This window comes from Dendrobates tinctorius, unplaced genomic scaffold (assembly GCF_039654945.1).
Source record: "Dendrobates tinctorius isolate UK_male_01 unplaced genomic scaffold, ASM3965494v1 ptg000082l, whole genome shotgun sequence".
NCBI lineage: Eukaryota > Metazoa > Chordata > Amphibia > Anura > Dendrobatidae > Dendrobates > Dendrobates tinctorius.
Window position 1 is genome coordinate 10253432 of NW_027361750.1, and position 72089 is coordinate 10325520.

Genomic DNA, 72089 nt, shown 5'->3' on the forward strand with positions numbered 1-72089 from the left:
TCGTCTTCACAACATTTTTCTTTCTCCATCCAGGAGGACTCTGAAGGCGTACAAGGTTGCTGTTTGTTGGCAAAGTCTTATCCTGATGTATATCTTCATCGTTTTCCTGCGTGAGAGCCTGGTACTGGTTTCTGAGCAGTATGGGTGCTGACTGCCTCCTGATCCTCCTGCTTCTCTGGGTCACATGTCTCCATTCCTCTGTTTCTTCAGGTGCACTTCGAATTTCTTCTCTTTCTGTAACATGAAGAGATAATTCTGCTCTGTCCAAGAACTCTTCACCTTCCTTAATCATCTTCAACGCAGCTAACCTCTCTTCGAGATTTTGCAACTTTTCCTCCAACAGGGACACAAGCTTGCATTTGTGGCATGTGAAGTTTGGCTTTTCCACTGGTAAATCTGTGAACATGTAGCAAGAAATGCAGCTCACCAAATGGCTCTTGGCCTCTTCCATATTAAGATTTCTTAAAAACGATGAAAGATGAGCCAAAATTCCGATATCCTCTTTTCAGCTGCAACGGCCAAAACCCAGTGATCGTTGAGCTCGCGGAGACTCTTCACTTATCCCAGAAGGCACTGGGAATATGCAAATGATCTCCTCAAGACTCTTCCCCTGGTTTTCCGATTTCCTCTTTTCCGCTGCAACAGCCAAAACCCAGTGATCGTTGAGCTCGCGGAGACTCTTCACTTATCCCAGAAGGCACTGGGAATATGCAAATGATCTCCTCAAGACTCTTCCCCTGGTTTTGAGGCACGTACACTTCAGCAAACTTTTTGTTGAAGTGTTCGATGACCGGCCAAACTTTGAACAGACGGTCAAAGTTGGGGTCATCTCGTGCGGGACACTGCATTATCGTTATAATGCAGAAACTTGTGGATGGCCTGAAAACACGTCCGGACCATGACCATTCGGAACACTGGAGTGTTGTATAAAATATCAACACTCCAATATTGCCGAATTTCAGGCTCCTTCAGGATACACATGTGGAGGACCAGGCCCCAAAACTGCATCATTTCAACTGCGTCCACAGGAGACGAGTTAGTATAGGATGAACGCGGGTTTTGCTCCAAAAATTGCCGAGCGTACAAATTAGTTTGCTCCACCATGAGGTTAACAAAATCCTCAGAGAAAAAGACTTTGAAAAAGTCAATTTCTGTGAGGCCGGTGGTGTCAAACTTGATTCCTGATTCTGCCACAAAATCAGGAATCAGTAGCTCGTAATTTTCAGGGGAGGTCCACACAGGGTCTGCTGAATCAGCTGCGGGCATGGTGGGCACTGCCTCATTTTCTGTCCTGGAGCGTCTGCGTGGCGGTTCCGCAGCACCCGAGGAGGAAGATGAGGAGGGGGAAGAGGAAGAGTAAGAGGATGAAGAATCTGAAAAATAAAGAAAAGTCAGATCGTCATCCTCGCTATCAGTGTCGGAGGCAAGTAAAGCATATGCCTCCTCCATTGAATAGCACTGTTGGGAGGAACGTGATGGGTGGGACATTTTTGTGCAAATATGGTGCTTGGGTGTACTTTACTTTATTTATAACTGTGTATGTGGTGGGGGGGCAAGTGATTGGTGCACACTATCCTGTAAGAAAAAGCTAAAAGGAAATGGGGAGCAAAATACCTGTGAAAAAAAGTCTAAAACAGCAGGTCCTAGATATGATAAGTGAACGGCGTCACTTATCAAAATTTAGTGGCTGCTGGATGTGTGCACAGGGGTGTCTCAAAGAGGGGGAGGAAAATGGAAAACAGCCGGCACGAACTTTGATAAGTGAATTGCGTCACTTATCAAAATTCGGCGGCTGCTAAATGTGCACACGGAAATGGCGCAAAGGAGGGTAAAAAGAGGGGCTGGGGGGATTGGGGTGGATGAATAGAGATCGGGCAGGGATCAACAGTTAGGGTTGTAGTTAGGTGGCACAAAAAGGGATGAAAAAAATGAAAAACAGCAGGCACAAGCTCTGATAAGTGATGTGCGTCACTTATCAAAGTTTTGCGGCTGCGGGATGTGTGTGCGGAGGTGGCGCAAAGGGGGCTAAGGAAAAAAAAGCGAGCACGGAGGTGGCGCAAAAGTGGGGTGGAGGGGGGTAAAAATAGGGGGATGGGGGATTGGGGTGGATGAAGAGAGATTGGGCAGGGATCAGTTAGGGTTGTAGTTAGGTGGCACAAAGGGGGTGAAAAAAATGAAAAACGGGATGTGTGTGCGGAGGAGGCGCAAAGGGGGCTAAGGAAAAAAAGCGAGCACGAAGGCGGCGCAAAAGGGGGGGTGGAGTGGGGTAAAAGGGGGGGTGGAGATAGATTGGGTGGATGAAGATAGATTGGGCAGGGGATCAGGGATCAATTAACACTTACAGTTGTTGTTTTCTTTCTTTCTTTCTTTCTTTCTTTCTTCTGCAGGGATTGTCATGCTACAAGCTGTGGCACCACAATACCCAGCACAGGAGCTCTTGCTGCGTCCGACCTCTCTGCAGGAATCCTCAGCTAGAGTGAGGACCCCTGCAGACAGGTCAGACAGGTCAGAGGCAGGTCAGGGGCAGGTCACATCGCTGCTGTGACCTGTCATTGGTGGGATCGAATGATTACATCGATCCCACCAATCCCTGCTCTGCCTGGTGACCATGGTAACTGCCTAGGATCGGAGCTCACAGCTCCGATTCCTAGGCAGGTCATGGCCAGGTCATCAGCAGGGCACAGAGCGGTCACAGCGTGCCCTGTGGCTGGCGCGATCGCCGATCTAATCGATCGCGCCAACCACTTCCTGCAGGCCCTGCTGGGCCTGTCCTAGGTTCCGGCCTAGGATCGGTGCTATTACAGCACCATCCAGGCCGGTACCGGCAGGGCACAGCGGCGATATTCCGCCGCTGTGCGCTGCGATTGATTAGATCGTCGATCGCGCCAATCTGGGGGCTTTTCTCCGGTGCCTGGCATTGCCAGGCACCGGTCCTAGGATTGAGTACATCAGTACTTGATCCTAGCCTAGGATCCTGTTGTTTCAGCCAATCTGATTCGCTGAAACAAAGAGAAGCGCTGTGATTGGCTGTTCTGAGGGGCGGGCCAGGGCGGAGACTGCACGGGATGCCGAGGCCATCTATCCTGATGTAAGATGGCGTCGGCATTTTAATGCGATCACCGCGACTTAAGTCGCGATGTCGCATTAAAGGGCATGACGTACTATTCCGTCCATGGGACTTAGGTCCCAGGTCACATAGACGGAATAGTACGTCCATTGTAGGAAAGGGGTTAATGAGATCACAGAGGTTTTTATTTAATTTATTAATAGAGTTTGTTATATGTATTTATTTATATTTTTTTAATATTTATGGATGTCTTTTAATATTTATTTTTCTGTGGGAGTTTTTAAAGAATTTCACCATAAAATACCTGATGGGTTGATTATTTAATTGTTACAAAAGATCTTATTCATGCTTTGTAAGGGAAGTATTTTTAATGTGCTTTTATTATATTTATTTCCATCATACTCCTTTATGTCTAGTAAGCCCTTTAAATTTAGAGACTTATAAACTATTAGTGCTCCACAGTAATAGGAATAAACCGATGGTGCTGCGGTTAGAAAAGTAGGTGAGTAGCCTAGACCCGTTTTTTTTTCTTTCTTTCAATTTTTTCTATTCTATCTCCACTCAGAGAAATAGTAGTTCTACAGAGCATTAACTCCTCTCCTCTTTCTGGACTTGTCTTTGGCCCCAGTAAAATAAATACTGGCATATTTATTTATTTATTTTTAAGTTTGCTATTAATATTCCTCTCAGAAATGATTGTATATAACCAATCATTCCTTTGTCCTAAAGAAATCATCCTCTGACATGATTTGCTATCCTCAGGTGGTGTTAATAACGCTGCTGAAGGAGTGTTTTTTTTTTTTTATTTCTTAAACTTTGGTATGTGACTTATACTAGAACTGGTCGCTGTATAATTAAACTCTGTGCTTTAGTTTTTAACAGCCATGTGGTATTCGGAGAAGCGCTGTGTGCTCCTCCTTTGGTACATGCAATATTGCAGGTGTGGAGCACATTGTCCTTCCAAGTCGGCCACTGAGCTTTGGCAGATGACTGATTCCCCTTTTTTTTTTCCTTTTCCCTTTATTCTAATTCATCATTAAATAGGAATAATAAGCCGACCCTAAGTTTAAAAAAAAAAATGTATTCTATATTTTTTATTTTTTATTAATAAAACATTTATTTTTAATTGATTAAAATTTAGATCCTTACAATTTAATTTTTAACTAATGGTTTATTTCAACATATGTCCCTTCCACATTGGATACACTTGCAGGAACCTGTTAGTATAGCCGAGTGGTCTAATTGTCAGGCAGCAGATCTGGAGGAAGCTGAGGCATATCTCTAGGAGTTCGTGTCCAAGATTTGCTTTTCTTGCTCAATATATAGATGGTTTTTTAATTTTCCTTATTTTTTTTTTTTTTCCTTTTGCTCAACAACCTGTGAAATTAAAATGGACATGTCAATATAAGAACAGCTTCTAACTATTACCATGAATTTTTATACTGTCTGCTAACTATGAACTTTGACATGTGTCATCTGACTGTTTGGAGCTCATTTTTTTGAAATTTGTGTGTACTTAATGCACCACCTATGTATGCTTCATGTGGTAATTCCTGAAGAAGAGGTTGCAAAAAACCTTGAAACACGTAGAATAAACCACTGTCAAACTTTATTAACCTTCTGGAATTTCATCATTTGGGCAGCGCGGGTGAAATCCACGTATTCCTTTGCAGAGTTCTGTTTCAGATAGTCGGTGACCGACTTGTGGATCTGCAGCAGCCCTTATCTATACATGCTTTGAATACCTACTACCAGGTGAGCAGTTTTTTTGTCAAACCGCTTACTTTATTTGTGGGATAAGACCCTATATTGCGCTTGTGTCTCCCTCTTTCCTCACAATACCTCTTGATTAAGTGAACACACTGAGAAAATAACTGTTTGCAGCACATTTAAAGGGAACTCGTCAGGTCCTTCAAGTCCTACCACCCAGCAGCATTTGTATATGTTTTGCTAAATTCCCAGCCTAACCAGCCCTTTATCTTGTTACTTTGTTAGTCATCTAAACATGTTGAAAAAAAGTATTTATAAGTTCCCTTTATCTTGTGCAAATTAGTCCTTTCAATAGTCAATGAGGCGCTGTTTTTCCTAGATTTATCCTTCCTTGCATGTTATCACACAGCCATGATAAAATGATTTGCAAGGGCCGACATCATCTCCAGCTCTCTGCAAACCTTCTGCATGCATGCGGCTTTCTTCTGGCACATCATTGCACTTCTGAAGCCGAATGTATGCTTCATGGCTTCAGAAGTGCACTGCATGTGACTGGAAGTGCAGAAGATGGGTCACGTACATCTTCTGCATATTCAGTCATGCACAGAAGGACAGGTTACAAAATGTTTGAATATTAAAAGGGTATTCCCATCTCCAAGATCCTATTCCAAAATGTAGTAGGTGTAATAATAGTAATATTAGCAAATACCACCAATTAGAAATGTAGTATAGTTTTTCTGATTTGCCTTGTCTCTTTCCTCATGTGCAGACATTGCAGGACCTTAGGTATCTATGTCAACTAGCTAACTAACTGTCACCATATCAGTGGTTGTAACCATGGATACTTAAGATCCTGCAATGCCCTGCACATAGGTTAAGCGACACAGCAAAACAGAAAAACTATACTACATTTCTAATTGGAGGTATTTGCTATTATTGTTATTATTATTATTGCACCTACTACATATTGGGACAGGATCTTGGAGATCAGAATACCCCTTTACTGAAAATTTGCACAATCATACAAACAATTATACCACATTAATGTTAAACTGCAGCAAGGTATATTTTTTTCAAATTCACCGGCGTATGTTTTGAGGCTCTGCATGGGGAGCACAGATGGAGACGAGACTAGTCCAGAGATGCTTTGGCCAGCTCTTCTTTGCTCCACTGCAGCTGTTTGACAAGTTTTTCTCTATGTACATTAGAAGGAGAGACCTGTTAATCATCTACTGTGGTGTTAGTAATAGCTAGCTGGGGGCAGAGCTGGACTAGACTAGTCTCCGACTGTGGTCACCATCCAGATCTTCAAAGTATATATTCTCTGAAACGCCGGAGAATTTGAGAGAATAATATACTTGGGGGCAATCATGCAGCCAGGCTGCGATTCATACTTCACAAGGCTTGAGCAGCATTAATCGCTTGACAGGTCCCTTTAAATCCATGAAGATACATGAGGAATGCTGGAATATATCCCCCATGTGATAGAGTAGTTTAGAACTGCATTCTTTGCAGTCCATACTTATAAATGTATGAGTTGTTACATCGCTCCAACATGCACCACTTATCTTCTTGAGAAGAAATGAGTACACCGTCTTAAGGATAAGTTGACACTAGGCATTTTTTCAGTGGTTTTTTTGTCTGCACCAAAACCTGATCTTTTGGCAGGAAAGAAGCTGCAGAAAAAAGCATGTTTTCCTTGATTTTTCTTTCATTTTTTTGCTGCGTTATGCATTTTTTGTGGTGGTGTTGGCATGCTAGATTTGTCTCTTGCGCATGCTGATAAAGTTTAGTGTTGAAAAAAAATCCTTTACAAAGAATAAGATTTTGGCACAAAAAACGCTGCAAAACATGATACCTGCGTTTTTGTGCATGTTCTCAGTGTTTTTTTTCACATTCCATTCATTTCAATGGGTGAATGTTAGAATATGTTTGGTGCAACAACTCGATTCCTGTCTATGAGTGTTTAGTTGCTAAATTTGTTTGGTTTTTATAAAGTTAAAACAAAAAAAAACTCCCAGAGAATCACGCAGGGATAGCATGTGACTGTGTTTCTGTTTTCCTGTGTCTGTGTATGAGAGAAGCAGCCTGCTATAGATGCTGCACAGATAGAGACACACAAATGATTTATTCCTGATCTATTAAGCTTATCATATAATGTTCCTGAATAAAGAAGCTCTGTTGTCACACACTAGGAGAGTATCCTGAATAATCCGCTGTCAACAGGTTATGGGCCCAGAGTGACACAGAACCCCAGAGTAAAGGCCCCTTTACATTTAGCGATGCACCAGCGATCCCAACAACGATACGACCTGGTCAGGATCACTGGTGCATCGCTAAATGGTCGCTAGTGATCTGCCACACAGGCAGATCTCACAGCGATGCAGCAGCGATACAGCGGTCGTTACTTACCTTTCAGACGCAGCGATTCTGACGTCCTCCCGTCCACGTCCACGCGTCGCTTTTCGCGTCAGCAGGAAGCCCAGCAGGAAGTGCCCGACGAGAAATGGAGCTGCGCAATCAATGACAGACAGCGGGGGAGCCGGTCGGAGGTAAAGGGGGTTTTACACTAAGCAATATCGCTAGCAATATCGCTAAAACGTCACCGATTTTGTGACGTTATAGCGATATTGCTAGCGATATCGCTATGTGTGATACTTACCAGCGACCGGCTCCCCCGCTGTCCATCGCTGATCGCGCGAGAATGTCCGGCTCCATTTCTCGTCGGGCGCTTCCTGCTGAGACTTCCTGCTGTGACGACGAGCGACGCTGGACGCGGGCGGGAGGACGCAGGATCGCTGTGTGTGAATGGTAAGTATCGTGCGCTGCGTCGCTGCTGCATCGCAGTGAGATCTTTCTGTATGAAAGCTCACTAGCGATCATTTAGCGATGCACCAGCGATCCTGACCGGGTCGGATCGCTCGTCGGATCGCTGGTGCATCGCTAAATGTAAAAGGGCCTTAAGTATCACACATAGTGATATCGCTAGTGATATCGCTGCTGCGTCACCAAATCGGTGCAGCTTTAGCGATATTGCTAGCGATATCGCTATGTGTAAAACCCCCTTAACACAGCAACAGAAGCCCAGAACAAAAGCAGCACAGAGCAACAGAGAAGATGTCCACTAGCAGCAATCCTGTCAAGTTCTCAGTGCCAAGCCTCACTAACCAGAACTACCAGTCCTGGAAATTCAAGGTGAAGATGCTGCTCATAAGAGAAGGTATGTGGAAATATACTCAGGAAAAAGTGTCTCGTCTATTACCAGATAATTGGATAGAGAAGGATCAGAAATCAAAAAGCACGATCTTCCTCAGTGTAGATGATAATCAGATTGTGCATATATGCAAGTGTGCAACTGCAAAGGAGATGTGGGATGAGTTACAGAAAGTGCATGAAAGATCAAATCTCAGCAATAAACTTTATCTCATGAGAAAGCTGTATCAGTCTAAGCTAAGTGATGAATGGAATATGCAGGACTATATAAGAAACACCCTAGAGATTGTGGAGCATCTCAGAGGTATTGGAGAAGAAATTAAGAGTTTTTCATGTTGCTGCACTTCTATTAAGTGGTCTTCCAGAGAGTTATGACACACTCGTGACTGCACTAGAAGCACGGCCAGATGATGAGCTGACACTAGAGTATGTTAAAGGCAAACTTGTGGATGAATTCAAGAGAAAAACACAGCATGTAAGCAGCAGTAATGAATCCAGAGCAGAAACAGCGTTAAAGACACAGGATTTCCCTAAATATAAGAGCAATCTAAGAGAAACTTGTGAATGTTTTGTCTGTAAAAAGCCCAGCCACCTTAAAGCAGACTGCAGAATTTGGGAAGTAAGAATGAATCAGCTTAAAAAGCAGAACAGTCATCAAAGAGTTAACACAGCTATAAAAGAAGATTCTGCGTGTGCTGAAGTTGCATTTAATGCCAGTACAGGCCCATCTGCAAAGCTTATATAGTGTATAGATTCTGGTGAAAGCAGTCATATGACAAATAACAAGGATTTCTTCACTGACCTTAATGAAAGCAAGTCAGAAAAGGTCATCTTAGCTAATGGTCACTAAATGACTTCAGAAGGAGTAGGAGACAGCTACCTCCACTGTCCAGTTTCCTCAGCACAAAGCAGAAAGATCCCAATAAAGGATGTTCAATGGTAAAAAAAATTGCTGGAAGAAGTGACATGCTCCATTGTGCAAAAAAAACACGCAAAGCACAAAATCCTGATGACAAATAAAAAACAAGTTGTGTGCATGAGATTTCTGAACTGTCATAAGTTTTTCTGGTACTGTAAAATGCAGCTGAAAATTCGCATAATACAATGCATTAAAAAAAATACAGCAAACACAGTGTGAACGTAGCGCCTAATACAGCATGTAATGGAAAATGCACAAAGGAGCAATATAGGCCCATGTATTTCTAGGGATGCCATATTAGAAGTCTGCACAACATGTTTGTAAAACAGCTGTGTGCCCGAGTCCATAAAGTTTAATAGATATGGAAATCTGATAAAAAATAAGACAAGACCTTTTCTCTTTATTGTTGTACATAATTTTATTGATGTAACAGAAAATCACATGAAAATATGGTCTCATACTTATTTCCATCAATCATTCATCGCTTCATAATCACACACATCCATAAATACATATATTAGGGGCATTACGGCATCTGTATTGTGCTCATCATAAAATATTCCGCTCACATTTACATGACTGCCTTGTATACATCAGGTATAAATAAATACATTGGGATAAAAAAGCGCATTTAATGTCATCATAATAAATATGTAAAGCAATAAATAACCCTTTCCACGCCTGGCTTTATGAGTAACCGCAGCACCTTATGTCTGGGGAGGAGCACAACCTGTGCTCCACCTGTGAGCTCCTCTTAATGGTTGATCATTTTACACCAGCCAAGCATTTGGTAAATTAAAATATAATAGTGCTGAAAAAGAACCAGCCCTTCCAGCTCTGGAGTCCTGCAGATTATCCTCCATTATGACTATAATCTGATCTCTCAAAAGAAGACAGCTTAATAAAGAGATTCATTACCAGGCAGCATCTTATCCGGTAACACAATACACAGTGCCTGATATAATACTAGATGACCGCGCAGAGCTCATTAAAGCATTATCAAGGGAGACCCTACAACAATATTATATACGACATGCAGAAAACGGGGAGATTGTTGGCTATTTGCAGGGCCTAGGAGCGTGCACATGCGGCCGTGAGAACATGTAAGGTTCAGTTATCACTTTTCAGTATAAGATTTATGGCTCATGTACTAAATGTCATTGGCTAGAAATCGTATGGTTTAGAAATAAAACATTCACTAGTACCATATTTGTTCTAGTACATGTGGTGTAAAAGGCTTGATCAATCAGCCTCACGGTATTCCTGCCTCCTCACCTTTTTATATCTCCAGATTGGGAACTAAAGGACTATTTTTTTAATTTAAAAATTGGCTTAAGGTAATTGTCTGCTACGCAACAAACACTAAGGCCCCTTTCACATGTCTGTGTCTCTGGTACATGTGGTGACAATTTTCACACGTACCGGAGACACATACACGTAGACCCATTCAAATGAATGGGTCTATGCAAATGTCAGTGTGTTTCCACGGACCGTGTGTCCGTGGGCAAAACACGCTGGCATGTCCGTTTTTTGCCGTCATCATGGACGGCAAAACGTCCCGCACACATGCACACGGAGAACACACATTGATGTCCTCCATGTGACACGGACAGCCGCCGAGGAAGAAGTGCTATTATAAGCGCTGTTCCCAGGTGGCTGGTGCTGAAGCCGGCTGTCATTCTCCCCTGCTCTCCCAGCGAGCAGAGGAGAATGATGAGCGTTATATTAAGGTCCGAACGACAGCAGGTGGGGGCTTTTGGGACTGTTATCCCCATGATCGAGGTATTCCACAGCCCCCACCTGCTGTTGTTCGTACTTTAATATAACGCTCATCATTCTCCTCTGCTCGCTGGCAGAGCAGGGGAGATTAAAGACAGCTGGCTTCAGCACCAGCCGCCAGGAAACAGCGCTTACAGTAGCGCTTCCTCCCCAGTGGCTGTCCGTACTGATGCGGCACACGGTTGCCGCGCGTGTGCCACACGTAGTACACATACGGACATGGATATCTCCGGTACCGTTTTTTCCGGTACCGGAAATATACGGATGTGTGAAAGAGGCCTAAGAATGATGGTAAATGATAACAGAAGTCATACTCGCACCTATCCCATGATGTTCCCAATTAAGGGCCTCCAATTAATCACATCAGCACTGCAGCAAGTGATTGATTGCAGATGTCATACATCTACCAAGGCTGCAGAGGTCCCTGAAAGTGCTGGAATGTGAGCGTCGGGAAATTACTACTTTTATTATTTTACACCTTTCTAAGTATTTTTTTTTAAACATTTTAGTGACCAGACATCCTTTTTGCTATCTGTAAATGGTATAAATAGAAGTTTTTACTTCCCATTTACTTACATATTAATGTTCAGATGATTTAATTCCAATGTGAATGGGGATCTTAGGGTGAGACTAAATGGAGTGATTGACCACATGCGGCACAACCCTAGTTTTTAGCAAGGCTCGAACTTATGAATGAAAGAGACTGGTAAGTGCCTGGAATGTAAGGGAATTAAGGGGAACCTGTCAGAAACATCTATGCTTTCACACCATTTATACGACTATGTCGCCCTTTAAAAGATAAGGAAGATATTCCGTTTATGACCCCAAAGCGATACTCCCATCAGCCGTAAATCGTGTTTTGAAGTTCCATCTATATGTGTCTGGAAGTACATTAGAGCGTAACGATGCACTTAAAGCTCCTCAGCCTCACACTCTATTTCCAGCCATGTATCTGAGCCAAAGTGAACAAAGGCAATGAACAAAATATATCACATCAGCTCACCCTGTTCAGGTATCGTCCAATCTAATTAGGTGCGGTGCTTGGACAGTGACCACACGCTGGCTCCAGGGTGAGCCTAAGACCTGTCAATTAAACAGAGGAGAGTGGCACCAGGCAGGAAAGACAGCGCAAAACTGAGGAGCTGTAAGTGCATCTTCAAGGTACTTTCAGACACATATATACGTAACTTCAAAACATGGGTTTCTCACCTTGGGTCATAAAGGGATCACCTTGCTTATCTTCTAAAGGTTTAAACATACATATAAATGTTTTTGGGGGTAGAAAGATCTGACAAGTTTCCTTTAAATATCATTTTAGGGGGCATGCAGAAAAATATAGCCACTGGTTAAAGGGGCCTATATACTGCAGTCACAGTGCAAAAACAGAATACAAATCGCTACATAACAGATGGAAAATTCAAGTAAGCAGGAGTTTTCGATTCAGGTCATGGAAACCCTGTTTGATTTCTGCCCAGAACCTTAGTAGTCCTATGAGACGCGTACACAATTTTTGTCCCAGGTTTCAGGAAAATGGTGGTCCGTTGTGGTCAGAAAACTTGCACCACATATGGTCAAATACTGGTCCTCCATAAAACATCATGTGCCTCACAAACCACCATGGAGCTCCACACTTGCAGCTGCTAGGAGTCTGCTGAGACTAGTGGTTCCCAATAAACTTACAACCCACAAGTTACCTTATTTTCTTAAAATGAACCACTTATCTGATATTTATCATCCAGGCAGGGTTTCTGTGTTTTCCAGTCAAACAAGTGCATTTGCAGAATATAAATAAGTAAAGAGAACAGGTCCATTTTTGGGCTTGATGACATAAGACCACAGCGGTGATCAGACTGGTGATACCCATGTCATACACTGCTTCCTTCAGTCTTCCTCAAAGGCACAGTTTGAAGCACCAATATACTCCACAGACTTCCTGAATTTTAGGCCCATTTTCTGGAGTAGGCTTGGTGATTTTTTGGCCGTGCAGTCGGCAGTTAGAGGCAAATAGGCCTCATTTTCATAGACAATGTCCTCTTCAATGTCAACAAGCCATGGATCATTGCACCTGCAATCCAACAATAGATGGCAATTTTTATTATTTTCAATAAAATGTAAATTCATCATTCATCACCCGAGCACATAACATCCGTTCTAAGTAAGTACATACTGTGCAAAGTGTTCTCCTTTTTGCCTGGGCAGTGAAAATAACTTCCTGTGCCTCCTCTCTCAATGTGTATCTTATTTAGGTCCTTTGTAAAACTCTTTTAAAAGGGTACAATCATCAAATGGACTCCAAATATCCCATCTACTGTATAATTAAGTGCTTTTTATGTTAAGCCGGGGGGCTAATTTCAACCCAAACGCATGCCAAAATGAACGGGTACAACTGTAACACACGCAAATGTGCACCTGCTTAGAATAATTGCACTAAATGTCTTTTTTTTCGGGCGCCTAACAAGTGCAGTTATTAGAGCAAGAGTCAAAAAAATCATGTTAAAACAATGTACTCCTTGCATATTGAAATGGGGCAAATCACGAATATAGTAAAAACCCTCAATGGTTTGGGGGACGTATTCTATTTTTAGTACGGGGACGCTGTACTTTTTTCTATGACCCCCATTGTCATTGAAATGCTCTTCTGCTGGCAATCAGCGGGCAATATATGATTATGATTCCACTGACTGAAGTTTCTAATTAGATCATTTGTAGTTGCCTGCGTTTTATGGTAAATAGTTGACCCCTAACCCAAGCCACCTGTTATTCTCTCAAGTCCAGGGGACATTAGGGACCTGACCTACTTCAATTACACAGTGCAGCTATTGTCACTCCCGCAGCAGCTGCTTGCTCGGAGTTAGCTGGGGAGGGGACTTACCCTACTGTGGCAGGAGTGACGTCTCTCCCCGGCAAAGTGCTGCCAATCTGTTTTGTCACATTAAAGACTGACGATGACGAGGGAAGAGGGTTCTACAAGGCAAGATTAAAACAAATATTATCTACAATGTCTATTGATCGTCCTCTGTACGATCAATATACTTGATCTCATTTTGCTTATATAGCGCCATCATATTCCGCAGCCACTGGGGCTCACACTCTGACATCAGATATGTGAAAAAATTACATATTTATTTAATTTTCTATAATTATCTGTGTAGGTAATAACAATACAAATGATAAGAAATATGAGTACATGTTGTTGTTATTTTTTAATTTCAGTTTTTTTTGTTTTTTTTCAATTTCTCATGTAATACAATGACTGGTATTATGAGTTACATGCGGTTTATATTTATGGCATGCCAATCTATGGAATGCAGCTGGGAACTAATTGTGCATTCTAATTTATTGGCTTGCTGCCTCATTAGGGGCGACAGGTGGGTGTACTCATTTATGACTCGGTAAAATTACATTGCAAAGTTTGTTGTTAATGAGCATGTGTTTTTTGTTTTTTTTTACAATTGAGGGTACGGGCACAACTAGTGAAATGAAAACGGTGCCAACCTGCGGTTTAGCCACATAGGTCAGTGTGATTTTTTAAACTGATTGTTAATGGCTGCACACTTTTGCAGGCAAACAGCAGCCGGCTCCATGTCCTTGTGTGTAAAACGGCTGTTTAATGGCAAAATCATGTGGGCATCCACAGCCAATTAGTAAATGGCAGAGTGTTTTCTGACACATTACTAAGTATGGCCATATCCTGCATAAAAGATGAATACACACTATTGGTTTAACTAATAGATGCAGGGTTGCAACCAGAAATTTCAGGGCCCCATACTGGCAACATTTTCGGGCTCCTATGTGATTCCGTGCAGACTCCACCCCAGCTCCACCCCTCGAACCTTCCAAAGTCCCACCGCCCAGTCTTGGAAAAACTCCACTTCTACACCCGTTATCACCAATCACAGATTAACAATTCAAATTGAACAACCAGATCACAAAAATAGTTATGGGGGAAAGGGAGATCGGACAGGAGAGTGGATGCTGAGTGGGTGGGTTGCCACGCACATCTCATCACTTTCGGGCTCTCAACTCCTGCATATAATGTTCCCGGAAGAGTTTGGGGCGCTTAGGAACAGAGGGCGGGCTGGCAGTCTCTGACGTCACTATTGTGTGTGCCCCTTTTGCTGTGGCCATACTACGTAAGTAGCTGCAGCTGCAAGTGACTTGGGCCCGGGTGTCACGCAGTCTGCCAGCCCATTTATATAGTGGCTTGACTGTGCTGCCTCAGCGCAGGCTGCACAGTGTGTCTCACCCAGTCCGGCCCCCCTTGCTTCTGCTCACAGGGCCTCATACTCCAGTAATGGCAGTAATGTCCTAATGGTGACCCTGATTAGATGAATATGGATTACCAGTTCAACTTTTTTGGCCTGTACAGTTACATGTTCTATATATGTATCATGCTATTACGTTAGTTACATCTAGCCAGTTGTGACTTAAAGGGGTTGTCCACTATTAAATGCTTGGTCCCTATAAAATAAAAATGCTTATTCTCACCTCTTGTGCCGCACCATTCCCATGGTGTCGGCACTCGCAGTCCCAGGGCTCTTGTGTGGTTGTATGACACATGATGCCCAGCGCGTACCCACCATCGTACGAATTGAACATGAAGAGGAAGTCTGAGGTCAGCTGCAGCTCGGACTTCCTCTTCATGTTTAATTTGAAAGAAGGAGAGGACAGTGATGCCAGCGCTGATTGGGTGCCGGGCACTATGAGTTACAAAACTGCACGAGAGCACCAGGACCACAAGTGCTGACCCGGTGGGACCGGTGCTTCCATAGGTGACGAGTATAGGCTTTTTCATTTTATCGGGGCCAAACAATTAGATCGAGAAGTGGACAACCCCTTTAAACAGCTCAGTATATTGTAGAAATATAGGTCCATATTTTTTTACCCTGGCATTTCGTATTTCGGTCTTTATGAGGGTCGTGAAGGAATAAAATTCTTTTCATTCATTCAGCAGGCATAATGTATGCTGTCACTTTTGATGACTTTTGCCATGCCCAGTCCTAGCCAGGCTTCTCCCCAGCTCTGCTCAATTTGGCAGCACTGTCTTAAATTGGCATGAAAGCGTGGAACAAAAATTTTGTGACTTTTTATAGTGTTTCACATTATGGGATTAATTGATGAATTATGATGAACTAGGGCCATAGAGTATAGTAGGTGCTGCTCCTCCTGCTTTTTGCTGACGAGAAGCAAACACCCTGGAATATTTGTCTGCAATGTGAGTTTCTGGAACAGCTTCTTATTCTAAGTCATGTGGCAGTGCCCTTTAAAGGGGCAATATTGAATTTTAGGATTGGTTCTTCCAGTAGGTAACACTAGAGTTTCTGTCCTCCTTCTCCTCCTCCTCTCTGAAGAGGATATTTCAATTGAGCAGCTAACCTCGCCATTATTTTTTATGCTCATTGAAATAAGTTTTTATCCTGTGAGTATAATAAAAGCTTTCTTGCTGTAAACTAAATTCAACATTACTTTTTCTATTGGGAGGACATGTCCATCTTCTATGTTATTTTGCAAAAGGTCAGACGAGAAGCACCTGAAACTGGATGTGGTGTGAATTACCAGAGAAATGGACACTTGTTTTTTACCTACACTTGAGGCATGAGTGAGGTCATATGCGTCCTGTCTATTCAGAAATAAAAGTCTGCAAAGATCAGATAAGTCCTAATTTGTCCGCTATAGCAAAGTCAGGTAGGCTAGGTGTTCACCTTAGTCAGTCAGCTGCGGGAAGCTGATCAGAGTGGGTTTGTGTTGGAACTGAAGAAAGACACAACCTGGAATCTCTCTATGAGAAGATTCTGCACAGACTGGGTGCACCAAACTGCAAGTATCATCACTGGTTGCTATGTATGATAGCTGTTTTGTTTGACCAGATTGGGACTAGCTCAGCTGTGTATGAGTAGTCAAGATCTGTGTTGTGTAGTTAGCGCATGGACAAGGCTAGGGATTGTGCAACCAGTGAAAAATATATGTCACATTGTTTTGATACAAGAGTCCAGTACCTGTGTGAATGCTACCTAATGTTTAACTGAGGGTGTGAAACCCTACAATTGGTGGATGAAATGCAGGTGTGAAGTTTCAGAGCGCAACGGCGATTGCAGTGTAAAGATAGAATGTCCTGGGTAAAGGCAGCTACAGCATTCAAAACACAGGAGGAACTTGTTAGGCAATTGGTCCAGGCTAATATGCAGCAGCAGGACCAACAAGAAACTAACAGCAGTTTCAACAGCAGCAGCAGCAACAGTTTTAGCAGCAGTTGCAAAAGCAGCAGAAGCAGATGGCTCTATTGGCAGAAACTGTCCAGGTCAGGGAGATGGCACCACCTTCCAACCAAAGTGAAGGTATCCGGGTGAGATGAATGCTAAAAGAAGCCTTACAGAAGATGACTATGGAGGACAACATTGAGGCTTTCCTGACTGTATTTGAGAGAAATATCAAAAGACTGATCATCACTTCCAAACAGAAATCAGATGTGAACAGGTGCTTACTAAGAGTAGCCATCTCCATATATAACCAACAAATAAAGTAGCACTCTGTAGCGCTATAGCATACAAACATGGAATTTATGAAATTTGAATTGCATTACTCTAGAAAACAGGAAAAATATTGTGGCTGCTGGGTACACATGAATTGGCCTATTTATGTGCTAAGTATTCCCAATTTTTCATATTTTTTAGTGCAGTAATGCAATTCAAATTTCATAAATTCCATGTTTGCATGCTATAGCGCTACAGAGTACTACTTTATTTGTTGGTTATATATGGAGATGGCTACTTTTAATAAGCACCTGTTCACACTTGATTTCGGTTTGTTGGTTGTATTTGAGAGGGTGGCAGATATGGATATACTGTCTCAGAGCAATGGGCAGAGGTCCTGGCCCCCTTTCTTACTGGGAAACCGCAAAAGTCGTATTAAGACCTTGTCCTGCAGTATGTCAAGGACTACTGCAAGCTTGAGGTGAATATTCTGTCACATTTTGGCATCACTCAGTCCGTCAGGACGTCACTGGCGCTACCAAAGGGACATGCTTCCCCGGTCCCAGATATTTGACCTGTCACACCTGGTCCAAAAATGGCTGCAGCCTGAGACCTGCTCTCTGGCACAAATAGTGAAAAGAGTAGTAGTGGACAGATTTATACACTTACTACCTAAATAAGCTGAAAACTGGCTTGCCCTGTGAGATCCCCAGAATGCAGATGGCCTAGTGAGCCTGCTGGAAAGATACTTGGCTGTGGAGAACGTCCTAAGCAGTCTAGGGAGCGTGAGGTCACCTTTCAGGGAAACACAACAAAGAAGGGGCCCAAGATGACCTGTCAGTGGAACCCAAGGTTCCAGGAGGGGTCAGAGCCAAGGGGTACATTTCATAACATTGTCTGTTGGAGGTGTCGTGCCTTGGGTTATATATCAGCCCACTGTCCCTTGACTTCTGAGCTGATGGACTGCAGAATTTGCCAGCGCTACTCCTACTTTACCTACCCTGCCTGTAGTGCAGTTCCTCATCCTAGCAAGGGGCCTCACGAATGACAGGTGACTGTGAATGGTGTCCAAGTGATGCGACTTCTGGACTCAGGGTGTTTGGTGACCTTGGCAAAGACCACACTTACGCATGTGCTATTCCCTAGGAAATGGGTGGGGGTAAGGTGTATCAATGGAAACGCAAAAAAAAACTATCCCATAGCCCAGGTTGACTTACGCAAAGACTCTGGTTTCCATGTCCCACCAAGTGGGAATGGTCAAGAACTTGTTGCATGATATTGCTATCGGTTGAGATATTCCATAGGTCTGGAACTCATTAGCTGAAGCTGTAGTCCTGTAGTCCGGTATGCCACCAGGAGTTTGCTATGGTAACAAAGTCACATGATGTAAACTTTGAATTTCCATTCACTGTACTGGCTGGAAAGGAGGATGAGGAAGCATCCCCTGAAGCCAATATCCCTAACATAGAGGAGTTCCAGGACAACTATAGGACTGCCCAGCTCAAGAACTTAACAATAAAAGGTACTCTGGAAAGTGTAAGTGTGTTAAATGGGGTTCCCCAGGAGATGGTTGTTGGACCAAAGTGAAGAGACAGGTAAAAGAGCACCTTCTCGAAGCCCAAGAGGAAAAGTCCAGGGGGTATAATTGATCGGCTAGAGTGAGACAATTTAAGCCTAGTAATCAGGTACTTGTGTTAGTACCCACAGGGGAGAACAGGTTCTTTACTCGGTGAAATAGTAAAAGGTGGGAGAGGTCAACTATAAAGTAGAAGGACCTGGGAAAAGGAGGCCCTTCCCCATATATTATGTCAACCTGCTAAAACCCTGGAAGGATACGGACCTGCTTGAAACAACTTGCTTGTTAGCCTGGTGAAAATCAAACATGGTGGGTGTCAAAGTGGCGTAAACTTTGCCATCTTCCCAAAATCAGCATTGCCAAAAATCGGTACCCAAAAATAGGGGCAGGTTCCTGGACACATTTGGTCATCCTCATGTCATCAAGCATGAGTCTCACATTCGAGGAAATTTAAAGCCCTGTAGGCTTTGCGTGAAAGGCAGATGGTGTCCAGACCCTGGTTAGGGGCAGGGGGGCATGTAGCAAAACCAGGTAGGCTAGGGTTAAATCCTAGCTCTACAGGCTCAGAATAGGTGCACTCCAAAAACATACTGATAGATTGTGAGCCCATCGGGGACAGTGATGATAATGTGTGCAAACTGTAAAGCGCTGCGAAATATGTTAGCGCTATATAAAAATAAAGATTAATATTTATTATTACCTGGCTGGCTCTGCATATAAACAGGCTAGGAATTCACCTTAGTCAGTCAGCTGGTGCCAGCTGACCAGAGTGGAATTGTGTTGGAGTTAAAGAGAGAGACAGTCCAGAATCTCTCTCTAAGATGAGGCTGCAGGGGTCGTGTTCACCAAGTACAAGTGCGGAAGTATAACTGATAGCTATGGATGATGTTTTGTTTGACCGGATTGGGGCTAGCTCAGCTGTATATGAGTAGTCAGGGTTCGTGATGTTTACTTAGAACCTGGACAAGGCTAGGGATTTATGTTTATGGTTTTGTTTTGGTACAAGTCTAGGAGGAGGGGCCCCAGCTGTGTATCCGGGCCGGAACCAAGGGGGCCGTCACCAAGGTTCCTAGGGAGTCTGTTTCCAGGGGACACAATTAGGGGACGGACCGCCGAGACTTCTAGAAAGGTTGGGGGAGGAGTTACTGTAAAAGGGGCAGAAGACGCCAGCAGCAGTCAGTCGACGCAGCAGGAGAGGAGAAGTGAGGAAGCTAGAGGGCGCCGGAGCCAGAGCAAGGAAAGCAGAGCAGCGACGGGAAAGACTGAAGGAAGACTCACCACTGACAGAAGGGGGACAGCACCGAGCCGTCCAACGGAGAGACACCGACCGCCCACCCGCACTCAAAGCGGCTATCGCCGCTCCACTCCAGTCCGCGGCAGCAGCCTATCCTCTGCCACCCGCGGCCGTCGCCGCCCCACTCCAACTAGTGGCTGTGGCATGTCCGCTGTCAACCGTGGCCGCCGCCTCACTCCAGCCCGCAGCTGCGGCCTGCCCGTTGCCAACCGCGTTCCTCGCAGCACAGTTCCGGGCTGCGCCTGCGGCTTGCCTGTAGCCACTCAAGGCCGTCACTGCCCGCCCCCTTCTCGGGGCTATGGCCTCCAGTCTCCAGCCCCCTGGCGGCACTGCGCCGCCTCCGCCGGGGGGTGCCGTGTCATGGAACTCTCCAGGGGTCCGTTGTGCCCGAAGTCTTCGCCAGATCCTCGTCGGCTGGGCCCAGCGGCTGAAACGCCGAAGCACCATCGATCGGTACCCTGCCGGACGTCAGAGAGGATAAGTGACACTTTGTAACTAAGGACCTGTAGTCGGCCATACCGTGGCCCTATAGTGACCGGCCTTTGCCGGGTTAGTCGTGCTCGCATTACCCGTGTATTCTTGTGCTGATCCCTGGCAATTACTGTTAGCTTGTTTGGTTGCTCAGGATAGCCCTAAAGGCATCCTTATACTTTATATATAAAAGTTACACTTTAAAGTTCATCCCGTCTCCTGCCTCGTCACTGCATCCCGCGTACCTGCGAGTACTACACAAGAATCTAGTGCCTGTTTGAACGCTACCTACTACCTACATGAGAGTATGAAACCTTACACTGCCTTGCATTATGTTTCTAGTGCACTGCTTATATCTAACAAGTTGTGAAGAAAATAGTGCACAATATTTCAGAAATGTATAGTAAAGGCTGTTAGTGGCATCACAAGAAAAATCAAACATCCTCAGTAAAATGAATCTGTCAGCAGGTTTTTACTATGCAATCTGACAGCAGCACAATGTAGGGTCAGATTGCAGCAATTTATCACTTACTGGACTGCTTGGTGCAATTTTGATTAAACCCCCGTTTTATCTGTTGTAGATGTTGCAGGGCTATGAATCCTGAGCTATATATATCCCCTGCCCACACCTCTGATTGGCATATTCCTATGTATAAGCTGCCAATCTAATTGTATTGAAACTACAGCAGGCTGTTGAGCACGTGATACATCCCTGGAATCAGGCCCTCTGCCCCTACATTATGCTGCTCTCAGATGAAAGAGTGAAAACCTGCTGACAGATTCAGTTTAACACTATGAACAGATGACTCTCCATGTTTAGATGTCTCCACTTTATTTGCCAGCTTTGTATTTTATGCCAAGGTAGCAGAACTATACCATAGTTTACTATGCTATTAATGTACTAAATAGAAATTCAATACAGTCTTACATTTTGAAATATCACATTTTGCTTTGTCTTGGCAAGTTTTGGTGTCTTGATTTCCATACATACACCTGCAAAACAGCAATTATTTGTTTTACATTTTTGCATATTATTTTTCAATTTTCTATTATAGTATCAACATACAACCACAGCTTACCATGGCAATATTGCTTCATTAGAAGTTATACCTGAGATATCTAGTTAACTAGTTATTCAGTTAAATACTATAGTTATTCAGTTAAATTGCTCAGCAGGGTAAAAAGGGTGTGTGTGTGTGTGTGTGTGTGTGTACAAAAGACTTATTGCCCTAGAGGACTTGACATGTCCATGCAATACATAAGTATCCTGTTTATTTCAATGCAATGCTTAATTTCACCTAAGATGTGACTGTAGTAAAATTGAACATGCACAAACTAAAAAATAAAACATATTAGGTCAGATTTGGCCACATTGGTTTCCAACAGCAACACTTCAAAATTTATTATGTGAATTTGGTATACATAGATATTTGAGTATTACTTACCGTGTTTTGCAGAGCGTCGACGCCTGAATGGTTCAGGTGGAGGAAGTCTCCACGTTTCTTCACTTTTGCATAGAACATGTAAAAAGTCAGTTTGCTGGGGCAAATACTTCTTTGTCCAGTGAGGATCAATCACCTACAGAATGGAAAAAGGGAAAACAAATGTTTAGGTCACCGCTTGACATATATATAAGATCTGCTTTAATAATGGGGTATTTGAAGGTGTGTCACTTGGGCTGGTGGTTTGCTCAAATTTTCTTTGTAAGTAGTGAAAGTCACTAGTATCTTTTCCCATGAGTTACTATCAATAAAGCATTGGTAGCATGTATAGCTGACTGATACATTTGATACAACACACAAAGGATTTTTGATTGCCCAATCCATAGATATCATATCACAGCATCACACTCTCCTATAGCAAGTCCCCGACATTACCCACATAGTGATTGAATTGCAATCGGCTCAATGTGTCAGAGAGACTGATGGCAAGGCGTCTACAGGTTATAGTTGGAGGCCCCGTTACAGATTCTTGCATGCTGGTCATTATTAGATATGTCATTGTAAGTGAATAACATAAATGGCACATATAAGCATACATGCTCATTTTTTCTTACATTATTTGATGGTATCCTTTGGTTACTTGACAATCTTCTTCTGGATGTACTTTGTGCTGAAAAGTAATAAATGAATACAAATGATAGAATGAAATGATGTACCATGCCCAATTCTGTGTGTACAAACAAATAGTATTTAATAATACCCCTTCAGATACAGTGAATACAGAAAGTATTCAGACCCCTTTACATTTTTCACTCTTTGTTTCATTGCAGTCATTTAGTAAATTCAAAAAAGTTCATTTTTTCTCATTAATGTACACTCTGCACCCCATCTTGACTGAAAAAAAAACAGATTTAGAAATTTTTGCAAATTTAATAAAAAAGAAAAACTGAAATATCACATGGTCATAAGTACTCAGAGCCTTTGCTCAGTATTGAGTAGAAGCACCCTTTTGAGCTAGTACAGCCGTGAGTCTTTTGGGGAAAGGTACCACAAGTTTTTCACACCTGGATTTGGGGATCCTCTGCCATTCTTCCTTGCAGATCCTCTACAGTTCTGTCAGGTTGGATGGTGAGCGTTGGTGGACAGCCATTTTCAGGTCTCTCCAGAGATGCTTAATTGGGTTTAGATCGATGCTCTGGTTGGGCCAGTCAAGAATGGTCAGAGTTGTTCTGAAGCCACTCCTTTGGTATTTTACCTGTGTGCTTAGGGTCATTGTCTTGTTGGAAGGTGAACCTTTGGAGAAGTCTGAGGTACAGAGAACTCTGGAAGAAGTTTTCATCCAGGATATCTCTGTACTTGGCCACATTCATGTTTCCTTCAATGGCAACCAGTCGTCCTGTCCCTGCAGCTGAAAAACACCTCCATAGCATAATGATGCCACCACCATGTTTTACTGTTGGGATTGTATTGGGCAGGTGAAGAGCAGTGACTGGTTTTCTCCACACACACCTCTTACAATTATCACCAAAAAGTTTTAACTTCATCTCATCAGACCAGAGAATCTTATTTCTCATAGTCTGGGAGTTCTTCATGTGTTTTTTAGCAAACTCTATGAAGGCTTTCGTATATCTTGCACTGAGGAGAGGCTTCTGTTGGGCCACTCTGCCATAAAGGCCCATCTGGTTGAGGGCTGCAGTGATATTTGACTTTGTAGAACTTTCTCCCATCTCAGTACTGCATCTCTGGAGCTCAGCCACAGTGATCTTGGGGTTCTTTTTTACCTCTCTCACCGAGGCTCTTCTCCCACAATTGCTCAATTTGGCTGGATGACTAGGACGACTTCTGGTGGTCCCAAACTTCTTCCATTTAAGGATTATGGCGGCCACTGTGTCTTAGGAACCTTGAGTACTGCATAAATTCTTTTGTAACCTTGGCCAGATGTGTGCCTTGCCACAATTCTGTCTCTGAGCTCCTTGGCCAGTTCCTTTGACCTCCTGATTCTCATTTGGTATGACATGCACAGTGAGCTGTGAAGTCTTATACAGACAGGTGTGTGCCTTTACAAATCAAGTCCTATCAGTTTAATTAAACACAGCTGGACTTCAATGAAGGAGTAAAACCATCTCAAGGAGGATCACAAGGAAATGGACAGCATGTGACTTAAATGAGAGTGCCTGAGCAAAGGGTCTGAATACTTATGACCATGTGATATTTCGGTTTTTCTTTTTTAATAAATTTACAACAATTTCAACATTTCTGGCGTTTTTCAGTCAAGATGGGGTACAGAGTGTACACATTAATGAGAACAAAAATGAGCTTTTCTGAATTTACCAAATGGCTGCAATGAAACAAAGAGTGAAAAATTTAAAGGGGTGTGAATACTTTCCGCACCCACTGCAGGTGTTGGATCCTGCATCTTCTGTGAACAGAGAATGTGCTGGTGAGAATATGGAAACTGTATGAGGGCAAATATTTGTAGTAATGATTGTTTGCCTGCATACAGTTTACAAGTACAGATTATTGCCTCTTAAAGACAGAGATGTAGCAAGCCTCCACAGACAAGTCGTATCATCAATTGGTGCTTGCTACAGTCAGATCATCTGTCCATCTAAATGGACCCAAAATGTAAGCTGATGTTTATCAAGCTTTGTAGGCTGGCTTCAATGCTGCAGCATGGCACACACTTGATACATTTTGAAGCACTTGCTAAAAATGGGCCAAGGTATAAATGCAATTGTATTACAAATACAAAAAGAAGAATTTGCATCAAAATACGGTGTTGGACGTGACAAAACTTAAAGGCAATGTGCCCTCACGAAATGACTGATTGCTTAAAAGTGTGGAACTTGTGGGAGCAGCATGCAGACAACCGCCATTAATTTAGGCAATCTTTCCCACGATATCCAGGGCCTATGGCCCAAATGAGGTATGGAAGAGGGCATTCACCTCCCAGAAAGAGAAGCCCGATGGGAAACAGTGTCAGGGAAGTGAGCCAGAAAGCATAGGAGCTGCGGCGCTGGATAGAGCATTTCAGGAGCCAGAGGGGCCAGGAAATGAAGGAAAAGCTCTCAGGCATTGTGCTGTAACTGCCATTGAACACCTGACATTAACCCTTTTACCCCCAGGGGTGGTTTGGACGTTACTGACTGGGCCAATATTTACAATTCTGATCACTATCCCTTTATGAGGTAATAACTCTGAAACGCTTCCATGGATCTGGGTGATTCTGACATTGTTTTCTCATGACATATTATCCAAGAAGTATCATTTCTCCTTGTGGAGAATGACATGCTAAGCATGTCGAGATGAGGAGAGCCGCAATGCTCCTCTGGGAAATATGCTGATTATGCAAATTGTCTCTGAAGAGACAATTTGCATAATTAGCGCATGACATATTGTACTTCATGATAGGAGTAAAATTTCTTTGATATAACTTGCGTTTATTTGTGAAAAAAAAATGGAAATTTGGCAAAAATTTGAATTTTCATGCCCTTAAATCACAGAGATATGTCACACAAAATACTTATTAAGTAACATTTCCCACATGTTTACTTTACATCAGCACAATTTTGGAACCAACATTTTTTTTGTTAGGAAGTTATAAGGATTAAAAGTTAACCAGCAATTTCTCATTTTTACAACACCATTTTTTGGGGGTGACCACATCACATTTGAAGTCACTTTGAGTGGTCTATATGATAGAAAATGCCCAAACGTGTTACCATTCTAAAAACTGCACCCCTCAAGGTGCTCAAAACCATACTCAAGAAGTTTATTAACCATTCAGGTGCTTCACAGTAATTTTTTGAATGTTTTAAAAAAGTGAACATTTAACTTTTTTTCACAAAAAAATTATTTCAGGTCCAATTTTTTTTTATTTTCCCAAGGGTAACAGGAGAAATTGGACGCCAAAAGTTATTGTGCAATTTGTCCTGAGTACGCTGATACTTCACATGAGGGGGTAAACCACTGTTTTGGCGCTGTCATGATCCATGGTGGATATGACAGTTTAAATGGATAAGTGAACTTTTTTCCCTTTGGCTAGGTGCCAAAGTGATGTGATTGCCTCCGGTGGCCATTAGAATTATTACACGTGGTGTCATTCATTCTAAGTTGCCCCGGTGGTGGTGAGTGGTAGTGCACTTTAGTTTCTTTGGTTTAGTGCATGTAATTATAATTCAGGTGTGAGGCTCTATAAAAGAGAGCCAGGTGTGTTCATGTCAGGAACACCGCACTGCACTTGCTCACTGTGCCAGTGCGGGTGTCCTGAGTACAAAGACAGTACTCACAGATACCTGTGGAGCAGGGCAGCAGCGGTGACGATGCGTGCTTCAGAGTATCAGGACCTGAAGCACATGGCTGCTGGGGGCGTGGCCTAAGCTCCACAGATCTAGGAGCTGCAGGGAAACTCCTAGAAAGGTAACTACGGGGCAATGTTACCAAGGGGCATAGACAGAGACAGAAACCAGATGAAACCAGGGTCAAAGCACCAGATAGCAATACAGTACCACGGGGTTTAGACAGAAAGGATAGTCAGGACGTAGCAATAGGTCAGAAAACCAGAACGGGCAATAGACGGTACAATAGGGACAAACTGTAACGGAGTAACGATAGCCAAGCCAGGAGGTCAGAACTGGAGAAGACAGTAGTACCAAAGCGAGAGACGGAGTACAAAGTGAGGGAACAGGCCGGGTCATACACGGGAATCAAACAAGCAACGCAGAATACACGCACACCAGGGGTCAGACACACCAGAACAACAGTATAGCTGACAGAGAACCCTGGTAATGAGTGAGTATAAATACCCCTCCCAGATCCAGAAAGAGGCCACGAACACTTAACCCTGTGAGTGCAGGGCAAGAACCCTGTTCAAACCATGACAGTACCCCCCTCTTAATGGGGGGCCACTGGACCCCCAGGCTTGTCTGGGTATCTGGCGTGGAAAGCCCGCACCAGACGATCGGCATGCACCGAACTGGCCGGAACCCATGACCTATCTTCCAGAGAGTACCCCTTCCAGTGTATCAGATACTGGAGTCTCCGGCGCACCCACCGGGAGTCAACAATGCACCCTACTTCATACTCCAGCTGCCCCTCTACCAGCACTGGCGGAGCATTTGATGAGGGATCCTCTCTCACCGTCCCCACAGGCTTTAACAGGGACCTGTGGAAGACATTAGAAATTTTAAAGGAGGTGGGCAGCTGCAGTCGGTAGGCTACTGGGTTAACAACCTCCACAACTTTGTATGGGCCAATAAACTTGGGGCCCAGCTTTATAGAAGGTATCTTAAGCTTGATATTGCGGGTGGATAGCCACACCTTCTCCCCTACTGCAAATGCTGGACCTGGCCCCCTCCTCCTGTCAGCAAACCGCTTATAGTTTTCCTGGGCCTTGGAAATATTCCTCTGAACCTCCCTCCAAAGAATTCTAAGACGTTGTGTCACATCCTCAGCACCAGGACAACCTGAATCCATACGGGAAAACTCTCCAAAATGTGGGTTAAAGCCATAGTTGACCTGAAAAGGAGACTTCCCAGTAGACTGACTCACACGACCGTTGAATGCAAACTCTGCCATGGGCAATACCTCACACCAGTCCTCCTGCCTGGAAGAGGCCAAGCATCTCAGAATCTGCTCCAACGATTGGTTCGTGCGCTCCGTCTGTCCATTAGACTCTGGGTGGTAGGCAGAGGAGAAGGACAACGAAATCCCCAGCTTTTTGCAAAAAGCCCTCCAGAACCTGGCTACGAACTGTACCCCTCTGTCTGACACCACATTCATAGGCACTCCATGTAACCTAATTATATGCTGCATAAATAAGCGGGCCAGGGTTTCAGCAGATGGTAACGCGAGGAGAGGTACAAAGTGAGCTTGTTTTGAAAACCTATCCACCACCACCCATATCACTGAGTTGCCCCTGGAAGGGGGAAGATTTGTGATAAAATCCATGGACAAATGTGTCCATGGTCTATCCGGAATTGGCAAAGGCACCAATTCCCCGGCCGGCCGGACCTGAGAACTTTTAGAACGAGCGCACACCCCACATGCAGTCACAAACTTATTAATATCTGTTACCATAGAGGGCCACCAGAAATCCCTCGCAATTGCCCCCCGGGTAGCTGCAATCCCAGGATGAGCACTCAACACAGAATCATGAAATTCTTGCATAAGTCCGAGACGGAAACGTTCCGGTACAAACAATTTACCCGGGGGTTTACCACCAGGAGCCCGAGCCTGGGCCTCCAAAATCCCTCTCTGTAACTCAGATGAGATTTCGGCCACCACTACTCCTGGCTGAAGAATGGAGGAGGGAGGTTCTGGAGGGGACACCGAATCAAAGCTTCGGGATAAGGCATCAGCCTTGATGTTTTTAGATCCCGGGCGGAATGTGATGGTAAACTGAAAATGAGAAAAAAAAAGTGCCCACCGAGCCTGTCTGGGGGTCAATCTCTTGGCAGACTCGATATAGGCCAAATTTTTGTGATCAGTGATGACTGTAATGGGATGAACAGACCCCTCCAGGAAGTGCCTCCATTCTTCAAAAGCCAACTTTTCCGCCAACAACTCTCTATTGCCGACATCGTAATTTCTCTCAGCAGAGGAAAATTTTTTAGAGAAGAAGGCGCAAGGCCTCAGGTTAGTAAGGGTAGGAGGGCCCTGAGACAAAACTGCCCCCACCCCCACTTCCGAGGCGTCAACCTCCACAACAAAAGGTCTTGACGGGTCGGGTTGTACCAATACAGGGGCTGAAGAAAAGCACTTTTTTAATGTCATGAAAGAGTTTTTTGCAGCTACAGACCAATTTTTTACATCAGCTCCCTTGAGAGTGAGGTCCGTTAGAGGCTTTACCACCTGCGAGAAGCCCTTAATAAATTTCCTATAAAAGTTGGCAAAGCCCAAAAATCGTTGCAACCCTTTCAAGTCATGAGGTTGCACCCACTCCGTAACAGCCTGGACTTTCTTAGGATCCATGCGGAACCCCTCTCCTGACACAATCAACCCCAGAAAGGATACTTCTTGCATGAAAAATGGAGCATTTTTCCAGCTTGGCATACAAATGATTCTCCCTCAGTCTCATGAGAACCATCCGCAAATGGTGCAAGTGAGATTGACTGTCCACCGAGTACACCAGAATGTCATCCAAATAGATAACCACAAAACGACCGATTAAATCAGAGAAAATTACATTAATAAAATTCTGAAAAACAGCAGGAGCGTTGGTGAGACCAAAGGGCATAACCAAGTTTTCGAACAGCCCTTCAGTCGTCAGGAATGCTGTTTTCCATTCGTCCCCTTCACGGACTCTTATAAGGTTATATGCCCCACGTAAATCCAGTTTAGAGAACCACTTGGCCCCGGTGAGTTGGTTACATAAATCAGGAATTAGGGGGAGAAGGTATGTATTTTTCACAGTAATTTTGTTTAATTCCCGAAAGTTGAGGCACGGCCGCAAACCACCATCTTTTTTCTTAACAAAAAGGAAGCCCGCAGCCACAGGTGAAACAGAAGGCCTAATATGCCCTTTGCGGAGACTCTCAGTAATGTACTCCTTCATGGCTAGACGTTCGGGCCCGGACAAATTCAACAGGCGAGCCTTGGGTAACTTGGCTCCAGAGACTAGATTAATGGCACAATCAAAGGGTCTATGTGGTGGTAGCGCCTCAGCCTCACTTTCAGAAAATACGTCTTGAAAATCTTTCAGGCACTCCGGAATACCTTCCAGATCGACAGACGACACTGACACAGATTTTACTGGGGTGACAAGGGTTGTCAAGTTACAACATAGACCATTAGCCATACAACCCCACTGAATGATCTCCCCTGTGACCCAGTCAATAGTAGGATTGTGACGTTGAAGCCAAGGCATACCCAGTATCAGTCCAGCCGGCAGATTATTTATGACAAAGCATCTTAATTTTTCCACGTGAGTGGAACCCACTTTCAGAGAAAAGGTATCAGTCATGAAACAAATTCCCTCCTGGGTGATAGGAGAAGAATCAATTGCCACGATTTTAACAGGATCTTTTAACCTGACTGTCCCTATCTTATGAAAAGTCACAACTTTGGCATCGATCAGATTAATAGAACAACCACAATCAACAAAGGCGGTAGTCCCAACCGGGCCGCCTGTAAGTTCCAGTTCCACCGGAAGCAGAATTTTAGTAAGCGAGTAAAAGGGTACCTGGGAGTCTGGGCAACCTCCTCGATTGTTACCCAGACTCAGTCGTTTTCCTGACGGCTTCACTGAAGAAGGGCAAGAAGGACAGTTCCTTCTCCAATGTCCAGCGGATCCACAGTAAAAGCACAATTGGTTGTTTCTTCGGTGTCTCCTCTCTTTTTCCTCCAATGACGTGGCACCAACCTCCATGGGCTCAGGACTAGATGCAGAGTCTCTCAGATTGGAGAATAAAGGGGTCTCCTACAGCATGACCCCTCTTGCCCGCAGCCTACGGTCCATGCGGACAGCCTGGATCATAGCGTCCTCCAAAGAATCAGGTGGAGGATGAAGGGCTAGGGCATCTTTCAAACGTTCGGACAGGCCTCTACAGAACAGACCCCGGAGGGCAGCGTCATCCCAGGAGACCTCCGCTGCCCAGCGTCTGAACTCAGAGCAGAACCATTCAGCAGAGTTCCTTCCCTGTGTCACACTCTTCACCATATCCTCTGCCAGACGCACTCTATCAGGCTCATCATAAATGTGCCCCAGAGCCTCAAAGAACAAATTCACAGACATGCGTTCAGGAGCAGAGGAAGAGAGAGAGAAAGCCCATGCCTGTGGAGTAGGGAAATGACGACCCCCACCCTCTGGAACTCATCCCCGGAAGAGCGGGGCCTCAGAGAAAAAAAAAGCTTGCATCCTTCTCTGAAAGACCTGAACTCCTTTTTATCCCCTGAGAAAAGGTCTGGCAATTTGACCGGAGATTCTGGGAATGCCAATGACACATCTCTATCCCCAGCACAAGAATCCCCTGTAGAGGCATCCCCCTGTACCATATCCACCAACTGTTGCTGGGTCTGGGCCATCATGCGCTGTTCCACATTAAGTTTGTGGAACATTTGGGTCAGGTGCTTGACCTGATCAGCCAAGGCTTGTATGGGATCCATGAGGATAACACACTTTTTTTTTTTTTTCTCAGAGGGGAAAAAAAAAAACTGAAATGGTCAGCTATAATGTCAGGAACACCGCACTGCACTTGCTCACTGTGCCAGTGCGGGTGTTCTGAGTACAAAGACAGTACTCACAGATACCTGTGGAGCAGGGCAGCAGCGGTGACGATGCGTGCTTCAGAGTATCAGGACCTGAAGCACATGGCTGCTGGGGGCGTGGCCTAAGCTCCACAGATCTAGGAGCTGCAGGGAACCTCCTAGAAAGGTAACTACGGGGCAATGTTACCAAGGGGCATAGACAGAGACAGAAACCAGATGAAGCCAGGGTCAAAGCACCAGATAGCAATACAGTACCATGGGGTTTAGACAGAAAGGATAGTCAGGACGTAGCAATAGGTCAGAAAACCAGAACGGGCAATAGACGGTACAATAGGGACAAACTGTAACGGAGTAACGATAGCCAAGCCAGGAGGTCAGAACCGGAGAAGACAGTAGTACCAAAGCGAGAGACGGAGTACAGAGTGAGGGAACAGGCCGGGTCATACACGGGAATCAAACAAGCAACGCAGAATACACGCACACCAGGGGTCAGACACACCAGAACAACAGTATAGCTGACAGAGAACCCTGGTAAAGAGTGAGTATAAATACCCCTCCCAGATCCAGAAAGAGGCCACGAACACTTAACCCTGAGAGTGCAGGGCAAGAACCCTGTTCAAACCATGACAGTTCAATCACGGTTGGTGATATTGTGTTCATCATTTGGGAAGCAAGCCTGGGTGAGGAAGGAGCTGAACATGAGTCCTGCACAGCCCAGCCAGAGGGGACGAGTGGCAGTTATGTGGTCTGCAAGAAGGGCTGGCATGGCGTGGTGGAGTCACAGTTTATGGTGTCGGCAGGAAGTGCTTGCATGGCTTGGTGGAGTGACGACTATGGAGAGAGTTGCACTCAGCATGCAGGACTGGGTTGCTGAGAGCTGGACTAAAGCATGCTTGACTTTTTGGGCAGGAGCTGAACTCATCTTTGGAACTCTGTTACTGGACAGCTGCAACTGGTGGTGGACTCTGCTCCAAGGCTGCACTATGGTGAAGGATCCAGTTATGGTGATGGATCCGGGTGGAGAAGATACAGGTGGTGGGCTCTGTTGCTAGGAGCGTACGCAACAGAGCAATGCTAAGTGGTGCTTCCCCTGTATTGTCATTTTCCCTCATGTGTGTTTAGTGCAGTGGTGGGATTAGTTTCCGCACCGACCAATTCCCTAGTGAGGGTTTAGGTTCAGGGCGAGCTAGGGTTTTTAGGATCCTGTGCGTCGCCCAGTGTGGAACCGGCATAGGGAACGTTAGGAGTGCAGGGACACTGGCTCAGGGGAGTACAGGAGGTCTCCACTTCCATATTCCCTATTGCAGCGCCCACCATTGTTAATGTTACCCAGGTTCCCCTCTATTATTTAAATTCGCCTTACTGGAGGCGGGGTTTCCAGACTACTTTATGTATACCGTGTAATACCTAAATTCACCTGTTGGAGGCGGCGTATCCAGCTGCACGTCTTATTATTTAAATTCGCCCCACTGGAGGTGGTGTATCCAGGGTCACATGTGTCATATGGGTTCGCCTTGCGGTACTCGGTGCGTCCAGACACATGTGACTATGACATTATCACCAACCCTACATTTTTTTTTTCTGGTGAGCTTTGGCCATGTGGAGACCTGTGAGTAATTGCTGCCGGGCCTCACTGAGGTGAGTGGGGAGTGGCAAGGTGTGTTAGAGCCGCTGCTGCAGCAGTTCTGGGTCTGGGGCCTCTGCTCAGGCAACCAGGAAATCAAAATGGCGGCTTTGGCAAATTGCGGGTCTGGCAAAAGCCCCCTTGAGTCGCTGCTGGGGAGCGGGACTTGTTCATACAGGTGGACGCAACCAGACAGGTGGGTGGAGTTGGTGATCCCCATGGTGCGGTCTGGCGTTCCCCGAGGTGAAGGGGTACGTCCCTGTAGTGAGCAGACTGGTGATAGTCCGTGGGGCTCGCACCAAATCTTCAATACCACCGAAGAAGCCGCCCCTCCTGGTCGTTTTGAGGAAGGCGACCAGCGAGTGTATATTTCCTCCATATCCCGGTCCCTTCACCTCCAGGTGTGAGCAGCAGGTGCGCTGCGGGGGAGTGGGGCATATCTCAACCCTCGTCATTAACCAACCCTGGGAGGCGCAGACCTCATGGTGAAGGGGCTGGAGGGTGGTGTCCCTTGGTGAATAGCGGGGGTGTGAGTGTGGTGACGCAGGGGGACGCCTCTGTTGTCGAGTCCAGAATGAGTTCACCAAATTTATGACTAACGAATGTGTGCAATAAACGTTCAGGTCCGGACCTGTGTGTGAACGAGTGTGTATGGGTGGCCACCAAAAAAACCCATCAGTTGAAGCTTGTTGTCAAGTGTTACCAGCACATACTAAACTTTCACATACATAACCTCATTCCCCAGGTCGGCACTGTGGAGATGAGTGGTTCCTCCAAAACGAACATTATTGCCAATACCAGCGGTGCATTTGTCATTAACCTGAAGTGTCAGGTAGTGGTGGGGTGAACTCAGGATCTGGGCATCCCCGCTGTAGGTGTTTCCCTAATGAGAAATGGTCTTGAGGGTCCAGAGGCCCCTCATTAAGGAGGGGGTACTGTCATGATCCATGGTGGATCTGACAGTTTAAATGGATAAGTGAACTTTTTTTCCTTTGGCTAGGTGCCAAAGTGATGTGATTGCCCCCGGTGGCCATTAGAATTATTACACGTGGTGTCGTTCATTCTAAGTTGCCCCGGTGGTGGTGAGTGGTAGTGCACTTTAGTTTCTTTGGTTTAGTGCACGTAATTATAATTAAGGTGTGAGGCTCTACAAAAGAGAGCCAGGTGTGTTCAATCACAGTTGGTGATATTGTGTTCGTCATTTGGGAAGCAAACCTGGGTGAGGAAGGAGCTGAGCATGAGTCCTGCGCAGCCCAGCCAGAGGGGACAAGTGGCAGCTATGTGGTCTGCAAGAAGGGCTGGCATGGCGTGGTGGAGTCACAGTTTATGGTGTCGGCAGGAAGTGCTTGCATGGCTTGGTGGAGTGACAACTATGGAGAGAGTTGCACTCAGCATGCAGGACTGGGTTGCTGAGAGCTGGACTAAAGCATGCTTGACTTTTTGGGCAGGAGCTGAACTCATCTTTGGGACTCTGTTACTAGACAGCTGCAACTGGTGGTGGACTCTGCTCCAAGGCTGCACTATGGTGAAGGATCCAGTTATGGTGATGGATCCGGGTGGAGGAGAAGATACAGGTGGTGGGCTCTGTTGCTAGGAGCGTACGCAACTGAGCAAAGCTAAGTGGTGTTTTCCCTGTATTGTCATTTTCCCTCATGTGTGTTTAGTGCAGTGGTGGGATTAGTTTCCGCACTGACCAATTCCCTAGTGAGGGTTTAGGTTCAGGGCGAGCTAGGGTTTTTAGGTTCCTGTGCGTCGCCCAGTGCAGAACCGGCATAGGGAACGTTAGGAGTGCAGGGACACTGGCTCAGGGGAGTAAAGGAGGTCTCCACTCCCCTATTCCCTATTGCAGGGCCCACTATTGTTAATGTTACCCAGGTTCCCCTTTATTATTTAAATTCGCCTTACTGGAGGCGGGGTTTCCAGACTACTTTATGTATACCGTGTAATACCTAAATTCACCTGTTGGAGGCAGCGTATCCAGCTGCACGTCTTATTATTTAAATTCGCCCCACTGGAGGCGGTGTATCCAGGGTCACGTGTGTCATATGGGTTCGCCTTGCGGTACTTGCTGCGTCCAGACACACGTGACCGTGACAGGCGCATGGCTGAGCTCAGAAGAGGAGCGTCGTTTGACTTTTTTCAATGCAGATTTGGCTGGAATTGAGATCAGACGTCATGTCGCGTTTTGAGACCCCCTGATGTGCCTAAACAGTGGAAACCCCCAATTCTAATCCTAATCCTAACCCCAGCACATCCCTAACCCTAACCCTAGCCCTAACCCTAATGAGAAAATGGAAATAAATACATTTTTTTTTTAATTTTATTATTTTTCCCTTACTAACGGGGTGATAAAGGGGGGTTTGATTTACTATTGATAGCAGGTTTTTATGTTTGGCAGCTGTCAAGACGCTTTTTATTGCAAAAAATAGTTTTTGCATCACCACATTTTGAGAGCTATAATTTTTCCTTATTTTGGCCCACAGAGTCATGTGAGGTCTTGTTTTTTGTGGGTCGAGTTGACGTTTTTATTGGTTCCATTTTCGGGCACATGACATTTTTTGATCGCTTTTTATTACTATTTTTGGGAGGCAGAATGAACAAAAACCAGCATTTCATGAATTTCTTTTGGGGGGGGGCGTTTATATCGTTCCGCGCATGGTAAAATTTATAAAGCGGTTTTATTCTTCGGGTCAGTACGATTACAGCAATACCTCATTTATTTTTTTTAAGGTTTTGGCGCTTTTATACAATAAAAACAATCTAATATATGAAGCTCTAGTGTGTGTGTGTGTGTGTGTGTGTGTGTGTGTATGTCTGGGATTGGCATCCGCACCGTCGCAGCTACATCCACAAAATTTGGCACAGTCACACGTCTGGACCCCGAGAGCGTCCTAGGCTATGTTGTGAGGTGAAATTTTAACCCCGCGTGTTCCAATTCACCAAACAATTTTGCTCCTATCTACATAATGGGGAAAAAGTGTGTGTGTATCAAGCCCCACCCCTCATTATGATGTCATAATGGTTGCCATGGCAACGCTGATGTCATCATAGGTTGCAAGCCCCACCACTCATTATGATGTCATAATGGTTGACTATGGGATGGAGGATGTGTGATGGGTATGAGGGCACTGGACTATGGGATGGAGGATATGTATGACGGGTATATGGGCACGGGACTATGGGATGGAGGATGTGTGATGGGTATATGGGCACTGGACTATGGGATGGAGGATATGTATGACGGGTATATGGGCACGGGACTATGGGATGGCGGATATATATGATGGGTTTATGGGCACGGGACTATGGGATGGAGGATATGTATGATGGGTGTATGAGCATGGGACTATGAGATGAAGGATGTGTGATGGGTATATGGGCACTCTACTATGGGATGGCGAATATGTATGATGGGTATATGGGCATGGGACTATGAGATGGAGGATGTGTGATGGGTATATGGGCACTCAACTATGGGATGGAGAATATGTATGATGGGTATATGGGCATGGGACTATGGGATGGAGGATGTATGGCAGCTCATTTTTTGTGGGACAAGATGATGTTTTCAGCAGTACTATGTTTATTTATATCCGTCTTTTTGATTGCGTGTTATTGCACTTTTTGTTCGGCGGTATGATGATAAAGCATTGTGTTTTGCCTTGTTATTTTTAAGGGGTTCACTAAAGGGGTTATCTATTGGGACAGTTTTATAGGGCGGGTCGTTACGGACGCGGCTATAATAAATATCTGCACTTTTATTTATTTTTTTGTTTATTTATCGTACATAAAGAACTGAATTTATTGGGGAATATTTTTTTTTCTATATTTAGGAATTTTTAAAAAATTATTTTTACACGTTTCTTTTTTTTACTTTTTTTTACATTGTCCCAGGGTGAGGCATCACTATATAGTGTCAGATCTCAGTGTGCCGGGGGTTAATGTGCCGGGAGCGGTCCGTGACCACTCCTAGCACATAGTGCTGGGTGGCAGCTGTGATAATCAGTTGACACCCGGCCGTGATCAGCTGCGCTTCCCTGTGAGCGCAGCTGATCACTATGACGTACTATCCCGTCCATGGGCATTAAGGCCCAGGGCACATGGATGGGATAGTACATCAAATGTCAGGAAGGAGTTAAGTAAAGTTCAACTGCTAAAAATGGATACCGATTATTTCAGTGAATGTGTGGTGGCTTCCGGATACGAGGTCACGGATCCAGCGGAGACTACAAACCCAAATGTGAGTGTTATACACTACATAAAACCCACACGACAGACAGGACATTATTTGCTTCTAGTGTGCCACGGTGTGGGAGAACAGCAGCTCCTCACCCTCGACTGACGCCCAGGTACATTGTTCTACTGTTCAGAGACACCTACACAAATATGGCCTTCATGGAAGAGTCATCAGAAGAAAACCTCTCCTGCGTCCTCACCATAATTTTCAGCATCAGAAGTATGCAAAAGAACATCTAAACAAACCTGATGTATTTTGCAAAGTCTTGTGGAGCGATGAGGTTAAAATACAACTCTTTGGCCATAATGATCAAAAGTATGTATGGAGAAAAAAGGGCACAGAATTTCAGGAAAAGAACATCTCGACAACCATTAAGCATGTGGGTGGATCAATCATTATTTGGGGTTGTGTTGCAGCCAATAGCACCAGGAACATTTCACGGGTAGAGAGAAGGCTGGATACAATGAAATTTCAACAATTTTTTTATGTAAACATAACACCATTTTTTAACTCCTTCATGACCAAGCCTATTTTGACCTTAATGACCAGGCCATTTTTTGCAATTCTGACCAGTGTCCCTTTATGAGGTAATAACTCTGGAACACTTCAATGCATCCTAGCGATTCTGAGACTGTTTTTTCGTGACTTATTGGGCTTCATGTTAGTGGTAAATTTAGGTTGATAATTTTTGCGTTTATTTGTGAAAAAATCTGAAATTTGGCGAAAATGTAGAAAATTTTGCAATTTTCAAATTTTGAATTTTTATTCTGTTAAACCAGAGAGTTATGTGACACAAAATAGTTAACTATTAAATAGGAACTGAAGCAACGTGGAAGGAAAAAATGGACATTTTAATTTTTCCAACAAAAATTTTCTTTTAGCATCAATTTTTTCATTTTCACATAACAGGATAAAATGGATCCTAAAATTTGTTGGGCAATTTCTCCTGAGTACACCGATACCTCATATGTGGTCATAAACTACTGTTTGGGTGCACGGCAGGGCTCAGAAGGGAAGGAGCGCCGTTTGACTTTTTTAATGGAAAATATGCTGGAATATTTAGCGGTTGCCATGTCGCGTTTGGAGAGTCCTTGTGTGCCTAAACATTGAAGCTCCCCCACAAGTGACCATATTTTGGAAACTAGACCATCCAAGGAACTTATCTAGGTGCATAGTGAGCACTTTAAAACCCCCAGGTGCTTTACAAATTGATCCGTAAAAAAAAAAAGTACTTTTTTTTCACAAAAAATTTCTTTTAGCCTCAGTTTTTTCATTTTCACATGGGCAACAGGATAAAATGGATCCTAGAATTTGTTGGGCAATTTGTCCTGAGTACACTGATACCTCATATGTGGTCATAAACCACTGTTTGGGTGCACAGCAGGGCTCGGAAAGGAAGGCGCACCATTTGACTTTTTGAATGGAAAATTAGCTCCAATTGTTAGCAGACACCATGTCACGTTTGGAGAGCCCCTGTGTGCCTAAACATTGGAGCTCCCCCACAAGTGAGCCCATTTTGGAAACTAGACCACCCAAGGAACTTACCTAGATGTGTAGTGAGCACTCTGAACCCCCAAATGCTTCACAGAAATTTATAGCACAGAGCAGTGAAAATAAATAATCATTTTTTTTCCTCAAAAATGATTTTTTTAGCCCGCTATTTTTTATTTTCACATGGCTAACAGAAGAATTTGGACCACAAAAGTTGTGCAATTTGTCCTGAGTACACTGATACCCCACATATGGGGGGGAACCACTGTTTGGGTGCATGGGAGAGCTCAGAAAGGAAGGAGCGCCATTTTGGAATGCCGACTTGATGGAATGGTCTGTTGGCGTCATGTTACGTTTGCCGAGACCCTGATGTTCCTAAACAGTGGAAACCCCCCACAAGTGACCCCATTTTGGAAACTAGACCCCTCAAGGAGCTTATCTAGATGTGTAGAGAGCACTTTGAACCCCCAAGTGCTTCACAGAAGTTTATAAATGCAGAGCCATGAAAATAAAAAATCATTTTTTTTCCTCAAAAATGATATTTTAGCCCGCTATTTTTTATTTTCCCAAGGGTAACAGGATACACTGGACCCCAAAAGTTGTTTCCCGGTTTGTCCTGAGTACGCTGGTACCCCATATGTGGTCATAAATCACTGTTTGGGCGCATGGCAGGGCTCAGAAGGGAAGGAGCGCCATTTGACTTTTTGAATGGAAAATTAGCTCCAATCGTTAACGGACACCATGTTGTGTTTGGAGAGCCCCTGTGTGCCTAAACTTTGGAGCTCCCCCACAAATGACCCCATTTTGGAAACTAGACCCCCTAAGGAACTTATCTAGATGCATAGTGAGCACTTTGAACCCCCAGGTACTTCACAGAAGTTTATAACACAGAGCCGTGACAATAAAAATATTTTTTTCCTCAAAAATGATTTTTTAGCCCTCTATTTTTATTTTCACAGTGGTAACAGGAGAAATTGGACCCCAAATATTGTTGTCCAGTTTGTCCTGAGTACGCTGGTACCCCATATGTGGGGAGGAACCACTGTTCGGGCACATGTCGGGGCACGGAAGGGAAGTAGTGACGTTTTGAAATGCCGACTTTGATGGAATGGTCTGCGGGCGTCATGTACGTTTGCAGAGCCCCTGATGTGCCTATACAGTAGAAACTCCCCACAAGTGACCCCATTTTGGAACTAGACCCTCCAAGGAAATTATCTAGATGTGTGGTGAGCACTTTGAACCCCCTAGTGCTTCACAGAAGTTTATAACGCTGAGCCGTGAAAATAAAAAATCATTTTTTTTCCTCAAAAAATGATTTTTAGCCCACAATTTTTTATTTTCACAAGAGTAACAGGATAAATTGGACCCCAAAAGTTGTTGTCCAGTTTGTCCTGAGTATACTGGTAGCCCATATGTGGGGGGGGACCACTGTTTGGGCACACGTCGGGGCTTGGAAGGGAAGTAGTGACGTTCTGAAATGCCGACATGATGGAATGGTCTGCGGGCGTCATGTTACGTTTGCAGAGCCCCTGATGTTCCTAAACAGTGGAAACCCCTCACAAGTGACACCATTTTGGAAACTAGACCCCCCAAGGAACTTATCTAGATGTGTGGTGAGCACTTTGAACTGCCAAGTGCTTCACAGAAGTTTATAACGCAGATCCGTGAAAATTAAAAATCATTTTTTTCCACAAAAATAATTTTTTAGCCCCCAATTTTTTATTTTCCCAAGGATAACAGGAGAAATTAGACCCTCAAACTTATTGTGCAATTTTTACTGAGTACGCTGATACCCCATATGTGGGGGTAAGCCGCTGTTTGGGCACACGTCGGGGCTTGGAATGGAGGGAGCACTGTTTGACTTTTTGAATGCAAAATTGGCTGGAATAAATGGTGGCGCCATGTCACGTTTGGAGACCCTGTGATGTGCCTAAACAGTGGAAACCCCTCAATTCTAACTCCAAACCTAACCCCAACACACCCCTAACCCTAATCATAACCCTAACCACAACCCTAATCCCAACACACCCCTAACCCTAATCCCAACACTAACTCAAGCCACAAGCCTAACTGTAATCCCAACCCCAACCCACCCCTAACCCTAATTCCAACCCTAACCCTAATTCCAACCCTAACCCTAATTCCAACCCTAACCCTAGTTACAACCCTAACCCTAATTCCAACCCTAACTCTATTTCCAACCCTAACCCTAATGGAAAAATAAAAATAATTTCTTTATTTTGTTATATGTGCCTGCATATGGAGGTGATAAAGGGGGGGTTTATTTACTATTTTTTTTTCATTTTGATCACTGTGAAAGAATATCATAGTGATCAAAATGAATGAATGAGAATCTGCAGCGTTTGCAGATTCAGGCGGGCGCACTGCGCATGCGCCTGCCATTTTCCAAGATGGCGGCACCCATGAAGCAGGATGGCGGGACACTGGGAGCAAGAGCGGGACATCGGAGGTACCGATGGGGTGAGGGGGGGTCGGAAGGTGGGGGGAGCGGAGAGAAGGGGGAGGGGAGCTGATGATGATGGCGGCACATTGCCGCCGTTAGTTGGTATCGGGGGCCGATCGGCCCCGTGAGTCGGTGTGGGGGGTTGGATCTGGTTCTCCAGCCACGTCCGATGCTATTGCAGCATCGGCCATGGCTGGATTGTAATATTTCATCAATTTTCATTGATGAAATATTACTATCGCTCTGATTGGCTGTTAAAAGTGAAACAGCCAATCAGAGCAATCGTAGTCACGGGGGGGGGGGCAAAGCCACCCCCCTGGGGTGAAGTACAAAGCCCCCTGTATCTGCGGGTCGGGTGACCTTTCATTGACCCCGGTCACCCGACCCACAGGGGGGCTTTGAAGTCATGACACAGGGTATGTGTCATTGGTTGGAATGGCACCGACTTTCATGACGCATACGCTGTGTCACTGGTCATGAAGGGGTTAAAAAGCTGAAGTTGAAAAGAGGATGGCTTAATCCAAAATTCACAATAGATCACCTCAAAAGGCGCAAGGTGAAGATTTTACAATGGACCTCAGTCTCCTGATCTGAACATCATTGAAAATCTATGGCTACACCTCAAAATGTCAGATAAAAATATATATTTTTTTCCCAAAATAAAAGGAAATATGTCATCTTTAACTTTAGGCCTTTTAGAGATCATTTCAACTGCAACTTGCATAACTGTTCACAATAATAGTAATTCTGACCAGGGGTGCCCAAACGTTTACATGCCACTGTATACATCAAATAACACAGTACAGTATCCAACATTCACAATAGGTGATTGAACACATGATCCTGCTCCCTCTCTCTTCACAATGACCTTTTCACACACTTATTAAAGTGAACCTGTCAGCTGGGTATTGCTAAGTAACCTACATACACTGTCAGGCACTGTTACACTCATTAAAATGATACCCGGAGGTGAAGAAATTCATCTTGTATTTCTTGTGTAATCAGTGTTAGAAGTTTGCGGCTAATGAGATGTCCGTGCTCTGGGGCCGGACTGTAGGCAGAGTCTTATCTTCCTGCTCTAAGCCAGAGAAACCAACAAGAGACCTGCCCACAGGCCGCCCTGAAGCACAGACAGGGTCCTCATCATATAGACAGACAGACTGTTTGTGCTACGTAAGACTCTGCCTACAGTCCCGCCCCGAAGTACGAGCATATTCCCGTCACCGCTCCAGTTCTGTGCTGCCATCTTTTTACTGCAACATCTGACTGACTGGAAGTCATAGGTAACAGTCATACGCTCTCAGTGTAAGTCCATGAGAGTGGCGCTGTGGCCTCGTTCTTGCTCTCATAGACTTACATTGAGATATCACTTCTGTCTCACCCAGCAAACATTGTAGCATCCAGCAGACCACAACCTCTAGAAGACGACCAGAGGGGTGTTGAGAACAGCAGAAGATGGAGGCTGGTAAGTATATTGAGGGAACTTACATTAGTGACACCAGGACGGTTGTGAAGTAAAAAAAAAACTCACTGGAGTGGTGTTTTAAACATCTGCTAAGAAACACTGCAGGGAGCTGCTTCACAACTGCAATAGGATTGTTTTCAGTACAAAGGATCTAATAACACAATCAATCATTCAGATGAATGCACCGTGTCCAGATATGAAATCTTATAACAAGGAACAAATGTTACTGTTGAAATTCCCTATAGTAATACAGATATGGTAGATGGAGTAAGTGAGAGTCAACATTTATATGAAGCTCTTCCAAGTGACAAGAATATAAAGATGTTGTTTCCTACTTTTCATTAAAACCATTATATATGTATACTGCTCAAAAAAATAAAGGTAACACTTAAACAACACAATGTACTATATATATATTTTAGCTGAAGAGCCCGGCGCTGCCCGGGCATAGTACTGACTACGGTTAGTTCTAACAAATTATAATTATTTTATCTATATATATAAAGCTGAGTGTAGAGCCCCGCCCACTCCACATAGCCACATTCACTATAATATCCCACATCATCCCGTCAGCCAGAGCCACCGGACTACTAATAACCCACATCATCCCGTCAGCCAGAGCCACCGCACTACTAATAACCCACATCATCCCATCAGCCAGAGCCACCGGACTACTACCACTAATATCCCACATCATCCCGTCAGCCAGAGCTACCAGACTACTACTCCTAATATCCCACATCATCCCATCAGCCAGAGACACCGGACAACTACCACTAATATCCCACATCATCTCGTCAGCCAGAGCTACCGGACTACTACTCATAATATCCCACATCGTCCCGTCAGCAAGAGCCACCGAACTACTACCCCTAATATCCCACATCATCCCCTCAGCCTGAAGTCAGAACCAGAGCACTGAGTGGATTTGCCCTGACTTCCATACCAATGATCCCTTTAATAGAAACCTAGGGTGAGAATCAGAGCGCTGAGGGATTTACCCTAACTTCCATACCGGAGATCCCTTTAAGAGAGGCCTGGGGTCAGTACCAAAGCACAGAATGGATTTTCCCTCACTTCCGTACCGAGGATCCCTTTAAGAGGGGACTTGGGTCAGAACCAGAGCGCTGAGTGGATTTGCCCTAACTTCCATACCGGGGATCCCTTTAAGAGAGCCTGGGATCAGAACCAGAGCGCTGAGTGGATTTGCCCTGACTTGCCTACCAATGATCCCTTTAATAGAACCCTGGGGTCAGAATCAGAGCGCCGAGGGATTTGCCCTAACTTCCATACAGGAGATCCCTTTAAGAGAGCCTGGGGTCAGTACCAGAGCATTTGAAGGCAATTGCCCTGATTTCCATACTGGGGATCCCTTTAAGAGAGGCCTGGGGTCAGAATTAAAGCGCTGGATGGATTTGCCCTGACATCCATACTGGAGATCCCTTTCAGAAGGGTCTGGGGTCAGTACCAAAGTGGAGTGGATTTGCCCTAAATTCCATACCAATGATCCCTTTAAGAGACCCTGGGGTCAGAACCACAGAGCTGAGTGGAACGGTCCTAACTTCCATAGCGGGGATCCCTTTAAGAGAGGCTTGGGGTCAAAACCAATGCGCTGGATGGATTTGCTCTGACTTCCATGCCTATGATCCATTTAAGATCGAAGATGTGCCTTTAAGATGGAGGATGTGTGATGGTATATGGGCACAGGAGGGGGGGATTCATTTCTGTCATGTGCTATCTGCTCCTTTCAGGGGGGCAGACAATGGCTGGGAGCTTGTGTTCCCAGGGATGCTAGATTTCTCCTACCATGTCAGTGTCTGTTGAGGTGTTGTCAAGTGGGAAAACTGTTGGTCATAGCAACCAATCACAGCTCACCTACTTTTAACCTGCTCTGGTGAAATGAGAGATGCTTAGTGATTGTTTGCAAGGAAAACTGTTGCTCATAGCAACCAATCACAGCTCAGCTTCTTTTGAACAGCTCTGGTGAAATGAAAGATTCTTCGTGATTGGTTGGTGATACACACACACATTCATTTTTATATAGAGAGATATAAGATATATATATGGTATATACTGCATATCTGTTGTTTAGGAGCAGAACTTTAGAAAAATCATTGCAGTACTGTTTCTGAACGATACTGTAAAATCTCTGGAATCAGAGTCTGAGCCTCTACATCATACTGCTCTCAGATTAAATAGCAAAAAACTAATGACAGATTAATTTTAAATGATTAAATATTAGCAACATAATTACACAGGTTAGCTTTATTGTGTACAGTACCAGAGCCTTTAATCTGTGTGATCTCCTGATTACTGTACATCATCTCAACTGTGACATAATAATAATAATAATAATAATTTTATTTCTATAGCGCCAACATATTCTGCAGCACTTTACATTATAGATGGGACTTGTACAGACAATAGACATTACAGCATAACAATAAACACATAGATCAAAACAGATACCAAGTGGAGTGAGGACCCTGCTCACAAGCTTAGAATCTATGAGGTGACATTAGGGTAGACGACACTGCAGGAGCAGCGGAAGGCAGACACTTTCCATACATGATATATATTGACTAGATTCCTCTAATGGTAATCTGTCACCACATTTTCTACCTCATCTGAGAGTAAAATTATTTAGTGGCAAACACCCTGATTACAGCGATGTGTCACTTACTGAGCTGCTTGTTGCAATTTTGATCTGCTGCAGATGTAGCAGTTCTCTAAATGTTGACTTCTGTATAACCCTGCCCACATCACTGATTGCCTGCTTGCTGTGTACACTGTGAATAGGCAGAAAACCACCAATCTGGGCTGGGGGCGGTGTTATACACAGCTCATCAATGTGGAGGACTACATGGCTGCAGGTTTACTAGTCCTCTAGTAATCTCCTGCTGATAAAACTACAATTTTATAAGATCTACGTCAAGCAGCCCAGTAAGTGACACATTGCTGGAATCAGGAGCTCTGTTTCTAGATTATGCTGCGCTCAGATTAAGTAGCAAAAACCTGGTGAAGGATTCCATTTAAGTTCCTTTAAACAAAACAATCCATTTAAAATATTGCATACTTTGTATAAATCTTATCAATTACTATATATGGATGGTGTGCTGCTTACGATAAAAATGAAGACAGTTCTATTCAGAGTCATTTTCAATCAACGAAAGGTTACTGTAGGTCACCATTTTTTGTTTTGCATCTTTGCATTATTACCGCACATGATTTACATGTATGTTATACATATATACACACACACACACATAAATATGTATATGATATCTCCACAATAAAACAACAGTGAAGCGCAGTTTTGGGGTGAGCAGTTACTGCTCCTGCTTCAGCCATGGCTTCCTGCACCTTCCACTTTGTGGAGATGTCCAGCTCCTACTCTGGAGCATTATTCTGTTCTGCACTCAGTTGTGATATTACTTTACCTAAAACCTTTTTGTGGATCCTATATATGTTATACATTGCAACAATGGGGATTTAGCTGACACTTTGTTACATTTTTTGTATCCGTTGTGTCTTTATGGACTTCTTGCTTTTAAGCCAATAGTGGAGTCAGACTGGATGTTATCAGATTGGGGGACGCGCATCCTGCACATGTACGTGTTAGATATTTGTCTGGTATCACTGCATAGTGAAGCCGGACGTAACCGTTTCACAATTATAATATGTTTTCAAATATTGAACGTTCTGTAAAAAGCATCTGATTTATCCTGCACACTCTATGGCTTTGCTTATGACATCAATGGAAAGGTCAGTACATGTCACCAGTATCTATCATGCTAATATTGGACTAAGTCCGTATTTACTTTGACACATTTTGTACATTAGTTAGGATAATTACATATTTCAAAAGTTAGTTGTCAGAATGAAGCATGTTCCATAGGATGGGTTATGTGGCAGCACAGAGGTGCCTTCATATCTGCTGGGCCATGAGGGTCCCTTACCTTTGGTTGAGAAAGTCGCACTTAAGGTCTGTAAAGCATCCTCCTTGCGGCTGCATATTGTGCTCATTTTCACTGAGGTAGAGTGGTGCGTCCGGCAGCCGGATCAGACTGATCTGAGCCTCTCCTAAATAGGTTGCAGAATTCTGCACCCCCTGATCATTGTCCAGGTTTACAAAGGATGGCCGGGCTGGGGCTCTGATCTCATCTCATTCCTTATTCCACATTGTAACATTATTTACTCCCATCTGTCTGGCCAAGAATTTCATTCATACAAAGGTTTGTTGCCAATGTGAATAGTAAACACCCCGGGGCAGTTTCCGGCATTGTCTCTGGAAGGCTTTGTACATCACCCAGGCACACTTCTGTGACACCATGGTTTGTGGGAGCAGACAGTAGCACACCAATGCTGACGAATTGTAGACTTATGTCATATCATGTCCATAGAGGTTTATCTATGACTAACGCAGCGCAAAAACCTCAAGGGTTCCCGTAAAACGTACTTTATATGACGAATATGTGCATAGATTCTCACTACCCAGAAAAGCAAGATTAGTAAATATTTATCACCTGGTCTATATAAAGCGACATAAAATCTTGATTGGAGAAAAATGGAGTTCAGCAATAGAATTCTTTGCGTTTTTCAATATTACTTTGCAAAATGTTCTTGAAATGTATCATCAGTCTATCAACATTAATAAAATGGAATAAGGATTTTTCCTTTCTCTATATAATTACAAAGCATTTCTCTTTTTCATATCTGAAATAAAATATGGGTTACTTGATGTTATACATATAGCAAAAAATTAATTTGATCTTTAATGTATAGATATTTTGATTCCTGAATTTTTTTTTACCAAATATATAAATTGCTTGACAGATTCTTAATATATTACTGATAGGCCGTATACACTGTAATTATATATATTTTAATAATTTCGTAATGCAGCAAGATGGTTGGACCCTGGCCTGCCATGTTTTCTGCAATCAACTAGAATATATATTTAACATAGTAAATAGTAATAATAATAACAACAACAATAACAAAGAAAATATAAATAATAATAATAACAACAATAATAAAGAAAATATTATTATTAATAATAATAATAATGAAAATAATAACGATAATAGTAATAATGAAAATAATAATAATGAAATAATAAAGTAAATATTATGATTAATAATCATAATATTGAAAATAATAATGAAAATAATAATAATGATAATAATAATGGAAATAATAATAAAATATTAATAATAATAACAATAATAATAATAATAATAAAAATAATGATAACAATATAATGATAATAATAAAGGAAATAATAATAATAGTAATAATAATAATAATACCTGCACCCTGCAGGCACAAGATTTACCTATAGGGCAAGTGAAGGGATTAGCTGGAAGATCGCGTCTCTCATATCTTAGTATTGAGTCCATTAAATTTAGTGGAATTTGAAAGATGTGCAAAGAAAAAGTCAAACTTATAAATGGAATCGTGAGCTTCCAAACAACGGTCAGCTTTGATACAAACCCTAAACTTCATATACATAGAAACGAGCTGGGGCTGCCATTATATAAGTATTATGTGAGGTTTCCGTCTTGTGCCGCAGATTATTGTAACAAATTCAATAAACGCATCAAAATCATTATTAAAAAATATGTAGAGCAGAATTCTATATGAGCTGAGAAATGAATTATTTATGAGATACACAGCTCCGAAATCCATCGCTTTTGTTACATATGAAATCACACAACTGACGGGGGGCAGCGAAACGTGACCCAAAGACTCAATTACGGTGTGATTTATTGAGCCACGTGCCCCGCTCTTTGCGTGGCATGTCATTAGCATGAGATTGGCCGGCGTGCTCATCTGCTTCAGGCTTGACTCTGCCCGACACTAAACACTCTCAGCAGATGGGGAATTGCATGTTCCAGAAAGGAATTGTTTATCCTCCCATTGATGCTCACTCAAGTGATCACAACAAATCCATTACCCACGCATAGAAGGATCAGTAGTCTGTCCATGCGGGAGTGAATGGGACTTGTGTAGTACAGCAGGGATTTAATGCTTTAATAGTCATAAACATAATGCGCGCCGTCACCGAAATCCACTCTAAATAAAGGTATTTATGTCAGCCCAACACAAAACGCATCAGCACCTTGTTAAAATACATTAGGGTATGTTCAAACATAGCCTATATTTTTTTCTCCAGTTTGTCTGAGCGGGAAATTAGCAGTCTGTAGCAGATTTGTGGCTAAGGTTTTATCAAATGCCACAGATAGAAGCTGCACACGTAAAAAAAAACGGCGGGAGAAAATGGCGCTCGCTCGGCTGTGTGAATGCTAACCAAAAGAATTATGGCGAGCGCCATTTTCTACCGCTGCCACCAATGCAGACAGGGCTATAAATAGACCTTTAGGATACTATGCCAGCAACATTTACCCCCTTAAGGAAGAAGCTATACGCGAAACGCGCGTCGGGGCATCAGGGCTGCTCACAGGTCAGGTATAGTTCTCTTGGTGCCATTTTCCACCTTATGACTCCTTGTTCGGTATGATATCTTCATTATGTTTTAAGCTGCTGGGCACTATTTACACTCCTGTAGACATAGCGGTTAAGTTTACATATTGATAAGTTGCCTATCACATCTGTCTCTCTACATTTTGTACTACACTATTGCACTTTATGAAGAGGCTTTGTATAAGACTAATTCAAAACAAAAAATTGTTTTTTGCTGCTATGCACTTTTTGCACTTTGCAAATTATACACTAATTATCTTTTTGTTAGTGTGCTGCTTTTTTGGAAAAATCTTTGCTTCATTGTTCATGGAGTTCATTATATGGACACCTGTGTGTTGATAATTTGCAGGGCTTAGTTCACATTTGTTGTAGGAAAAAAATATTTTTCCACAAAAATGTAACATTTTTTCCCCAAAAAAATGGTTTGTGAACACCAGAAATAGAGATGGACTGTATTTTTTGACCTGTGTTGCTAGTCTTTTTTTGTACGATATATACTCGAGTATAAGTCGACCCGAGTATAAGCCGACCCCCTAATTTTGCCACAAAAAACTGGGAAAACTTATTGACTCGAGTATAAGCCTAGGGTGGGAAATGCTCCATAGATTATTCCCCCATATGGTGTCCCCAGAAGAAGCTCCATAGATTATTCCCCCATATGCTGCCCCCATAAGAAGCTCCATAGATTGTTCCCCCATATGCTGACCCCATAAGAAGCTCCTTAGATTATTCCCCCATATGCTGACCCCATAAGAAGCTCCTTAGATTATTCCCCCATATGCTGAACCCATAAGAAGCTCCTTAGATTATTCCCCCATATGCTCACCCCATAAGAAGCTCCTTAGATTGTTCCCCCATGTGCTGCCGCTGCTGCTGCATGTAAAAATAAAAAAAATGACATACTCACCTCTCCGTCACTGGGTGTCAGATACTCATCTGTCCTGCGTCCATGGCTGCTCACCGCTATGTGCCACGTCATCGGTCAGTGACGTTCAGACTGCAGGGGGCGCGGCACGCACTAATCACGTCACCACCCCCTCTGCTGTCTGAAGTCACTGACCAATGACAGACAGCAGCAGGCAGCCATGGACGCAGGACAGGTGAGTATCACTATACTTACCCGTCCTGACGCTGTCTCTTGAGCCCCCAGCTTCTCCGCACTCTCTCTTCCTGCGTTCAGCGGTCATGTGATACCGCTCATTAAAACTCATGAATATGCGCATATTCATGAGTTTTAATGAGCGGTACCACGTGACCGCTGAAGGCAGGAAGAGAGAGCGCGGAGAAGCTGGGGGCTCAAGCGACAGCGTCAGGACGGGTAAGTATGACCTGACGCCCCCCACTCCCCCTCCGACCCCCCGGTGTATATGACTCGAATATAAGCTGAGAGGGGGACATTGAGCCCCAAAAAATTGGCTGAAAATCTCGGCTTATATTCGAGTATGTACGGTACTTGTATCTCCATTGTCTATTTTTAAAAGAATATGTTTGCTTAAATAAAGATGGATTACTATTTATTATGATAAGGCGTTGACTTCCTTTTTTTGTAGGATATATATTTGATGGGAAGTGACATTTTTTAGGCCAATCATTTTTCTTTGATAAAATATCTGATTTTTTCTGTATTTATTACAGTGAGTATTTGCTCTTTTGGCCATATGGATATCAAAGCCAGAGATACGGTCTGGCTCTCTTGTATAGATTCAGTCTTCAATGGAGATACTGTGCAATTTGTTACCAATGAAAGTGGGCAGAAAGTGGAAACCAAAAACACTATTAAATATCTTTTAAAGAAACGTACCCGTACCTGGTGGACCAAGGTATCATTAGAAAAATATTTGTTAAAGGGGTTAATTCCTAGAGGACTTTGTGTGAGAATTATGCCCTCCTTTCCCGTAGAGGACAGCTCATTTAGAGCGAAATGGGAGGAGGTGTGCAATTTATGCTCCAAATCTCATGGAACTATTAATAGGCCACAACAAAAAGAGTCTAGACAAATTTGATATGGATATTGAGAGTACATGGAAAAAATTGACAGAAATACTGACGGTATCAGATTTGGAGGAGCTGAGTAAAAATATTGACACCCAGTTTCAATCATGGGAAAAGGAGGTGAAAAGTATTAAGACAAAAAAATTCCAGAGGGACTTAAATGATTTTAAAAATGGAACTGTATATAGGTGGCAAAGTGTTGCAGTAAAAGCACATGAACGTAGAAGATCTTCTTCAATTTCATCTCTGTCTCCACGTGATGAAGATGGGGAACAAAATGCTACTAATCGATTCTATAATTTGAGAGGAAATAATTATAGAAGAGGAACTAATTATAAAAAAGATAGAAGTGCAAATAATTCCTCTTCAAAATTACAGGTGATTAATCTGTCTGACTTTGAATTAACTAAGCGACAACTGGATGTCTTGGGATTGGGTCTATCATTTTCACCTGTTTCCCCTTTAACTTCTTCGCAGCTGTAAAAGACCTTCACCTCTTTGCGAGGAAACTTGTCTAAATAAGCTTCATGAGAAATCTAATGTTGGTGAGGAGTGGAATACCAAAGAATTGGAAGCAATAGCTACCTTGGAAGAACTGGATAATGAACATCAGGTAACCACAACTAGTGTGAGTAAATTTGTACCCCCTATGCCAAAAAAATTCCCACCACTCAATTTGTTTCCAAATATAGAGCAGTTTGTCAAGTTAGTCACCAAGGAGTTTGAGAAAATATCCAAAGGGATATTTAGAGACAATTTGACTATTGATCAAAGAAAAGCCCTAAGAGAACTTCAAAGTCTCAAGGGGATAGTGATAAAACCGGCAGACAAAGGGGGAAACATTGTGGTCTGGCCACAGGTGCAATATGAAAAGGAGGCAATGAGACAACTTAGAGATATTAATTGGTATAAGAAACTGACCTTCAATCCCACTTTGACATTCCAGAATGAACTACAGAGTATCTTGGATAAAGCCTTTCCAAGAGGGAATAATCACAAAGGATTTGAAAGATAATTTAATACCAACCTACCTGAAGATAATGTGTATATATTTCATTCCTAAGATTCACAAGAGCGTGTCGAATCCGCCGGGACGACCAATAGTATCCGGAAACGGTAGCCTGTGTGAGGTGATAAGTAAGTATCTCGAATTTTATTTAAAACCTCTGGCACAATCATTACCATCATATATTAGAGATACTGGTGATGTTTTGAGTAAGGTGGAAGGAATACCCATGGAAGAAGACATGTGGCTGGTCACACTGGATATTGAGTCCTTGTATACTTCCATTCAGCACAAGGATGGTATCAAAGCAGCTCAAACTTTTTTTATCGATGACTGATCATGGGTCTGATTTGATTGAATATTTGATTTCTCTCCTACAATTTACCCTTGAACACAATTACTTTATTTTTAAGAACAATATATATTTGCAGCAACGAGGTACCGCGATGGGGGCGGTTTTTGCCCCCTCGTATGCAAATTTTTGGGGGGGATTGTGGGAGAGGATGATTTTTTTCATCAATCCAGTCGCCTATATTGAGAAGGTCCTGTTCTGGGCCCGTTATATTGATGACATTCTTATGATTTGGCAGGGCACAGAGCAGGACCTTCTAGCCTTTTTGGAAATCCTAAATGACAACAGGATAAATATCAAATTAACCTCAAAATATAATCAAGAAAAATTTGAATTTTTGGACATCCTGATATCTAGAGGAACTAACAGTCTACTGGAGACAGATGTTTACTGTAAAGACACTGCTGTGAATTCATTATTACACGCATCCTCGTCACATCCCCGACCATTACTGAGTGGAATTCTGACTAGTCAATTCCTACGCATTAAGAGAATATGTTCTAATGACCAACTTTTCAATGGACAGGCTGATGAACTTGTGAAGAGGTTCAAAAGTAAAGGTTATTCTAACATAAGTATAAGAAAAGGCCTCCATAGGGCTACGGTCGAAAGGAGGACTGATCTGTTACAGCCAAAAACCAGAAAGCAAAGTGAACAAAAGGTGTGGTTTATTTCGACATACAATGAAAAGTGGTCAGAAATGAGAGGAGCCTTGGATAAGTATTGGCCGATATTAAAAACTGATCAGATCATTACCAAACATGTGAATGAGGTACCATCGATAATGTATAGAAGAGCAAGAAATCTTAAGGACATGTTGGTCCATAGTTATCATATGGGTGATGAAGTTGCCAATACCTTTGGTTCAAAAGGCCCAAAATGGGGATTTTATCCCTGTAACGATTGTATTTCTTGTCCTAACATGCAGAGAGCTCTGACATTCCAATCAAGTGATGGGAATAGGACATTCACCATTACTCAACACATAACATGCAACACTTTTGGCGTTGTGTATTATGCATTTTGCCCGTGTGGCAAAATTTATATAGGCCTTACACCTAGGCCATTAAAAGTCTGAGTGAGAGAACATTTTAGGGATATAAAAAAGCCAAAGATGTGGATGAAATGTCAGAGTTAAAACCCATACCAAGACATTTTAGAAGGGTCCATGATTGTAATGCCAAGCTTCTCAAAGTAATGGGGATTGACAGAGTATATATAGATGAACGGGGAGGAAATTGGAGGAAAGACTTAGCGCATTTGGAAGCTATGTGGATATTTCGGGTTGGTTCAGTTCAGCAAAATGGATTAAATGAAGTTTTAAGTTTCACCCCTTTCTTGTAGTCTAAGTTTCTGTCTTGTCTTTTTTAAAATATAGTTTTAATCTTTATTTTAATTTTTTAGTCTTTTTTAGGTTTTCATATTTATTCAACAATAACGTTTATATTTGAACATGTGTACGGTGATGTGACTATAGATCTGCTTCAGGACTAAGGATGGACTTTGATGCGGTCTTCAAGTGGAGAATATACATTCTGTGGGAAAGAAAATTTTTTTTTCACTTTTTTTCACATTTTTTATCTCTATTTTTTGGACACTTGTATTTTAATACATTATTGACATAACATTATGCTCTCTATATTATTTGTAAAAACATGCTTAATTACAATAATGTGGATTATTTAAATATATTTCTCTAGATTGTTGTATTTTATAATTTTAATCTAAGTAATATTCTGTACACTTGTGCACTTTTTTCACATACTTGAATCATCTTGTGCTTTGTGATTACTCTTTATGGCTTGGAGTGATGGAGATTGGCAATCTATAAAGAGTTTCCACTCCATCAAATACATTCATTAAATATACTTATTAACACTACTTTTCCCCCTTAAGTATACAAATTATTCTTTTGGTTAGCATTCAGATTGACATATATGTCCTCCTTTAGTCAGGCTTCCATCACGGTGTGCGCTCTATCTGGCTGCTGGTTAGTGAGTCTTTGCTGTGATGTGCCCGAAGCATGGCTCGCTCCACCCCCTGTCTTGACGCGTTGGGCGGGGGGAGGATCGGTCACGTGGGACACTGACCAGCTTGATGTCACTCTCCCTCACAGCAGAGCGAGCGCCATTTTCTACTGCTGCCACCAATGCAGACAGGGCTATAAATAGACCTTTAGGATACTATGCCAGCAAAATTTACCTCCTTAAGGAAGAAGCTATACATGAAACGTGCGTCGGGGCGTCAGGGCTGCTCACAGGTCAGGTATAGTTCTCTTGGTGCCATTTTCCACCTTATGACTCCTTGTTCGGTAAGATATCTTCATTATGTTTTCTGCTGGGCACTATTTACACTCCTGTAGACATAGTGGTTAAGTTTACATATTGATAAGTTGCCTATCACATCTGTCTCTCTACATTTTGTACTACACTTTTGCACTTTATGAAGAGGCTTTGTATAAGACTAATTCAAAACAAAAAATTGTTTTTTGCTGCTATGCACTTTTTGCACTTTGCAAATTATACACTAATTATCTTTTTGTTAGTGTGCTGCTTTTTTGGAAAAATCTTTGCTTTATTGTTCATGGAGTTCATTATGTGGACACCTGTGTGTTGATAATTTGCAGGGATTAGTTCACATTTGTTGTAGGAAAAAAATATTTTTCCACAAAAATTTAACATTTTTTCCCCAAAAAATGGTTTGTGAACACCAGAAATAGAGATGGACTGTATTTTTTGACCTGTGTTGCTAGTCTTTTTTTGTACTTGTATCTCCATTGTCTATTTTTAAAAGAATATGTTTGCTTAAATAAAGATGGATTACTATTTATTATGATAAGGCGTTGACTTCCATTTTTTGTAGGATATACAGTATATTTGATGGGAAGTGCCATTTTTTAGGCCAATCTTTTTTCTTTGTTTGATAAAATATCTATGTAGAAACAGGAGTCTCTTGTCCCTGCATTTATCATTCCCCTCTTCAACGCCTGACCCAGCTGCTGCCTCCTCCTGCCAAGGACTTTTGCAGTGACTCATGACTCATACAGGGAAAATTGGTCTCCTGGTTCTACATAAAGCTTAGAAGGATTCAGTTAGTCAGTTTTTAATTAGGTGATGTCATAGATCTAATGGAAAAGAAAAGAATTATCTGAGTAGAAGGGAAAAATGAGCAATTGTAGGTTCATAGTGTTGTATAATATGATGACTGCTATATATTAAGAGGATACAAATTTTGATTGGAGTGCTTCTTTAATTACTGCCTGACATCAATACAAGGGGAACTATTGCCCACTTACAGTATATAGGTGGCTGTACACATGCAGCAACCTACCATTGTAAAGCATAGGAGTTATTGCACTATGGATTTAGCTAGATAGTTTATACAATTTTCCATGGCAATAATAATAATGCTGATTAACGGGTTTAAGATACCGCCGAGAACAAACAATATAAAGTCAAAATGAGTCAAAAATTTAAAATTAGGGTAAAGGTGAACATGAAACAACAAAAGGGCGCACATAGTAGTAAATATAAGTGAAAAAATGTGGGCACATCTTGACGCTTGGAGCCACTGCTGCTACTACTATTAGGCTAAGTTCACACTAGGTGTTTTTGCAGCGTTTTTATGCTAATTTTCAGTTGCGTTTTACAGTACCAGCAAAGACTATGAGATTTCAGAATTCTCATGCACACACCTTGTTTTTTTTTAGTCATCAGGATTTTGCTCTTTGCATGTTTTTTTGCACAATGGAGCATGTCACTTCTTTCAGTGTTTTTCACCCATTGGAATGAATGGGTGGTAAAAACAACACTGAAAAAAATGCTCCAAAAACTCAGGTATCAGGTTTTGCTGCATTTTTTGTTCGAAAACCGGATTCTACAGAAAAGGACTTTTTTTCAACACTAAACTTTATTAAGATGCACAAGAGACAAATCTACAATGCCAAAACAGCAGCAAAAAATGCACAAGAACACAGCAAAAAGTGCAAGAAAAAACAAGTAAAACATTATTTTTTCTGCAGCTTCTTTCCTGCCGAGAGACCAGCTTTTGCTACAGGAAGAAAAAAAAAACTGCTGAAAAAATGCCTAGTGTGAACATACCTTTAAAAGGGCACAACCATATAGGGTTGAAATCTAATCCATCTGACTGTTGAGTGGTATACAGAGAGCCAATAAAATATATACCACAGTATTATGAGTACATGTTGAAAATAAGGGTAGATACTAAGCAATCTGAAATCTAGATCTAACACAACCTACACAAATTTGAGAGGGGTCAATTAGAAATAAGTCAAAAGTTGCTTTAGTATACAGCTCTGGCAAAAAATTAAGAGACCACTGCAAAATTTTCAGTTTGTCTGATTTTTCTCTTTATAGGTATATTTTTGAGTAAAATGTAAATTGTTCTTTTCTTCTATAAACTACTGACAACATGTCTTAGAATTTCCAAGCACAAAATTTTGTATTTATTTTCAGGAAATGAGAAATGGTCAAAATAATAAAAAAATGCAGTGCTTGCAGACCTCAAATAATGCTAATGAAACAAGTACATAATCATTTAGAAACAACAATACTAAGGTTTTAACTCAGGAAGAGTTCAGAAATCAATATTTTGTGGAATAACCATGATTTTTAATCACAGCTTTCATGTGTCTTGGCATGCTTTCCACCAGTCTTTCACACTGCTTTTGGATAACCTTATGCCACTCCTGGTACAAAAATGTAAGCCGTTCTTCTTTGTTTGTTGGCTTGTGACTATCCATCTTCCTCTTGATTATATTCCAGAGGTTTTCAATAGGGTTCAGGTCTGGAGATTGGGCTGGCCATGACTGGGATTTGATGTGGTGGTCCTTCATCCACACATTGATCTAGCTGTGTTGCACGGCGCATTGTCCTGCTGGAAAAAAACAGTCCTCAGAGTTGGGGAACATTGCCTGAGCAAAAGGAATCAACTGTTTTTCCAGGATAACCTTGTATGCGGCTTGATTCATACGTCCTTCGCAAAGATTAACCTGCCTAATTCCAGACTTGCTGAAGCATCCCCAGACTATTACCAATGATCCACCAAATTTTGCAGTGGGTGCAAGACACTGTGCCTTGTACGCCTCTCCAGGTCTCCGTTTAACCATTAAATGACTCGGTGTTGGGCAAAGCTGAAAATTAGACTCATCGGAGAAGATTACCTTACTCCAGTCCTCTATGGTCCAATCGTTATGGTCTTTGGCAAACTTCAGCCTGGCTCTCCTTTAATACTCATTGATGAAAGGCTTTTTTCTAGCTTTACATGACTTGAGTCCTGCCTATAGGAGCCAGTTACGAACTGTTTTTGATTTGCACTTTACCCCAGCTGCCATTTACCATTCCTTTTGTAGGTCACTTGATGACATCCTGTGGTTGCTGAGTGACATTCAAATAAGATGACAGTCATCCCAGTCAGTGGAGAGTCATTTTCGCCCTCTGCCGGTCTGAAGCTTTGTTGTCTCCAATGTCTGCTGCCTGACCTTGTTGTAATAGACTGCAGTTGTAGAGTCGTGGGCCGGGCTGCGGGGTGGTCCCTCTGTATACCGCGCAGTGACGTACAGACACAAGATAGAGGCAAGTTTTGGGTGCAACAGGTCCAAGTTTATTTTCCACCGTCCAACTGACGGCCCTCACAGCACACCGCAATATCTTTCTCACGGCCCTCCGGGTCCAGGGCCGCTTGACACACCATACTTTACACCAGGGACGTATTTATATGTACCGCCCCTCTTCACTCTGTGATGATCCTGTCAGCTCAGTCACTGTGGCCGCCTTAGGCCCGTACACCATCAGCACTTTACTGGTCAGTTTCGTCGTTCCAAATACGGTGTCCTACACCCAGAGCCTTGTCTATACTGTGGTCCTTCCTGTCAGGACCACCCCCCTGATGTTCTCTCTCCTCAGTCCCCCTGGTTTGGTTTTCCTCACAGTGCACAAACTGTCATAGTCCTCCTGTCACTGGAGCTCCCCCTGGGAACTGGAACTTTCTGGAACCCTCCTGTCAAATTTATATCACTCCCGGTTCCCTGTATAACTCCGCCCCCCATGACCAACGGTTTCCTAAGCCCTAAGCTGATGTCAAGTCCTTTGCTCACACTCCTCCCTGCCCTCTAATGGTCAACCCAAGGTACTGCACGTCCACTACACTTTCTCAGCTGTTTCCCCACTGTAGTAACTGACACCTGTCTAAACTGTGCAAACCTTCCTTTCTCTATTCTGACAAGTCCGTCCATCCGTCAGGTCACCATCCCTACACAGTCTTAGAACTTTTAAGGATGGAGGTAACATGATGCTCACTGTATCCGTCTGCTAGTAAAGCCAGAATTGAGCTCTTCTTTTCCTCACTCAAGACTTTTCTTTTCAACTCCTTTGGCATGGTTAAAAGTTATCTTTTCATTCCTATTACTTTTGGGATATTACCAGCACTTGTTTTACCACCCAGCTTGTCCTATTGCAAGAGGATTGTGAACACCACAGCAGGACTTTTTATACTTTCCTTCGTTAAATAAGATTTGGTTCCGGTGATCACCTAATCAGAAGCACATTAAGTAGAATGAGGTGTACTCTGGTTGGAATTCAGCTGACACTGGAATGAAATGGCTGTCAGATATGTAGAGAAACTGATTTTAATAAAACTGTGCAGTGGTCTCTTAATTTTTGCCAGAGCTGTATATTGCCATTCAGGAATGTGGCTTCATCCCTGATGAAGTCACATTCCTGAGTGGCCATACAGATCAAGACTCAAGCAGTAACCTGTTAGGATAGTCAAGACAGACATGGATGAGAATTCCCCATGTGTATCACCACTTAATAATGTTGCTTCAGCAGGGGTGAGTGGTGATACACGTGGGATATTTTTATCCATGTCTGTCTTGTTTATTACTTCTTGAGCTTTGATATTTATGTATAATAATTTTCTTGCACTATCTAGGTACAGGAATTACTATTGTGCCAGCAGTATATATTGACATTGTACTTAGCTACTGTGACATCGGCGGCCGTGCCCGCCGATGCCCCTTCAGCGGCGGAGCCCGCCGCAGCGTCCCCTCACCTGCGCGCTCCTGTCCACGCGCACTTCCGCTCTGGCCTCCGCCCTGCTGCGGGTAACCGCGCCGGCCTTAGGCCGCGCACGCGCGTTCCCCCGCTCTCTTCTGCTAGTGGGGGGGCGTCGCTGAGGGGCGGGTCTGTAGGACGTACTTCCTGGTTCAGGATATATCAGGCGTCCGCCCTATTCTGAGGGTGCCTGGTGATTGTGTGACTTCCCTGCACTCATCGGCCGCATATCTGCTCTAGAGTATCCTGCCTGTCCTTCTGTCTAGGGCTATTTCCTCCTGTGTGCCCTGTGTCCTGCTCCGCTCCCGTCTGTCTGTCTCTGCCCTGTTCCCTCCGCTCCGACCCTCCTCCTGTGGACTCCTGCCCAGTGCCTTCCGCTATTCCGTCCTGGTACTCTTGTTCTGCCTGCCTGTCCTTCGAGCCGTCCCTCCTGGTACCGGCTGTCGCGGTTCTGCCCCCTGCGGTCCTGCCCCTAACGATCCCTGTACAGGGGTCGGTCTTCACCTGGTGTGCTCGGCCCAGGGCCTCCTGATCCACGACCCAGAGGGTCCACTCTTGGACGTATTAGGCCAGAATCGTCACAGTATCACCAGGCCTTGGATCCCGCCGGTGCCGCGGCCGCTACACAGAAGGAACTGCTTTTCCTTCGAGAAAATCAGACCCGCATAATGTCCTTCATGAAGTCTATGGACACCCGGCTATCCGCCTTGCAGACCTCAGACCCCGGGCACGCCCCCCTCCTGGCCAGCCTCCAGCAGGAGCTCGCGCAGCAGCGCGACGCTCAATCCCACATCTTAAGTTACATGGCATCCGTGGATGATCGATTGCTTGCTCTGCAATCCTCTGCGGCCGCAACAACTTCCCCCCGGGACGTAGTCTCTGCTCCGTCTCCCCGTCTGGGTAAACCCCCCAGGTACAGCGGAGACCCTAAGTTATGCCGGGGTTTTCTGAATCAGTGCAGACTGCACTTTGAGCTGGCCCCCCTCCAGTATCCTACTGACCGCGCCAAGGTGGCATTCATTGCGTCCCATCTCGAGGGTGAGGCTCTGTCCTGGGTGAATCCCTTGTGGGAGAGGGATGACCCCGTAGTGTCTAGCATTCAGAATTTCTTGGAAACCTTTCGCAAGGTATTCGATGAACTGGGTCGCTTAGCATCCACCACGGAGGCTCTTTTTAACCTCCGCCAGGGTTCCCTTACAGTGGGGCAATACGCCATCCGCTTTCGGACCCTGTCTTCAGAGTTGGGGTGGAATAATGAGGCTCTTGTGGGAGCCTTTTGGAGAGGTCTCTCCAGTAAGATCAAGGATGAGCTTGCCGGGCGAGACACTCCCACCACCCTGGAGGACCTTATTTCTCTGGCCACTCGTATTGATCTACGCTTTCAGGAGCGCGCTCGAGAGGCGGTCGGAGAGAGAAGGTCCTTTAGGCTGTACCAGGCTCCTGTCCCTCGTTTCCCTGCATCTCCTGTTAGTACCGCTCCTGAGCCCATGCAGATTGATCGTGTCAGACTGTCCGAGCAGCGGCGCAGGGAGAGGATGACCAAGGGACTCTGCCTGTACTGCGGAGGGGCCAACCATTTTGTGCGTTCTTGTCCGGAGAAGCCAGAGAGGCCGGGAAATGCCTCCACCTAGGTCAGGTAAGAGAGGACCCCCTAGGTGATCAAAATTCCTCTCTCCCCCTTACCCTTTCAGCTTTGATAATTGCAGGTCGGGAGCGTGGATCTGTGGAGGCGTATGTGGACTCGGGTGCTGCTGGTAATTTCATCCGCCAGGAGGAGGTTGATAAACTCCGGATCCCGGTGAATGTATTGAGGAACCCTCGTGCTATTTCCTCCGTTGATGGTAAACCTCTACCCGGACTCATCACCACGGTTACCGTCGAAGTAGATCTTCAAATCGGTGCACTCCACCTCGAGAGAATAGCCTTTTATGTCCTGCCGCAACTAGCCCATGCTGTTCTTCTTGGGCTACCCTGGCTCAGACGGCACGAGCCGGTGATGGACTGGCGCTCTGGGGAAGTTCTCCGTTGGGGGCACTCCTGCCAGGAGCACTGCCTGCGGGCTCTCATTCGTCCCCGTCCGTGGTCGAAGCCAGCCGACCTTCCGGGCCTTCCCGCACCCTATCACGCGTATGCTGATGTATTCAGCAAGAGGGAGGCGGACTCCTTACCACTTCATCGCTCCTATGACTGCCCTATCGACCTGATCCCCGGAGCCACCCCTCCCAGAGGGAGAACTTATCCCCTATCCCCAGCAGAGACCACGGCTATGACGGAATACATACAGGAGAATCTGGCCAAGGGGTTCATCCGGAAATCCTCGTCCCCTGCGGGCGCAGGTTTCTTCTTCGTTCGGAAGAAAGATGGGTCCCTGCGACCCTGTATTGATTACCGGGGCCTGAACAACATCACTGTTAAAAACCGGTACCCGCTCCCGCTGATTCCAGAACTCTTCGACCGGCTGAGGGGGGCCAGGATCTTCACGAAGTTGGATCTGCGGGGAGCTTACAACTTAATCCGAATCCGAGCAGGGGACGAGTGGAAGACAGCCTTCAATACTCGGGACGGCCATTATGAATACTTGGTCATGCCGTTCGGTCTCTGCAATGCTCCGGCGGTGTTTCAGGAATTCGTAAACGAGGTATTCCGGGACCTACTCTATTCCTGCGTGGTGGTATATTTGGATGATATCCTCGTTTTCTCGGCCGATCTGTCCTCCCATCGGAGAAGTGTACGCATGGTCCTGCAGCGCCTTCGAGAAAATCGTCTTTACGCCAAGATTGAGAAGTGCCTCTTCGAGCAAACAGCGTTACCTTTCTTGGGATATATCATCACGGATTCCGGCCTAAAGATGGATCCGGAGAAGCTGTCCGCGGTACTCCAGTGGCCTCGTCCAGTTGGCATAAAGGCCATCCAGCGTTTCCTCGGCTTCGCTAACTATTACCGACAGTTTGTACCCCACTTTTCTACAGTTACCAAGCCCATCACGGTCCTGACCCGTAAGGGGACGAAGTCTAACGGCTGGTCTTCCGAAGCCGAGGACGCCTTCCTTGCCCTGAAATGCTCTTTTGCCTCTGCTCCGATCCTACACCGCCCAGTGGCCAGTAGGCCCTTCATCCTAGAAGTAGATGCCTCCTCCACTGGAGCTGGGGCGGTCCTTTCCCAACAGGCTCCATCCGGACGTCTAGTCCCCTGCGGGTTCTTCTCCAAATCCTTTTCCCCTGCGGAGTGCAACTACTCCATTGGGGACCGGGAATTGTTGGCCATTAAGATGGCGCTGGAGGAATGGCGATATCTGCTCGAAGGGGCAGTGCATCCCTTTACTATCTTCACGGACCACAAGAACTTGGCCTACATGCAATCCGCCCAGAGACTCAACTCCAGACAAGCCAGGTGGGCCCTGTATTTTTCCCGTTTTGAGTTTACGCTCCACTTCCGGCCCGGCAGTAAGAACATCAAGGCTGATGCACTTTCCAGGTCCTTGCAGTCACCTGAGAAGGAGGAGGATCCATCATATATTATCGAGCCGGCTAAAGTTATCTCCGTGGCTCCTGTGAGATTCTCTACTCTTCCGCCTGGCAAGACCTTCGTCCCTTTGAACAAACGTCTGGAGGTGCTGCGCTGGGGGCATTCCTCCAAGGTTGCTGGGCACGTTGGGATTAAGAAGACCCTTTTGCTTCTCTCCCGGTATTACTGGTGGCCCTCTCTCCACCAGGACGCAAAGGACTTTGTAGCCTCCTGCAGGACCTGTGCTCAGAACAAGGTTCCAAGGACTCTGCCCTCCGGTCTCCTTCATCCGTTGCCTGTGCCAGAGGCCCCTTGGCAGCAAATCGCAATGGATTTCGTGACTGATCTGCCTCGCTCTGCTGGATGTACTACCATCTTAGTCGTCGCAGACCGCTTCTCCAAGATGGCCCACTTCATTCCCTTGTCCGGACTGCCATCTGCTCTGAAGTTGGCCGAGATCTTTATCCACCAGGTTTTCAGACTGCATGGTCTTCCTCTACGAATCGTGACCGATCGAGGGGTCCAGTTTACCTCCCGATTCTGGAGGGCTCTCTGTCGGCTCCTGGGCACGTCTCTCGACTTCTCCTCAGCGTATCATCCGCAAACCAATGGCCAAGTGGAACGGATTAATCAAATTTTGACTACCTACTTACGCCACTTTTCTAACGCCCATCAGGATAATTGGGTCTCACTCCTACCTTGGGCAGAATTTGCTCATAATAATCATCCCAGCGAATCAACGTCCAAAACGCCGTTCTTTGTAGTAACTGGGCTAAATCCTGGTGTTCCGCTGCCCTTTTCCGCATCGTCTGGAGTTCCTGCAGCAAATACTCTCGCCAAGGAATTTTCGCAAATCTGGAGGGAGACCAGGGAGGCGCTCGAGGTAGCCAGCATTCGAATTAAGAGACATGCAGACAAGAGACGAAGGGATCTACCCCCATACCATCCCGGGGACAAAGTCTGGCTTTCTACCAAACATATCCGCCTAAAAGTCCCTGCTTACAAGTTAAGTCCTCGATACATCGGGCCTTTTGAAGTACTTGGGCGCATTAATGAGGTAGCCTACAAATTGAGGTTGCCGGCATCGCTCCGGGTCCCTAACGCCTTCCATGTCTCGCTCCTTAAACCTGTAGTTCTGAATCGGTTCCAACCAACCTCCATGTCCCCTCCTTCGCCAATTTGTTCGGATGATGTCTTTGAAGTAAAGGACATTTTGGCCATGAAAAGGGTCAAGGGTAAAACTCTTTTTCTTATCGACTGGAAGGGTTTTGGTCCAGAGGAGAGGTCCTGGGAGCCCCGAGAGAATGTCGATGCCCCCCTTATCATGAAAAGATTTCTGGCCAACCTCAGAAGGGGAGGACCTATGGGGGGGGTACTGTGACATCGGCGGCCGTGCCCGCCGATGCCCCTTCAGCGGCGGTGCCCGCCGCAGCGTCCCCTCACCTGCGCGCTCCTGTCCACGCGCACTTCCGCTCTGGCCTCCGCCCTGCTGCGGGTAACCGCGCCGGCCTTAGGCCGCACACGCGCGTTCCCCCGCTCTCTTCTGCTAGTGGGGGGCGTCGCTGAGGGGCGGGTCTGTAGGACGTACTTCCTGGTTCAGGATATATCAGGCGTCCGCCCTATTCTGAGGGCGCCTGGTGATTGTGTGACTTCCCTGCACTCATCGGCCGCATATCTGCTCTAGAGTATCCTGCCTGTCCTTCTGTCTAGGGCTATTTCCTCCTGTGTGCCCTGTGTCCTGCTCCGCTCCCGTCTGTCTGTCTCTGCCCTGTTCCCTCCGCTCCGACCCTCCTCCTGTGGACTCCTGCCCAGTGCCTTCCGCTATTCCGTCCTGGTACTCTTGTTCTGCCTGCCTGTCCTTCGAGCCGTCCCTCCTGGTACCGGCTGTCGCGGTTCTGCCCCCTGCGGTCCTGCCCCTAACGATCCCTGTACAGGGGTCGGTCTTCACCTGGTGTGCTCGGCCCAGGGGCTCCTGATCCACGACCCAGAGGGTCCACTCTTGGACGTATTAGGCCAGAATCGTCACAGCTTATCTGTATTTCATCTTGAACTGCACCGTTTTTGGAACTATTTTTTGCTTGTGCCATTATCAAACATTGCTTATTGGCTTTTAAGCACTTTCCCTTTTTTAACATTAGGCTTGTGGTTTCATGTGTTTATACTCATTATTGCATGGTTTGCACTAAAGCATATTTGACTTATTTCTAATTGACCCCTCTCAAATTTGTGTAGGTTATTTTTGATCTAGATTTCAGATTTCTTAGTACCTCCTCTTATTTTCAACATGTTCTCATAATATTGTGGTGTATATTTCATTAGCTCTCTGTATACCACTCCACAGACAGATGGATTAGATTTCAACCCTATAGGGTTATGGTCTGCTGTAATGTTATGGCATTTCTGCCTTTATAAGTGTTTTTTTAAAATGTTTTGTTCTGGCTTGTATGTTAATAAATATTTATTATGCTTATGGCGATCCCTGTCTTTGCGTCTTTTTTGCTTCTTCTTATTTAATTTACATTTGTATGTACTGTATATGTTTTATATATGTTTGTTTCACTTCTATTTACTACTGTGTGCGCCCTTTTCTTGTAGCATGTTTACCTTACACCTTGGTTTGATTAATAAAGGACATTTTATTTTAGACTTCGCACTAATTTTGACGTCACATCCGTTCTTCTCGTCTGCGTTTTTGATTCTTCACTGACAGGTCTTTTCTGCATTACAGCCTGGTAACACACAGTGGTACGTAAAAATTTGGGCGCCCCTAGTCAAAATTACTGTTATTGTGAGCAGTTAATCAAGTTGAAGATGAAATGATCTCTAAAAGAGCTGAAGTTAATAATCATATATTTTAGGCAAAAAATGTATATATACAGTATATTTATTTTCATCTTTTACATTTTAAAAATTACAGTGCAAAAATTTGGGCATGGTTAGTACCTAGTAGCACCCCCTTTTGCAAATATCACAACTTGCAAATGCTTTTTGTAGCCAGCCAAGAGTCTTTCAATTCTTGTTTGAGGGATTTTCATCCATTCTTTCTGGGAAAATTCTCCCAGTTTTGTGAGATTCCTGGGTTGTCTTGCATGCACTGCTATTTTGAGGTCTAGCCACAGATTTTCAATTATGTTCAGATCAGGGGACTGTGAGGGCCATTGTAAAACCTTCAACTTGCGCCTGTCATGGTCACGTGTGTCAGGGCGCAGGTGTTACCGCAAGGCGGACCCATAACACACGTGACCCTGGATACACCGCCTCCAGTGGGGCGAATTTAAATAATAACACGTGCAGGTGGATACACCGCCTCCACCTGGCGAATTTAGGTATTACACGTTATACATACAATAATCAAATAATAAAGGGGGAACCTGGGAAACTTTAACAATGGTGGGCCCTGCTATAGGGAAAAGGGAATTGGAGACCTCCTGAGCTCCCCTGAGCCAGTGTCCCTGCACTCCTAACGTTCCCTATGCCAGTTTCGCACCGGGCGCCGCACGCGTACCTCAACGCCCTAGCTCGCCCTGACCCTACACCCTCACTAGGGAATAGGTCGGTGCGGAAACTAATCCCACCACTGCACTAATAACACACATGAGGAAAGAGACAATACAGGGGAAACACCACTTAGCTTTGCTCTGTTGCGTGCGCTCCTAGCAACAGAGCCCTCCTCCTGAGTGCATCTTCTCCTCCACCCGGATCCATCACCATAACAGGATCCTTCACCTTAGTGCAACCTTGGAGCAGAGTCCAACACCAGTTGCAGCTGCTTAGTACCAGAGTCCCAAGGAAGTGTTCAGCTTCTGCCACGAAGTCAAGCATGCTTGAGTCCAGCTCAGCGGCCAAGTCCCACATGGTGAGTGCCACTCTCCATAGTAGCCACTCCACCAGACCATGCAGACACTTCCCGCTGACTCCATCACTGCAACCCCACCACGCCATGCCAGCCCTTCGTCCAGACACCATGGCTGCAACAAGTTCCCCCTGGCTAAGCTGCGCAGGACTCCTCACCAGCTCCATCCTTCCTCCAGGCTCTCCAAAAACAGAGTGAACACAAACTCACAATATCACAGGCAGTGATTGCACACCTCTAGCACAATCTTTATAGGGTGTCACACCTGATACCTAATTAAGTGCACAAAAACCCAAAGTGCAATACCACAACCACCACCGGGGACTGTCAAAACACCTTTGAACTTAACCAAAGTAAAAAAAGTTCACTTTGTGCTTTTAATACCGCCAGATCCAACACTGGATCATGACAGCGCCTTTTGAGGTAGTGTATTGTGGATTTTGTTGTGTGTTTAGGATCATTATCCATTTGTAGAAGCCATCCTCTTTTCAACTTCAGCATTTTTACAGATGATGATTGATCCACGTCCGTGCTTAATGATTGGTGAGACGTTTGCAGAGATGAGCTGTGCATGTGAAAAGTCATCATGGAGTCTGGACAAGATAAAGATAAGAAAAAGAACTATTCCAATCAGAGACAATGTCATCTATCAGGTACCTGGATGCAATTTTGTTTTGTGATACTGACTAATTCTCATTTTTTTAACTCCTTCACCCCCCTAAGGTGGTTTGCACGTTAATGACCAGGCCAATTTTTAAAATTCTGACCAGTGTCACTTCATGAGGTAATAACTCGGGAACGCCCACTAATTCTGAGACTTTTTTGTGACATATTGTACTTCATGTTAGTGGTAAAATTTATTCAATATAACTTGTCTTTATTTGTGAAAAAAAAGGAAATTTGGCTAAAATTTGGAAAATCTTGTAATTTTCAAACTTTGAATTTTTATCTCCTTAAATCAGAGTGATGTCACACAAAATAGTTAATAAATAACATTTACCACTACTTTACATCAGCACAATTTTTTAAACAATTTTTTTTTTTGTTAGGAAGTTATAAGGGTTAAAAGTTGATCAGTGATTTTTCCTTTCTCCAACAAAATTTACAAAACCATTTTTGTTAGGGACCACCTCACATTTGAAGTGACTTTAAGGGGTCTGTATGATAGGAACTACCCAAAATTGACATCATTCTAAAAACTGCACCCCTCATGGTAGTGCAAAACCACATTCAAGAAGTTTATTAACCTTTCAGGTGCTTCACAGGAATTTTTGGAATGTGGAAAAAATGAACATTTAACTTTCTTTCACAAAAAAATTAATTTAGACTCAATTTTTTAATTTTCACAAGGGTAGCTGGAAAAAATTGACCTCAAAATTTCTCCTGAGCATGCCGATAACCCATATGTGGAGGAAAAACACTGTTTGAGTGCACAGCAGAGCTCGGAAGGGAAGGTGCACCATTTGACTTTTTGAATGCAAAATTTGCTGGAACAATTACCGTATTTTTCGGATTATATGACAAACTCCCCCCCCCCAAATTTGAGGGGAAAATGATGGTGCGCCTTATAATGCGGATATACCTTATCAGCTCACCGCTGCGGGTGTCCGGCGGTGTTGTGGGGAGCTCTGCCAACATTTTTTGAAAGGCCATAGCCTCTGCAGTTCCGTGGTTTCCTGTGCGGTGGATTACGGGAAAATGGCCGCCAGGGGGTGGTGCATGCACAGATGGAGATCTCGGCACCAAGATCTCGGGAGATGAAATTTCAGCGCTGAGTCCACCGCACAGGAAAACACGAAACTGCGGGGGCTCTGGCCTTTCACAAAATGTCAGCAGAGCCCCCTGCAGCACCGCTGGATACAGCGCAGCAGCAGCAGTACCGGACACAGCGCTGCAGCAGCAGCTCTGGACACCCGCAGCAGCGCTCCGCACATCGGAACACCCCCTCATCCCAGCCTGCGACCTGTAGCAATGCTCTTGCCTCCTCCAGCAGCGACTCTGGGACCCCGCTTCATCGCAGCTACCAAAAAAAGTTTTTTCCTATTTTTCTCCTGAAAATTTGGAGTGCGTCTTATAATCCAAAAAATACAGTAGCTGTTGTCATGTCGCATTTGGAGAGAGCCCGTGATGTGCCTAAACAGTTAAAATTTCCCACAAGAGACACCATTTTGGAAACTAGACCCCTCAGGGAACTGATCTAGATGCGTGGAGAGCATATTGAACTGTCAGGTGCTTCAGATTCACAGAAGTTTATAACATTGAGCCGTGTAACCAAAAAATACACACACAGATGTTTTTAAGCCCCAAATTTAGCATTTTCATAAGGGTAACAGGAGAAATTGCACAATACAATTTGTAGTGCAATTTCTCCTGAGTACGCCTATTCCCCATGCGTGGAGGGAATACTACTTTTCAGGCACAGTGCAAAGCTCAGGAGGGAAGAGGAGCCAAATTGGAGTTCAGATTTTGCTGGAATGGTTTGTGGTTGCCATGTCACATTGGAAGAGCCCCTGAGGTGCCAGAGCAACAGAAACCCCCCATATATTAACTCATTTTACAAACTACGCCTCGCTCCCCAATGAATTCATCTAGGGGTGCAGTGATCATATTGACACCACATGTGCCTCCCAGAATTTTATACCATTGAGCGGTGAAGAAAGAATGAATTACATTTCTACCACTAAAATGTTGTTTATACCTGAAGTTTTTTTATTTTTCTAAGGGTTAATAGGAATTTTATTTTACAACAAACTGAGGTCCATTTTTCCTCAGTGTGCCAAAACCCTACATATAATCGAGAAATATTTTTCAGGCGCAGTGAAAATCTCAGAATGGAAGGAGCGCCATACTATAGTGCAGATTTAACTGTTTTGGTTTGCAGGTGCCATGACCTACTGGGAGAGCCTCTGAGTTGCCAGAACAGCAGAACCCCACATAAGTGACCCCATTTTACAAACTAGACCTATCAACAAATTTATTTATGGGTGCAGTGATGATATCAACACGAATGTGTCACAGAATTTTATACCATTGAGCAGTGAAGAAAAAATAACTACCGTATTTTTTGGACTATGAGACACATTTTTTCCCAAAAAAATTTGGAAGGAAAATCGGGGGTGCATCTTATAGTCTGAATGCAGGCTTACCGGGGGGTTGCGGCAGTGGTGCAGCGTCCCTTCCTCAGGGAGCCGGCGGTGGCAGAACTGTGGTGATGCTGAAGCTCGGTGTCGGCGGTGAGCAGTGTGAAGTGCATAATTGGTTTCCCTGCGGCCATCTTCCTGAAACCGGAGGCGGTGCGTGCTCGGATTGAGATCTCGGCTGACCTCTCACGCTCCATTTTACTGAGCCTATGGGCTTTAGGAAAATGGCCGCCAGAGGCCGAGCGTGTGCAGATTGAGATCTTGGCAGCCATTTTCCTGAAGCCAAGGGCTGCTGAGATCTCAATCTGCACACATGTGACCTCAGGAAAATGGCCGCCGAGAAACCACTGATGCACTTGGCTCTGCTCACTGTGGACACCGGGTCACAGCATTGCCACATTTCTGCCGCCGGAGTGACGATTTTGACTCCAAGGGTGTTTCCAAGAAACAGGCAGCAATGAATGTTACAGAGTGAAAATTGCAAACTGTCGTTGTAGTGACCAGTATGTTGTAGTGATCAGTAGGTTTCCATCTAAATGGACGTGATTCAGATGAAACCCCTGAGGGATCCATTCACTATAATGAGGCAGGAGAGTTACTCTGGACTCCATCTGGCCTCTTTTCTGTGGTGTCCTTCTTTTCAGAAGTGAACAAAATGTGGTGGACCGCACTTTTATGCAATCTAAAAAGACGGACACCACTGAATCACAGGTCCTATGGTGTCCACAGTGCCTCCATCTGCTTCTTTATAGGGAATCTTCTGCTGGCGGTTCTTTCTGAATCACGTATTTCAGAGATTTACATAGAAACCTCGGTGTAAGCGCTCAGTGTAGAGTGCAGGATAAATGTGCGCCGAGCCTTACTGCAATATTTAGGAGGCAGAATGAACAAAACAGCAGGTGAATAAATGGTTTTATTTTTTTCCGCTGTTCCTCGTGCGGTATAAGTGATATGGCAACTTTATTCTTCTGGTCGGTCCAATTACAGCAATACCAGATTTATATCGGGTTTTTATGCTTGGCTGCTGTCACACAATAAATTACGCTTTTTATTGCAAAAACTAGTTTTTTGCATCACCATACTTTGAGAGCTATAATTTTTCCATATTTAGGCCGACAGAGTCATGTGAGGGCTTTTCCTTGTGGGACAAGTTGATGTTTTTATTGTTATCATTGTCCGACATATGACTTTTTTGATCGCTTTCCATTCCGATTTTTGGGAGGCAGAATAAACAAAAACAGGCAATTCAGGAATTTTTTGTTGTCGTTCCATGTGCGGTAAAATTAATACAGCAGTTTTTTTCTTTGGGCCAGTACGATTACAGCGATACCCAATTTATATCTTTTTTTATGTTTTGGCACTTTTACACAATAAAAAATATTTAATAGAAAAACGTATTAGTTATGCATCGCTATAACTTTTTTAATTTTTCGCTGATGAAGCTGTATAGTGGCTTGCTATTATGGATACAATATATATACAGTACAGACCAAAAGTTTGGACACACCTTCTCATTCAAAGAGTTTTCTTTATTTTCATGACAATGAAAATTGTAGATTCACTCTGAAGGCATCAAAACTATGAACATGTGGAATTATATAATTAACAAAAAAGTGTGAAACAACTGAAAATATGTCTTATAGTCTAGGTTCTTCAAAGTAGCCAACTTTTGCTTTGATTATTGCTTTGCACACTCTTGGCATTCTCTTGATGAGCTTCAAGAGGTAGTCACCGGAAATGGTCTTCCAACAGTCTTGAAGGAGTTCCCAGAGATGCTTAGCACTTGTTGGCCCTTTTGTCTTCACTCTGCGGTCCAGCTAACCCCGAACCATCTCGATTGGGTTCAGGTCTGGTGACTGTGGAGGCAAGGTCATCTGGCGTAGCACCCCATCACTCTCGTCCTTGGTCAAATAGCCCTTACACAGCCTGGAGGTGTGTTTGGGGTCATTGTCCTGATGAAAAATAAATGATGCTCCAACTAAACGCAAACCGGATGGAATAGCATGCTGCTGCAAGATGCTGTGGTAGCCATGCTGGTTCAGTATACCTTCAATTTTGAATAAATCCCCAACAGGGTTACCAGCAAAGCACCCCCACACCATCACACCACCTCCTCCATGCTTCACGGTGGGAACCAGGCATGTAGAGTCCATCCGTTCACCTTTTCTGCATCACACAAAGACACGGTGGTTGGAACCAAAGATCTCAAATTTGGACTTATCAGACCAAAGCACAGATTTCCACTGGTCTAATA

The 72089-nt window shown here is 44.1% G+C and overlaps 1 protein-coding gene across 1 annotated transcript; it reads right to left on the reverse strand.

Annotated features, from left to right (window-relative positions):
• Positions 1 to 10844: 10844 nt before the first annotated feature.
• On the reverse strand, positions 10845 to 46455 carry VXN (vexin). Its single transcript, XM_073583991.1, has 6 exons — positions 46389 to 46455; positions 22556 to 22611; positions 21945 to 22077; positions 21428 to 21492; positions 13561 to 13652; positions 10845 to 12753 (listed from the first exon to the last, which is right to left on the reverse strand). Exons 1-6 carry the CDS (start codon positions 46453 to 46455, stop codon positions 12570 to 12572), a joined length of 597 nt encoding a protein of 198 aa, XP_073440092.1. The 3' UTR covers positions 10845 to 12569.
• Positions 46456 to 72089: the final 25634 nt, after the last annotated feature.

Coding starts and splice junctions, on each gene's coding strand:
- VXN (XM_073583991.1), bottom strand. CDS start 46,455: ATGAGCACAATATGCAGCCGCAAGGAGGATGCTTTACAGACCTTAAGT. Junction 22,078..22,555: donor AAAGGATACCATCAAATAAT/GTAAGAAAAAAT, acceptor TCCATTCTGTAG/GTGATTGATCCTCACTGGAC. Junction 12,754..13,560: donor GTCACTCCTGCCACAGTAGG/GTAAGTCCCCTC, acceptor GTTGGATTGCAG/GTGCAATGATCCATGGCTTG.